Here is a 60,948-nt window from a genome sequence, read left to right on the forward strand (position 1 = left end):
CACTGTTGTGCTAGATGTGCACCACCTCACAGTGGAATAGTGGGAGCTGTTTTGCCACCTGAAATGTTTCAACTTTGCAAAAATGTGAGTGAAGAATAAAATGTGAGACAAACTGAGTTGCATTAAATGTAGGATAATAACTAGACTGTTGTCTTAGATGGAAAGGTTTTTTATTAAAGAAAAAGATTTTATATTTTTGTTACAGTTGAATATATAGTGGTGGCTCTTTTTGGCTGGAAATGATGTGTAGGTTAAGTTAAATTAATAATGTAACCATGGTAATAAAGTAATAAGCACTAATGTGGGCTTAATGAAAATGATTTTGTTAGCTAATTTTACTGAACACATTAACTAAGGGCTCAAGTAAAACTAAGGGTGCAGATTTTTGTGTCTTTTCCTAATATAGTGTTTCTAGACAACAAAATCCTCTGCTTCCACTAGGGGATGATGAGCAAAGTGGGATACTACTTTATATTAGCAATAACTATGGTGTTGCAGTGTTTTAGTTTAGGTCAGGAAAGTGTTAAAATTCAGGGAATGTTTGCTCCAGTATAACTTGAACACAGATACCTCATAGCCAAGAATAAAAAAAAAAACAACCAACCAACCAAAAAACAAACAAACAAAAAAAAACCCATGGTTCATGGAAATGGGATCATAAAGCTGTCCCCAACTTTGACATAGTAATGTTGCATCAAAATAATTCTGCTATATTTTAATTTTATACATGTTGGAGAAGGTAAAAAAAAAAAAAAAGAGGGGGGTGGAAGGAAGGGGGGGGGCAGACCACAGAGGGACAGCATAACAACAGAAACAGTACTTTGATTAGAGGCACTGCTGTAGGAGTTTGTAGAACATCAAGCTGCTTGCTCACCATCTGATTTGCAATTACAGACTTTGGACAATACCTACAGCTGCTGTGATGCTTTGTAACCTGATGAATCATTGCTGTACATAAGCACTAAGTACTTGTTGATTAAGACTGATTGTAGACTGCTGAATCCACAATTACATTATAACTTAAAATCTTTACATTAGACGATGCAAAGGAAAGCTTTTCCTCTTTTAATCTTCAGCTATTAAAATTTTACATGGCTATTCACATGGAATGTAGTGATATGACTTAAGAACTGGATCAGAAACATAATTTGTTCCTGATCTTAGGAAGACAATTAAGCCATAGCATTTCATTTCTTATTAATGTAAATAGTTTTATTAATCCTATTATCATAAAACATTTATTTTTTTGTGCTCAAGTGTATGATTTACATAGAATAGCCTGAGTTGGAAGGGACCCATAAAGATAATCGTCTAACTCCTGGCTCCACACAGGACAATCCGAAAATAATATGTCTAAGAGCATTGTGCTTCTTGAACTCTGTCAAGCTCGGTGCTGTGACCACTGCCCTGGGGGACCTGTCCCAGTGCCCGACCACCCTCTGGGTGCAGAACCTTTCCCTATCCCCCAGCCTGACCCTCCCCTGTCCCAGCTCCATGCCATCCCCTTGGGTCCTGTCGCTGTCCCCTGAGATCAGAGCTCAGCTCCTGCCCCTCTGCTCCCCTCGTGAGGGAGCTGCAGGCAGCCATGAGGCCTCCCCTCAGCCTGCTCTGCTTGGGGCTGGACAAACCAGGGGGCCTCAGCTGCTCCTCGTATGTCTTACCCTCCAAACACTTTACCATCTTTTTAGCTTTGCTTTAGACACTCTAATAGTTTTATGTCCTTCTTATATTGTGGTGCCCAAAAATGCATGCAGTACTGAAAAGGAGATCAGAGGAAAATACTGGGAAACAACTTCCACACAACAACCCTTATGTGAGAAAGACTACTGCTAAAGAAACTTCATAGAAAAAGTCAATAGCAAAAATGTGATTCAATGCTGCTTTAAAATCTTGCAGGGCCACAAGACAGAAAGCTGACAATAACATATCTTATATTAACCAGAAGCTAACATACTGGTCTGGATTGGAGAGATGAGTCATGGTCTATGCCTGGCCCCTAAAGAAGAAGAGATTGGGCTGTACGTTCCTGTCTCAGAATCCTTCTCTATGAAAATCTAACAGGCTTTGTGCTCTTTCCTGCCCTGTTCTACCTTCACACACAATTGGCTTTAAAGACCATATACGGAAGTTGTGAATGATCAGGCTAAATTAAATTGTATGTAATTTACCCTGTAAAGTTTTTCTGGCCTCCTTCCTCCACTCAGGCAGAAACTATGAAAACAGACTTCTTAGAGTTCTATATGACTGTATGATGCTGAAATAACAAAGCTTCATCAAGGGTCTCAGGGTATTTATCTACAAAAATAAATATTTATATTGAGCTACCTGACTGAAAGCTAATCACATTTAGCACAAAGACTCAGTTTTCAGAGGAAAAAGGCACCAAGGCTACGGCCCAGCTTAGACTATGACAGGAGACCTGCACTCTGATAGCAGGAGGATGGCAGCACAGTTACAGCATGAGTTGTACCTTTCCTCATCCTGGTATTCCAAGGAGGACAGACTGCAGCCATAGGACACCCAAACTGAGGAAATAAAAGAAAATGAGCAGCCACCATATCTAATATTTACAGAGCATGAAGCAGGCAAAATTCAGAGATGAAAGATAATGCCTACGAGTCAAATAAATTTTTGATTCCTAAAAGACAGGAAAGATCTATCTTAAAATACCTTCATTGTCAGTGAGGACTTGATAACTCACATGTCATGTCCCTTGTTGCATACAAGTGATCATGGCCAGACCCTTTAGACAAGTGTCTTTGTGCTTGGATTTTGGTGCAAGAATGTAATGGAACAAGTCAATACTTAGAAACCTTAATAAAACCAAAATTATATTGCTCTTCCATATGATCACAAAAGATAAGACAACTAGGAGAGGAGAGCCCACTGTAACTCCATGTGAAAAAAAAAATAAAAAAAAAATCTACTTCCAGAAATCCATAAGTTTATGATGATGTTTTAAGTTCTGGAAAGAATTTCAGCTGGTCTGAGTATGTCTGCTTTGCAAAGGCTGTTGACAACAGCTTCTAATTGGTGGTGGCGGAGGGTGCTGCTTAACACATACTTGGTGTTCAAAATGATGGTGTTTTTGCTCAGTGGAAGAAATCTTGAGCTGTTCATGTGTCATCAATATTTCTGTCTTCCCTAGATTTCACGCTTAGTCATGGCTTTTCATCTTCTTCAAATTCACTAAAACAGTTTATCAAATCATCTAAAAATAACCGTATGTTGCTGATGTCAAGAAAATAGCAAAAGGATACCCATCCACAGTAAAAATGAACAAGCTGCCAGACAATCCATTGCATGGAGGTTCTGAGCTACTACTCTACTCCATAGCATGGCAGCATAGCCGACAACATTCACACCACATTATTCATATATATATATATATACAAACAATATATATATATATGAATAAGTTCACTGTACTTAACAGAGGATTTTCTTTACTCTTAAGTTATGAAGATTTCTCCAGCTTCAGGCTCTTCCCCAAATTGTAATTGGTTACATGTCTTCATTTTCCAAGTGTACATTACAAATTATTACAAAAAGTTATTTCCTTGAGTCTTCCTGCTCTTTAATTTGGAGGCTGACACACAAATGATTATTCATGCCATGGAGCAGAAAATAACACTCATTACATTGCTTTCTTTTGCCTTTGTGATTCCTGCCCATGTAACAGTGGCGCTAGCACACTGAGTTTTAAATTGGCAGTCAGCACAGTTCTTGCTGATCTGCAGCTGTGTGTGTGTTTAAGTGCTTTTTGAACAAATATACTACAATTAGTGCAATTCGAAGACCTCTCACCCAAAGTTGTCTGCATGTGTTGCACTCAAATAAACAAAACAGAAAACATCAAGGCGGCTGGGACTGCATGATATCTAGCCAGAAATTTCTCTCTCTGGCAATTTATTTACATCCAGAGCACCACAGTGACCGTCACCCTGTGGCACATCTGAATACATTGGAGTGTTGTGCATTTTGAAAACATCCCAAACCTTTGCTCACTGCTTGAAATCCCCTGAGTAATAAACTGCATATGTTTTCTAAAAGTCCCCCTATCTCTTAGCATCTCCCTTTGACCAGACCACCTTACAGCTTGATTTTTGCCCCTGCTAATAATTTGACATCTGTTCAGTCCCCAGTGGACATGAAAGCAACTATTGCCTGTACTATTCACACCTAAAATTATAGCTCTGTGTGCCACAGGCTGTGTTCTTTACATGCATGAATGCTGCATACACATGTGTTTGCTACAGGAACTGTGAAGGGAAAACATGTTATTTTGGACATAGGGACTCAGAGAAATCCTCCTTCCTTGCCTGGCATGCCAGAGGCCCCAGGAACAGTTCCAGTTCTGGCCAGCAGTGCCAGGCTGAGGTGATTCCCTGCTTACGGGAGACTGGAGCTCTCAACATTCACACAGACACCCGTACCACTCTCCAAATCTTTCCCTTAGGTCCCCCTTGTCTGCCTGTGAAATCCAGTCACTCCTCACAGCACTGCCTATAACTTCTGTGAGCTTCTCACTCTGACGTTTGTTATGTCCTGAAATTCCTCATGTCACGTTCAGCAGTTTATTGTGTTCAGTTACCTCTACCTCAGGCTGGGGCCTAGTGCTTTCATGTAGACTTCAAGAGCAATAGTACGGATTACTGAACCAATTCAAAAAGTAGTATCAGCAGACAGATAATCCCAACTGATTTATTTATTTTTTTTTTTTTGGGGGTGGGGGGGAGGATCAGTGGCATAACATTCCTTCAAACCTTCCTGTATATCTTTCTACAACACCCCAAAAGCACTAGCAATGGTTCTAGAAAAAGCTGCCATCTCCTAATGCATAAGGGCCTCAGACACTTAGTCTTCAAAGATGTGAATTAACAAAGCAAAATGCCCTTGAGTGTATACTCCCTTCTTAAAACCCAGCATGCCTTGAATCCATCATATTTATGTCATGTACATGCTGGGCAGAGCCCGTTTCAACCTTAGGTTTACTGCTGGAACAGAAACTCACATTTCCTCTGTTCTACCTCAACCCTCATGCTATGGAGTCAGTCCAGGGTACAAATAACAACGAAGGACAATGGCAAGCATAACACTGGTATCAAAACCATGTGGATACAGACTAAAAATCCAAAGTTACTATCTGACTAAGACTCTGCAATCTAATAGAAATAATCACAGGTAAAATGCTGTGAACTAGAGAAGACTGATTCCTGGTCTACTTGGGAGAAATCTTCCAATAAGAATGGCCAGTTCCACTCCTTCTAAATGGGGCTGCTGATCTCAGGTGAAAAAAGATCTCAGGTGAAAAAAGAATGCACATTAGGGAAAAAAAAAAAAAAAAAAAAAAAAAAAAAAAAAAAACTTAATATTTATAATATTTTGAATATAAACTACATATTCATAATTCTGCCAGGAGACACATGGATATGTGATTTTGAGCTCGACTTGCTGACCGTAAGCTTTTTAGACCAGTGCTTCAGCGAAGGAATTTCCCATTCAAGTATTACAGATTAAGAAGTTATAACTGTGCCATGGATAATATAGATATCAGGCATTTTAAAATCAGCTGGAGTTACAAGGAAGTCTTCACTGCAGAAGAATCAGAAGTCAGTGTTTGAATGTACATACTACAGTCAATATATTCTGTTGAAATGCTCCACTGAAGTATATTAACAGGAACAAAGTGGGGAAACGTAGAAATCAAAATGCTAACCAATCAAAACTACTCATATTCATGTTCTAGCCACTGGCAGTTGTTAAAGGGGAGCAAATATTTTGTGGCTGACTGAAAGTAATTAACATCTGGAATGCATGAATTTTCTAATGATTCTACATGTTGAAGAAAGGACTTTCAAAATCACAGATTTTCTGGAACGGTATTAAATTAGTGCTGCAGATGAGAAGAAAGAAGTGTTAGCTTTATGCACAATTGCTGAGTTTGGCAAGGATTTTCTGAGGTTAGACAAAGCAAAACAATCAGTTCTTAAAATCTCTTAAGAAGCATGATCATGTAAGTCCTCATAATATTCTCCGGTACAATTATCATTGAAAAGAAAGGAGACCAAACTGTGAACACCTTATGCTGGTCTTGCAAAATTATTATAATGAAAGTTAATCAGAAATTGTTGAAATTCTGCACAGCACAACCTAATTTTATTGCAAAGCACTGATGTAGGCATATGTTCACATACTGGCTATGAAGTGATGACAATCCATGTTAATAATAGCAAAGAGATCACTGAGAAATGGCATGATATTAATACAAATGAGAAAAGAGCATTTTAATTGCCTATAGCATGTCTTCTAATGGAAAAAAAGCACTGACTCATCGTCATATAAGGTACTTCTTGCTTGATAATGTTAGCACTAGCAATCTCATTCTAGAAACACACTCATTTGCTGGCTTCATATTCCATATTTCCTCTATGACTAAAAGTAGGATTCTCTCACACTGTATGCTACACCTACTCCTCTCCTTCTGGTTAACTAAGGCATTTCTCAATACATGACTGCAGAAGATGTACCCATGAGGTAGTCTCTGTAAACTACATAGCGACTAAATTTAGTTGGGGCTTATGTTGCAGACTTGGCCCAAAATGACTCATGGCCTTTTCAGACTCATTTATTTTATTGGCAGCATTTTTTTTTCTTTTCTTTTTCTCTTTTTCTCTGTTCCTCTTGATTAGACTACTCTTCTGATGTCTTTAGGAAGAGACTCTGTACCTGATTACCTATCTAATCCAGCCAAACCCTGATCCTCTGATCAATTTACTATGTTATTACCTACTTTGCAGGACGTGATATGTGGTAATATCCCTTTATTACTTGAAGTGGGTTAACTTTTGCTGATTCTTAAGTGCCCACCAAGCCACTCTCTCACTCTCCTGCCTCAGTAGGACAGGAGGAGAAAATACAATGGAGAAGCTCATGGGCAGAGATAAGAACAGGGAGGTCACTTTTAGTGAAGTAATACTTCTGTTGGAAGGGACTTGTAAGGATCATCAAGTCCAGCTCCTGGCATCACACAGGTCTACCCAAAAGTTTAGACCATGTGACTAAGTGCACAGTCCAATCACTTCTTAAATTCAGACAGACTTGGTGCAGTGACTACTTCACTGGGGAGTCTGTTCCAGTGTGGAACCACCCTCTCAGTGAAGAACCTTTGCCTAATGTCCAGCCTAAACTTCCCCTGCCTCAGCTTAACACCATTCCCGTGGTCCTATCACATGTGTTTACAGAGAATAGGTCACCTGCCTCTCCACTCCCCCTCACGAGGACGTTGTAGACCGTGATGAGGTCCCTCCTCAGCTTCCTCTTCTCCAGGCTGAACAGGCCCAGTACCCTCAGCCACTCTTCATACGTCTTCCCTTTTAGGCCCTTTACCATCTTCATCACCCTCCTATGGACACTCTCAGTTTAATGTCCTTTTCGTACCGTGTTGCCCAGAACTGCACACAGTATTCGAGGTGAGGCCACACCAGCACAGAGTAGAGTGGGACAATCACTTCCCTCAACCGACTAACAATACTGTGCTTGATGCACCCCAGGATACGGTTGGCCCTCTTGGCTGCCAGGGCACACTGCTGGCTCATATTCAACTTGCTGTCAACCACAACCCCCAGATCCCTCTCTGTGGGACTGCTGTCCAGCGTCTCGTCACCCTGTCTATATGTAAAGCCAGAGTTGCCCTGTCCCGGCATTTGCTCTTGTTAAACTCATGCGGTTGGTGATCGCCCAGCTCTCCAATCTGTCCAGATCTCTCTGCAAGGCCTTTCCACTCTCATCCAAGTCCACACCTCCTCCAAGTTTGGTGTCATTGGCAAATTTGCTCGGAACACCTTCTAGTCCTACATACAAATCATTTATAAAAACATTGAAGAGGACTGGCCCTAAAATGGAGCCTTGAGGGACTCCACTAGTGGCCATCCACCAGCTTGATGTGGCCCCATTAACCACTACCCTTTGAGCCCTGCCCATCAGCCAATTGATCACCCATTGTATAATGTTTTTGTTAAGTTGTATGCTGGACATTTTGTCCAGTAGGATCCTATGGGAAACCATGTCAAAAGCTTTGCTGAAGTCCAAAAAAATCACATCAGCATGTAATGAGTTTATTCTGCAAATCCTTATTTAACATATAGTTTAAGTTAGTTTTTACATTTGAGCATATTCCTCCATGTTAAGGAGGAAGAATCCTTAAAAGAAGAATCAACTTATCAGAATGGACAGTGGCAATTACTTTCTCTGTATGCAATGGATAGAAGCCAATCCTCAACAATTAATTTTAATTTCTATTCTAAATCATTCATAATCACATCAGCACAAGATGACTTGATTCTAATGTCACTTTTCGACAAAGTAGGGAGAGAAGGGCTACAGAAAGGTCTTCTGCTTGTCATCTCAAACTTGCAGATAACATTGTAGAGGTTAGACATAAGTCAGAGTATTGAACACCTTTTGGTTCTTACTAAACAATGAATCAAATCATCAGTGAATCCTAACTAATGGGATGAATAAACCGTCCAGTAAACCTGTAATTTATAAAGTTATTTTCAGTAGTGTGTTACACCCATTTTAAAGTGAAATAAAAGCACCAGGTGAGATTTAGGGAGAATCTGCTTAGCAGCTGGTGATTTGGGGATGAAATGCACTTGCACTTGCTTGCCTTTTATTTCTAGGTGCACACACATCAATTTTTCCTAGTAATACCAGTCTGAAGTAATGCTGGTCTGAAGTGTTAGACCAGCTTTGTTAGCTTGTCTTGTTCCACAGAAAAAGAAAAGCACAAAAACCACAAACAACTTATTTTACAGTGTACAGTACAAAAAAAAGTCTACTTATAAAAACATCAGGCAGTGTCTCAGATATATTCCCTGCAATACTTAATTTGCTCAGAGCAGGCTTGAATGCAGCAGAATGTAGCAAAATGTAGCAGGCAGAAGAGTTTTGTTTAGAAATTAAAGGTTGGAAAAAATGTAGTAGTCAAATTCCTGTTTATAATCTGAAAGAGGCAGCAGGGATTGTCTTTTGGGAACGAAAGGCTGGAGCAGGAAAGAACAGAGGATAAATAGTCTCATTCCAAATTTCTCAAATGGGGAATGCAGAGTATTTTGTTCCTTATGGAAACCTGATTTCATTGCAAAAAGATAGTGTTAAAGTTTTAAGTCTTTCAGAGAGTTTTTAGAATAGAATGGCTCCCAGTTTGTACTCATTCTTTATAAAAACCCACAAAAACCTGAGGTCTAGAGTACATATTGACAATAATTACAGCATCTAAAAGGCATTCCTACAGCTAAAACACAAACAGCACAAGTTACTTATAATTGCAGCTGCAGGAGGGTGAACGGAGGAAGAACAGTAACATCCAATTCAAATTATTTGGAGGAAAGGAAAACAACTTGAAGCAAAAATGAAGCTCTCCATGTTAGCTATGCTCCAGTTAGTACTCTTGCACAAGATAATCCAGGTGGGTTGTTTCCCAAACAATGAAATTGCATTGAAGTGCTTGGTCAGAAAGAATGCTTTCCCCTCCTGTGCTTCTCTTGCATGTTTGTATTCACTGCAAACCACGGGCACCACCCCAGTGTCACCCTCAATTTTCTGGTAGGGCAAGATGCAGTCAGATCCCAGATCTACCATAATATCTCCACACTGAAGTTTCCAGCCTGGAATTTGTTGTCTTAGGTCTTGTGCTCTAGAATCAGTCGGAAGCATTTAGCATAGTTCAATTTTCAATCATCCAGAATTTTTCAGTACTTCATGATGAACAAGCATCCAGTGACATCAAGTAAAAAGGGTAGGAGAACCCTGCCCAGATAGGAGACATCTCTTTGATAGATGAATCTTTATTGGAGATTCAGTAAGAACAAATGAAATCTGTTGTGAAAATGATGTGAACAAATAGGGACTAAACATTCAACAAAACAGTTGTTTCACACATTAATCAGCAAACATTTATGAAGGTAGTTTACTGGTTATGTTTCCAGACTATACCCAACTGCATTTTTAAGCAATGTATAAAAACAATATATAGGAACAATTTCTCTAACTAGAAAGATAAACCATGAGGTATTAACACACACGATTCAGTAGCCTTCCAGAAGAGAAAAAAAGGATGAGATCTTGAGCCTTTAAGGAAAGGCAAAGCATTTGACATCTTCTTTTCTTACCAAATTGTCTTTAATGTTTTCTGTTTTAATGCCAAGACCTACCAAATATAAGTGTATATAATAATATAAGAGGTAATGGACTGACAGAGATACTCTTCTTTCTCTCTTTTTTATTTGTTTCTTTTATTAAATACTATTTAAAAAGCAGAGCTCTAAGCATAAGCTTACAGTACCTGGTTAGGGATTTTTTTTTTTTTCCTCCATAAACTGATGCTCTAAAGATTGTACATGTAATTGTTACTATGTATTTTTCTTAGCCTATGTATTTATTCTTAGATCACAGCTCAAAACTCTTTGCAGCATGAAAATGAACTGCAAGGGACAAAGCTGCCACAATCATCATTTCTGACATTACCAGTATGGCAGTTCAGGATGCCGATGCAGGAAGGGAGAAGAGAAATAGGAAAAGCCTATCATGTAAAGGGGGCATTTTTTAAAAAAGGAGATAGATATGTTAGGATAAAGATGACTGCAGAACACTACAAGAGTCTGAGGAATAGGAGATATATTTCCCTGTATCATTCCTAACTTTTTTGTTTTGTCTTTCAAAAATGGCCATGTAATGTTGCATCAGCAGCATTTACATCCATCTGTCATATTTTCCAAGAGCAGAAATACAGACAGATTAGGATTTTCTGACTAGTAAAACTGTTTGGAAGTACTTTTGCCACACAGATTCAATGAAAAGCTCTACATAGAAAGTGAACAATAAAGTTTTCTATTTTTTACATACACTTGTATTCAGTGAAATTTTTCTCAAGTTTCAAATTAGAGAGAGGTGTCAAGCATATTTCTTACATAGTTTGACTGATACCATGCTTATGCTGAATTGTTTATTTTCAGCTATACTTAATATTGAAAACAGTCTTCTTTAGGCATATGAGAAGGTGAATAAGAAGTGGCTCAGTTTTCAGAAGTATCAGATACTTGCTGCTTAAATTCAAATCAATGCATTTTAAGTTAAAAACTGTGGAAGCACAGAATGTGACAGGTGGAGCTTGCCTGGACCAAACTTATGTTTAAAACAAAAATCAAATGAGTGCTTGCATGCAAAGACCATAAACCATCTGATTGCTATCATTTAGATTCTTGTGGCAAAAAATGGTGAGGTCTTCAAGTAAAATGGATATATCCAACTAAACAAATTAAACCAAATACTAAAAGTAGCCACCTGTTAGTCCTCTCTTTGATTGCATGTCATATTTTACCACTCAATTAAAAATATACTTGGCCAGAGAACAAAATGAAAAAGGTATTATGTATGTATGTATTATGAAAAATATATTATGCATGACTAGTCCAGTGATCAGTTCAAAGGATGAATGGACAACTGTCCTCTATTCCTTGCTCCACTGAACAACTTTATCTGTGATTATGAAGTATCAAAGTAGCTATGATGTGCTGTTGAAGACTTAAAGAACTCAATCCCTAATCAAGAAACAAAACAAAACAAAACAAAAAACACCCCGCAAAACATCTAAAACCGAGTCTGCTGTAACCAAGCTGAGTTCTCCCAGCAGCTGAGTATAGCAGACTGATAGATACTACCCTCAGACTGTTTTTAGGAAGGTGGAGGCAGAGGCACCATCTCTGGACCTATCCTCTTGTGCTGAGTTGGATGCATGAATTCATGGGATGAATCCCAATGGTGTATCAGCATTTCTTCAGTTCACCACAGCCCATACAGACGTGATCCTGCTCTTGCCTGCCAACACACAGAGAGTGAGGAAGCCTGGTGTTCTGAAGATCTCTTTCTCTAATGTGAATACTTACTAAGGCAGTCAGAAATACAAATCTTCCTGGTGAATCTAGACCTGTTTTTCCTTCCAGAAACTTGCATTTACAGCGTCTACAGTCTAATGCTTGTTTCATGAACTCAAGAGGATGAGATTTCTCTGGCATTAAATGTACATGCGTATTGAGTATTAAATATCTCCAATGAATTTGCTGCAAGATTTAAGAATTATTTAAGAATAATTCACTAGAATAGGGCACTCACTGAGTGTCTTATATCTTTCAGACATACTTTATTCAAGCAGAAGCTTGGCGGTGTAAGCTATTTTAATTAACACTTTAAACTAAGCCTTCACCACCTGCTCTCCTTTATAATTACAAATGTAAAGGGAATCTCATTCTCAGTAGTATCATTAAAATTCAAGATATTAAAGAAAAGACATAAATGCATGCCATTTTATTCATTCCAAGGACACTCATTTGCTGTTTTCCTTTTTACTGTTTTGGTCTCATCTAGGACTCAAAGGACTGAGCAGTGCTAAATGGTGCCAAAATATTTCCTTGACTGAGCTCCTGGGACTGCCTTTGAAATCATGGATGACTCACGTGAGCTTCTGAATCACAGAAAAGAAATATATACAGTAGCAATATTATTCTGGGCCAATAAAAATATGGTTTCAGGAGAATTTCATGGAATTTTTCTGTATCAAATTCCTTAGCTTTATCTGTTGTAGGGGAAAATGGTATTATGGTTTTCATCAGACACAACAGCAACAACAACAACAAAAAGGACTTGTACCACCAAATAATGCAAAATGAATGACAGAAGTTAAAAAAATAAATCCTCACAGTACCGTGCTACTTAAATTTATTATTTCCTTCCTCCAGGTGCTCAGAAAACTACCCATTTAAGGTTTATTCTGTCCTGCACTGGCCCAGCAATTTGCAGAGCAATCCAATCATCCTTTCGAGCAGCATGATCAGCGGGGAGAATATTCTCAGCCAGCTTCCTCAGAAATGTCCCAGTGCCTCCTACAGTATTAAACGGCCATAAGCACGTTACCAGATGTACACCAAAGACAGAGCTGAGTAAACAGCCAACAAACTACTGGGACTGTGGGGGAAGAGTCCTTTCAGCAGCATTGAACAAAGATTTTATATAATTAACATAAAAACTCTTGCTAGTTAGTTCCTGGTATATCAGAATACATGAAATAAATGATTCTATCATTAATTTCTCTTGCTAATGGAAACTCAGCACAGGAATGTGGATACTAGTCAATCTTTTGGATTCATAATGTCCATCTGAAAGACCCTATCCTTGGCATCTACAACCCAAAGAAATCCTCTAGAGATTTCTTCTGACTTGCTCAAGAACACAGACAGATAAGGTTCCTTTGCAGGAGATAATGGTTATTTTGAATGAAATGAGTTATACTGGGTATTAAATTACTACTATTTTTAGATGTAAACAAAAAAGACTGCATGCTATAAATTATTCAACAGCTGTTAAATAGAAACATTAGGACTTACAGAGGTTTTAGCTTGCCCAGAATTGGAGTCTGATTTGTTCCCAAATGAAAAACAGAAACCATATTTCTGAAATTAATTCAGATACAAAATTATTCAAATAATGCATTAATATTTACAGCTCATAATCCCAGCAGCTTCTTTATTCTTTTAGCATTTCATATTTATGTTGATTTTTTTTTTCTGTATTTCTTGGTAGTTAATATTAAATAGTTTTAATTCATTAATGTCCTGATAGACTCATGGAATTATTTCAACTTCTTCGTTGGCCCAAATTTCCATTAGAATCGATCATTTCTGATATAATTACATTTCATTAATCAAACTAAAAATGAGACATATCTAATGCCAGTAATAATTTAGATATGATCTATTATCATTTTAGTCACAGCAAGTGATTTCTAGCCTGCCACACTTCTTTTTTTTTTTTTTTTTTTCCCATTCAGTGTGCTATGGTATGTATCAAAATATGTAATGTCAGTTTAAATTACCATGCAAGATTCAAAGATAAGAACTGAGGACACTATTACTTCCACTCTTCTGCCTAGTAACTTGAGGATCTCCCTCATATTAAAAATGCTGAAGTTACATGATATTTAGCATTGACAAGGCTTTGGATAAGAATTTCAGAGAGCCCTAGAAATGTCCGGCTTCACTGCTTATATCAGTGGAAAAAGACACTCTAATGTGATGCTCAAAGTGATTTTAATAAAATGCATCAACACTGGGAGGAGCAGGCAGACTCCAAATTGTGCTCCTGCCCACACAGCTGTCTTGATAGAAAACTGTTTCCACCCAGAAGTGTTATATTATTCTAGTGCTTAAAAGGATCTGGAAAGAACTCAGGACTATCATTGTTTACACTGTTACAGTCTCTTGCCCATTGCTCTCCTGTCCCACCAGGTGGTGGCATGGATGAAGAGGCTCATAAAATAATATAGGTCGGAAGGGACCTCATCTGCTCCAGCCTATTTCTCCACCACTGTATCTAGGCTACGTCAACTAGCCTAGATATATGCTACATGCTCAAGACTTTGCCCAGAAATGTTTTCAATATTTACAAAACCGGAAACTCCACAAAATCTTTGGGTAACCTGTCCCAGTGTATGTTTGGATGAGGCTGACTAAGCTATGTAGTCCGACCAGTACTTTGCACAGGAGGAGGTCCTTTTCACAGAATCACAGAATTGTAGGGGTTGGAAGGGACCTCCAGAGATCATTGGGTCCACCCCCCCTGCCAAAGCAGGTTCCCTAGAGCAGGCTGCCCAGGTAGGCGTCCAGACGGGCCTTGAGTATCTCCATAGAAGGAGACTCCACAACCTCCCTGGGCAGCCTGTCCCAGTGCTCCGTCACCCTCACCGTGAAGTTCTTTCACATGTTGGTGTGCAACTTCCTGTGCTCTATCTTGTGGCCATTGCTCCTTGTCCTGTCCCCACAGATGACTGAAAAGATGTTGACCAAACCTGTCTGTCTTCCACACCTCAGGTATTTATACACATGGGTGAGACCCCCTCTCAGTCTTCTTTTCTCCAGGCTGAACAGACCCAGGTCTCTCAGCCTTTCTTCATAGGGAAGATGCTCCAGGCCCCGTATCATCTTTGTGGCCCTCTGCTGGACTCTTTCCAGGAGATCCCTGTCTTTTTTTGTACCGGGGAGCACAGAGCTGGACACAGTACTCCAGGTGAGGCCTGACCAGGGCAGAGTAGAGGGGGAGGATCACCTCCCTTGACCTGCCAGCCACACTCCTTTTAATGCATGCCAGGATCCCATTGGCCCTCTTGGCCACCAGGGCATGCTGCTGGCTCATGGTCATCCTGTCTCCCACCAGGACCCCCAGGTCCTTCTCCGCAGAGCTCCTTTCCACTTATAGCATTTGTACAAGTTTTTTACAACAAACTAGAGTTCTGCAAAAACTTCTTATTTTCCTGAGAGTCTATGAATATGCTTCATGCTATACATGCTGTTTACTTAGTTCTTTAATGCTACTAAATGATGGATTCCATTCTCTGAAGAACACTCAACCTATGGATTGAAAAGATTGAAATAAGACTATTGCTCTAGGAATTCGGATTTAAATGCAACAAAAATCTCAGACATGTAAGCTATCAGTTACATACTTATGATTACATGAGGACAATTAACTACTATATAAAGTATGCCCAAATCTGGCACATTGACCAGGGAACTGTTTAAAGGTAATACCAGAATGAACACAGTGTTTCTCCATGAATAACACAGGACACCTGAGAAGTTGCAGAAGAGCAAAGTATTTGTCCTTTCTAAAGCTAAATTCTCTCCTGAGAACATGCAGCTAACAACTGTGAACAGGATTCATAATCCTTTTCAAGAGGGATTGCTGGAAGCGTCAGCACTGCTCCTAAGCACCTCTTTCACAGCAGTAGTTACAGCACTCATTCAGAGTTGCTCGGAAACAAAGAAGGTAACACGTGGCTGAACGCATGGGTTTTACTGGCCTGCATCATTTGCCTAGTAGTAGGACTCCTGGCTTCTATTTTCTCCTAAAGCTTTCTGTTTCTGAGATTGTTGACCCTACAGCTATCTAACATAAAATTGTCTTTTCTGATCCACTGAGTTAGGGCTATTCTTCCATATATATATGCATATATATAATTGACATATACCTCCTTCCTGCAGCCATGAAACTTGGGTACTTTTATGAGCAAAGTGAATCCTTAGGATTCCTAACAGAAGTGCAAGCCACTGGGTTCATGACGGAAAGATGGACATGGACACCACTGTCTAAGGGAAAACTAGACATAGCATGAGACTTCGCTGCTGTTCTTGATCATTTCAGCATCCTGACTCAACTTAGCCAGGAGATATTTTAGCAGATGTAGAACTGCAGTTGAAGCATATGTAGAACCTGCAAGTTTATCAGGGAGATGACTGGTGAATTTCATATGCTTTCAAGTTCAGCTAGCTACTGAGCAGATGTTTTCTCCTTTGCAATTCTGGAGTCTGACACCTGAGATTTATCTATATATTGTAACTGGCTCCGAGCACCTTTCCTGTGTATTTTAATTACTGAATTTACCACTGAAGTTGAAGATAGCTGCCCTTTTCTTATGGCCAAATTAAATTCCAGCTAGAAGCCTTTTAATTAGTTCTGATGTTCAGTAGACCAAACATAAGAGAAAATCACAAGGGATTTTTATGGTTTCATTTTGCCCATGCTTACTCCTACTGAAATTCTGACTCAGTTGGCGAAGAGGAGGCCAATATGTAGCACTGCATGATTCACTACAAATATTTCAGAACTCTCTGGCAGCAGTTACATTAAAAAATTTATAAATGTATTTTTTTCTGGAGAGAATCCCATGGTTCAGCTCTTCCAACGTGGGCAGACTCAGTTGCACCCAAAACAAAGGCGGGCAACAGTAACTTCAAGCAAGGTTTAGTCTTTCAAATTTCTACATTCCTGTGAGATAATCTCAAGAATTTTTGAATTTATGTCCATTTTCCCCAAGCTTTTAGAACTGGAATATAAAGAGTATATTGTGCATTATTCAAAGACCTGAAAAGTTCTTGAGAACTAAGAGAATGTAATTTTATTATTATTATTTTTTTTAATATGACTAACTTGCATAGATGACTTTCTGTCTGCAAGTACATATCCCACTTTACATTCAGAGCTTTGTGACCCTTCACATTATCTGCCCTGACAGTACTTTTCCTTCTTTTCCTCATGCTCATGCTACTGTGCCTTCTAGTTGAAAACCCCAATGCTGTTGCTATGGTGGGGTCTCATGCAAAATAATGGCCACCAGTGTAAGAATGACCTGTTCTTTTGTCCTTTTCCTGCACCTTTATTGTAGCTTTTGGTTTGCATTATGGGGGGAAAGACTATGGGAGTTAGAGAACGGAACGGGCCATCTTTCTCTGGGTTTACAATTTCTTGTCTTGTTCTTTTTCTTCTTGATCTGATCAGTCTGGTGTCCAGTGCCACCCTTTAAATAATTTCAGGGGTCTGGAGTGGGCTTTGCCTCTGGGGAGGTGACATGTTTCTTTCTTTTAAAGCCTGTCCTTTGGATAAAGACCAACCCCAGACCTCCTGCCCTGTTAATATTTCCAGTTTGTCTGGAATGACCTGAAAAATGTGTCTGGCCACATTTTTTTGTAAAGTGAAAGGTGCTCATGATGTGGGCCTTAGTTATTTCCAAACCTTTTTTTCAAGGTTTGGAGTTTATAAGCAGGCTACAGAATACGATCTCCTACAACTCCCCCATCCATAACAAGAACACCTTGAAAACCAGAGAGGCTATTGCCATGGCTCTATATAAATCCATGTACACTAAGGGGTCCCCATAATTCTCTACCATCACCATTTTCACCTGCTTTCTTAAAATAACAGATTCTTCTGGGGCCACAAATGCAACTTCATAATCACCTTCGCAAATTGAAAGGAGGTATGTTTGCTCTGATCAGTCTTTGAGTCTTTGTTTCAGTGCTGATCACATTTGTGTGATGTTGTTGATTTACTCCTTATATCTCACAACCTCCAAGTCTATGGCCAGGCAAAGATTAATTTTGCGAGAGCCTCAGTCAGGAGGAAGTGCATGGACCAGACATTTTTTTAAGAGGACTGCTCAGGGAAGGACCTATTCTCAAAGCACCAGTCATTGGCTCTTTCTCTATTGCAACTCCTGAGCCCTCATATTTTTTTCTTTTCTGGGACAAAGATTGCTTTTGTGAGTGTTGTTATCATTAGCTGTGTTAGGAAAGATGTATGGCAAACTGTGTCATCTCTGTAACCTGGTATTGCAGATACTATTGTAGAGTATGAACCCAGAGTTTGCTGGCAAAGTCACGGTTAAATTTATCTGAAAGGTCCATACATGTTCATCATGACAAGATAGCCATGTCTATAGCAGGACAGATACACTTAGCCATGACTTGCCTGGCTGAATGCAAAGTTTATGTGCCTTTTGACATCTCCTTTATGCAGTGGTCGAAGGATATTACATTATATCCTAAATTCAGCAGATCTGTCTTTATTGCTCTTTTTCTGCAAGTACAAGGTTCTTGTACTGTTCCTCCTGATCTTTTCTTCATTCTTGTGGAGATGGTTTATCTGCTAGTTACAGCTTTTATGGATGATATTCTGATTACTTTTTCAGCAAAGTCTTTATATAAGAACACATACTAATAAGTACTCCAGAAAGGCCTATAGGTATAGGTATCATACTTCTGCTCCTATGAGCCTGTGAGGAAGGACATTTGCCACCCTGTAGCTGCAACCTGTGCCACAGCATGCCATCCTGATAACAGAGAACAGATACCACAACAGATAACTCTTTAACCAGCAGCCAGCCCAACACTATCTGAAGAACTTCTGCACAGCAAGTTGGTAAAACCTTCCCCACCCGAGAGAGGAGCAAGCACAGGCCACACTGGTGTGCAAGTGAATCCCAAGAGCGTACCCCAAAGATACACAGCCTCTATCACCCTTTCCCTGCTGTTCAAATGACAACAGTACTGTCAGTTTGAAGCTTGCTATTTTAATTACGGAAAATCTGCCATTGCATTCATCCCCAGAAACAGAACTAGTTATCACATTTACATAGTATCTCCTGGCAAAACAGCATTCATAGCATCCCTTCCTATTCCCCCAAACCTCTCTTAGGCTGGGAAACTGTTTTTATTAACTCTTACCAGCTTCTTAATTGTGTCATGAGCTTACTAAGCTGCAATTCTCCTGCTTCTTCTACCCCTCCCAACATCTCACCCCAGAAGACAGACACTTGTCTATCTGCCTCCCCAGCTCACACAGGATGCACATAGTGAGAAGTCTGAGGAAGGTCTCATGCCAGGAAGGCTTCGCATACTACTGCCTTGTGGCTCTGCTGGAACACTGCATTTGCATCCTTATCAGACTCACTCCTGAGGATAGGCATGGAGCCAAAACCCAGTTCCAGACAAGCAGAGATAACTTGAGGTTTACGGTCACAACATGGCTCCCAAGTGCTGCATGACAAACAGTGATGATGTGTAATCGTAGCTGTCAAAGTCATCGCTCGCTTTCCAGAGGAGTGCCACTCAAGGCAGGATGCACAGACACAGACAGGTGCTGTCAACACAATTCCTTCACAGAGCAAACACAAACCTTTGCCTAAGCTCGTTTCATGCCCTTCCTCTTGCAGTGGTGATATGAAGATGCTCAAGAGGGCTTATGATTGCCAGAGATGACAATGAAATATGATCACATTAAGACAGCTAATGTTAGGTCTCGTGAGCATAGGGTGTGGACCAGAGTCATACCAGTTAATAGGTTCCAGGGAGACTCCCTTGTATACTTTACTTTTATAAAAAGAGCCAAAAGGGCTGCTGCAGAGGTACCAAACCATGGTTCCCCCCAAGTAATATTCAGTAAGTCTGTACTGTTCACTTTGGAAGTGAACAATACAAAGGCAAACTGGTGCACAGCAACTCAGGAGCAAGCAATCACTTAAAGGCTTAAACGTCAGTGACAATTTAGATTGATTTCTGAGAAAGAAATTCTTGTTCCAAATAATTTGATAAATTATATAATTTCTATAGGGAGAATTAAGCTGCACTGAATATTGACATGCTCTCCTTCTCCTGACAGTATAAAAAAGAAACATATGAATGCTATATGTTGAATGAAACATATGGCTTAGGCTAGCACAAACAAACATGAAAAGTTTGCCTATACTTTTCTGTAGTGTTTCTACTGAGATGAAGTATGTTGATTAGCATATGACTAATTCTCTAATTCTTCTGGTAGAAAAAAAAAACATGAAGAAATTATATACCTTATTACCATACAGGATGTCTGTGCTCATGAGTTCTAAAGCTGGAACAGAATAGAAAAGAGGCCTTTTTTAATCATCTCTTGGTGTTAATACAAAGGCACCAGAAGGAGCAGATGAAACAAACCACTTAAGTTAATACACACTTGTCAAGCAAAAAGCAGCATGATGACATGACTCTAGTCTCTCAGAGGAAAGATTTTTTTTTTGCTCAATGAAAATTGATGTACCAGTAAAATGTCCAACACAAAAATAGAAATGAAGTTAAGAAATACAAAGCTCTTTGACTTGTCTCATCTATTCTCCCTGCGCTAATAAATTATTATTATAGGAGTATAAAGAGGAGAAAGCAATATACCACCATAGCTTGACAAAACTAGCAAGATGCTTCCTTTTAATGTCAACATACAATGACTATTTTCGTAGTACTGATACAGGTGTCAGCTCTCTCCCATTATAGGTAAGCAACACGCAGGACACAGAAACCACTTGAATGAAAACCTATCCCTTGCTAAACAAACAACCAATAGTGTGCCAAAAAATGTCTTGTAGCAGATTCCGTATGACATGCATGTCACAGTTCATTTGGATCTGCCAGATTTACATGACAATATGCTCTGTGTATCAATCCAATGTACTCTGTGTATCTATCTTTATTTCATAAGCACGTTAGGTAAAAATAAAACAAGGTCTCAATCTCCTTTCAACAGACCAATCAAACTTGGTAATTTCCCAATTGACAAATTTGTTAATTCACAAATTCCTTAAATCACAAATACACTAACTCATAAACTCACCTTCTTGTTCACTTCTAAGTAAAATAGTTGACGTTTGCAGGCATGGGAGTGGGCAGCTCAAGGTATAACCCAGTGTTAGTCCAAGTCAGAGAAATTTCAAACTGCATACTGCCCACTGTGGCATACAAGCCATCATCTCAATGGTTAATTGGCTTGCAGACTCCCATAATGATTCCTAATGGTTCCATTCCCAGCAGGCATCACCATCCCTTGATGAGTTATCTAATATTTTAATGAGTACTATTATCCAAGAGGACAAACTTAAGAGACCCTTCAGTAGTGTTGTGATCATTTGGGCAATGGTGGTGGTGGTGGTGTTTATGTCTCCTTTGTAATGCTTCTCCACCCAAGTCTAGGTTGCAGATACAGACTACCAATATTTAAACAAAAGGTAAGGGTGGTGTGGGCAAGTAGGGTAAGTGGAAAGTTCACTGAACTCCATGCCTGAGACACCATTCCTGTAATACTTTATTTTTAAACTGTGACCCATTAGCTGATTATATCTCTTGTGGCATTGTGTGTGTAGCAAACTGGTTTAATCCTGCTTCAGTTGGCAACCTGGATGCAGTGCATGCACAGTAAACATTACCCAAACCACTCACTACTTTAGCTACAGTTGTAATGAATTTCCACCAGTTGGAGGTGCATGTCATGCATCTGATACAGTCTACTTGCCACACATCCCAAAGGACATTTCCTTTTCTAAGATCTGGACAAGATAATCTTTAGTTTCCTTATCAAATCCACAGGTTGCCACTATATAGAATCATGTAAAGGAACCAAAAAAATGATTAAGTTGCAAAAGACCTTCAAGATCATGAAATCTGCTACTGTATGATCTGCTTGTTACTTAGTAAGTGGCCAACCTCATCTTGTGATGTGCAAATCCTATGCTCCAGTGTGTCCAAACCATTCATGCAGCCATTTACTGAGCCATTCAGTATTCAAGGCAGAAGAAAATCCTGCCTGATTTATACTAGCTAAGCGGTTAGCTGGCCAAGTGGAACAATATTTGTGACCACTTTGTCAGCATAAATGGGACAGGATTTTCTTCTGCCTTGGGTACTGAACATCTAGGTAAATTCCATCATTTTGTGGTGTGCTGCTACATGCCCTGTAGTAATAGGATGACTGTTGATGGTATCTTGTATTTGCTCCCAATATTTGCTTCCCCGTATATCTCAGTTCTATGCCTGTCAATTGTTTTACCCAGTTTCCTCACCATTGTATAGCACCAGCCCATACAGCACAGGAATCAACGTGTACAGTCTGTGTGCCATTTCTGTGAGCTAGTACTATGGCACAGAGATCCACTAATTGAGCAGAACCTTCTAGTTGCTCTGTTAGTACAAGTTCATTGGTTACAGATACGGCAGCAGCTGTTTCTCACTATTTATCCTGTATTTTGCAAGCGCTCCTGTCAGTAAAACACAGACCATCTGGCTGAATTCTCATCTACAACAGATATGAGAGCAAGGAGACTCCATGTATTCAATGGGTATTCCTATGTGCTTCACAACTGCAACAACTTTACTCTCTTTTGTTAAGTCATCTCCAGTTTTGTGATGACAGGTATACCGCGCTTGCCTTTGTACAGTGGCCTTATGTGTTACACCTAAAGGTACTGGTTTACCAGCAAGAATAGGCTTAAGAATAGGTCTTGGCAATGTGATTTTACTCTCCTTCCCTGGGTCAAGGGTTCAATTGCTACTAGCTTTTTGTAAGCTGCTAACAGCACCTTTTCAAAAGTGGAATCCTTGTCCTCAGCACTCTGCATTATATACATGACATATATGTCACAACAGTGACCTCCTGTGGTAATTTTACTGCTTCTAGTTCTTTAGACAGAGAATGAGCAGTGGTAGGACTATGTTTCAAACCTGTGGTGAGTAAATGTATACTGCTGTGCCTGCCAGGCAGAAGCAAATCTCTCCCTATCCACATGAGACACTAGGGTCATTAAAAAAAACAACACATCTACAGTTGCTGTCCATAGAAAGGCATGCAAATTATGGGAATTGAATACTGGTTACACTTGAGGCAGTTTGGTGTCAGCATTCAGGGCATTATAATCCACTCTTAGTTGCTACTTGCCATTTGGTTTATATAATGGCCATTCAGGAGAATTTTAGGGGAAATGGGACTTAGCCGTGATTCCTTGTTTCTTCAGCTGCTTTTCAAATGCAGTAACAGGACAGATGGCATCAGAAGGTAACTTATACCATGCAATATGAACTACCTTGCTGGGTGATATGGGGGCAGCAGTTTGTAACAAGCTAATAGGGGTGTGTTGATGCAAGGCACACTGTGGGTCAAATGGGATGGTGTCCCTATTTCCCATTTTCCCCACAAGTGCATCCATGACTGGTCCTTCGATATATCCATACATAAGATATTAATAAGGTTGAGTGGACTCTACATCTGTTAGACAGAGTTAATTTAGCCCTGGCCAGTGGGTGAGTTGTGACTTGCCCATTGATGCCTACAACTGAAACTAGTTGCTTGCTAAGTGGAAGCTGTCCTTTTTAAGTGTCCTTTATTACCATTAACATCTGGGCTTCTGTGTTGACAAGGAATGTTGCAAAGTAGCGATCATTAACTGCAACCATCATCTCAGGACTTGGATCCCTGACAGTTGGAGTAGCCACCATGAATACTTCCATTGGATCAAGCCCCTACCCTAGTTTCCCATGCATTCATGGTCTGAGGTTCAGTGCTGATAACTTTGGATATCTCTCCGAGCTCATATCCGTAACGTTCTCCAGCTTTCTAGGAATTACTTTATCGAGTCATACACCATCACTCCCATCCCCTGGTATGGACCCCAGAGGGCTATCATGAGGAGTTAATGAGGGAAACCTGGCCAGTTGCCATAAATGGGAATCAGCAGCCCATTTAACTGACTTGGAGAGATCCCTTGATCTGGACACAATTTCCATAACCTCTTAAGCTCAGTAGAGACTGACCATGCTACCCAGTTTCACCATCTTGCTATTCCATTTTGCAGTGACAAGCTAGCTCTTTTGCACTGCATTTACTTTAGCTGAAGTTCTCCTAGTTTTTGTGATGTATAGTGTATATCTGCTAACATACAATAGAGGACTCCAGTTTAAGCCTGCCTTAACAGTTAAAGCTGAGTCCAATGTTTATTCTGCTCCGTTTTACTGTATGGCAGACATATCCCTGGCCAGAAACTACATCCCAGAGAACTGGCTCTGTGGAAGATGGTTGTTTGGTACTTGGGGCAATGTGTGCTGGTCCTTCTAGATCAGTTAAAATGTGGGTTTTCAGAAAGATAGTTTGCAGGCTTGTTGCCAAGGTCCACTGCCATATGCTTTACAGTCAGAAGGATGTTAACTAGTAGGCTGTATAGTCAGAAGGATGTAAAGTATATCCTCATCAAAAAATGCAAGTCTGTAAAGTACTTAAAATATTTGGAAAACCTCTGTATCTCTTCTAGTACCACAAGCTTGGAGCAGAGTGGCTCGAAAGCTGTGCAGAGAAAAATGATCTGTGGGTGCTGGTTGATGCTTGCCTAAACATGAGCCAGCAGTGTGCCCAGGTGGCCGAGAAGGCCAACAGCATCCTGGCTTGTATCAGGAATAGTGTAGCCAGCAGGACCAGGTAGGCGATTGTTCCCCTGTACTCAGCTCTGGTGAGGCCCCACCTCAAGTACTGTGTTCAGCTTTAGGTCCCCCAGTACAAGAAGGATATCGAGGCCCTGGAGTGTGTCCAGAGAAGGGCTACGAAGCTGGCGAAGGGCCTGGAACACAAGTCCTGTGAGGAGCAGCTGAGGGAGCTGTAGTTTTTTAGTCTGGAGAAGGTGCCCACTAGTGGGGGGCACAGGGCTGCTGCGCTGCCTTCCATGGGAGCAGATGTCACCCCAGCGCCCTGCTGGCAGTGCCCACTCCTGCTCTTCTCAGGCTGCCTCGCGCTGCCTGTGCATTGAGGAGGCAGCCGGTGTGGGGCCTGGTGCAGAGCGAGGACTCCACTCGGCCCTGGCTCAGAGGGAGGCAGCGTCCTCACCGCTGGGGAGGGGAGAGGATGGAGAGGAGCTGCTCCCCTGCCACTGCGCAGCTACCTCAACAGTTCTTGGGAGCTTTCTGCCCTTGTCTCTCCATCGATGCTCTGCACTCTGAAGGAGTTCAGTGAGTACAGGCAGGATCTGACCACACTCAAGGTGGAGGCGGAGAAAACCAGGAGGCAAGAAGAGGTAGGCAAAGCTCAACAGACAGATGTCAGTGTCACGGTACAGAAGGCTGGGGCTTTCCTTGTTGGATCTGAGGGAGACGGGGAATGCAGAAGATGTGATGGCTGTGCTGGAGGGCCAGGTGTTGTGGTAGCGAAAGGACACCCAGCCCCAAGCTCAGCTAGTGCAGGCTGCTGGAGGTGGGGTGAGATGTGTCTGTGTGTGTGTTTGTGTGGGGGGGTGGATCAGGAAAGCCACTTGCAAGCACACAGAGCCCTGAGGGAAGCCCTTCTCTTTAGCCCTCGTTACATGGCAGAAGAAGGGCACTGGAATGGGCGACATGAAACCTCAGCAAGCAGGGACGCGAGGCATTTCTGAGGCCAGAGTGAGCTAAAACCTGCTGTTCCCTTTCAGGAAAAGCTTCAGCAAGAACTGGCCAAGTTAAAGAAACATGACAGAAGACTGACGGCAGGGATTAACCGTTCTCGCCAGAGCTCCTCCAGTAATGCGTACTTGGTCACGAGAGAGAAAGTCAGCCTACTGCAGCCTCAAAAACCAGATGGCCCAGCTTCCTACAAAAGCAGAAGAAACTCTCTCAACTCTGGCCAGTACAGAAGGCTGAAAGTGACTCCAGCCTTGAGTCTGACGAGGCTATGAGAAAGGTGCCCCCATGGCAAGCTCTTCTGCCCCGACAGGGGAATCCCAGAGTCAGCTGAGGTCCGAGAGCACCACAGGCACCATCCCTCCCACGGGCCCACAGTTTGTCAGGCAGCCCACTCCTCCATCTGTTGTGAAGCACCCTGTCCAGAGAGGAGCACGGAGCCTACGTGTGCGTGTCAAACCAATCCCATTCAAGCCTCAGTAGCCTGAGGCGGAAGCAGAAAAGAAAAGAGTTTAGAGCTCTTGGAAGGAGCCATGGAGCAGCATGTCACTGCTGGTTTCCAAAAGTCAGACGCACTGCTGTGCATAGTTGGGAAGAACAGAGAGGTGAGCACTGTGCCCGACGGGAGGGCTCAGAGCAGGAGCCCGGGGCGTGTGGGAGTGCTCTGGGGCCAGAGGATGCTCCCAGGAAGCTGGGAGGGATATAAACGTGGTCAGGCCCCAGGAGGCTTGCAGGGAGCCGTGCCTCTGTCTGCCCATCCCAGGCAGCATACTGCTAGCAAGTGGGAAGAGAGCTGCAGGAGGGTGTGGGGGTGGGCTGCAGAAGGGATTGGAGTTCCTGAGCGTCTGAGTGTCCCTGTCTTTCTAGCTCTGGCACAGATGGGGACTTGGAGAAGGAGGTAGCGGGCTGCTGGACCTCCCACTCGGAGTCAAAATCCCTCTGCTGCCAGGCACCAAGCCTGTCTTCTGCAGGACAAAGCTGGGGGAAAAGGTAACAGAAGAAGGAAGGGGTGGAAGGGGTGGCAATGGTCTCTTCTGTCACGGGCTCCCTCCCCATCGTTCCAAGAAGGCCTTGTGGCCACCTGCGCTACGGTGGGAGCCCCAGCACTTCAGTCCAAGTGGAGTCAGGGATGGATGCTCCCGGCTCCACAGCACAGAGACAAAGGAGGACTCGCCTACAGCAGTGGCCTGCGCTGGCCAGAAGTCAGGAGAGGGTGTTCCACGGCTGGGCTCTCCACAGGGACATGCTTGCCAGCACCAGGCTGGGGGGCTCTTAGGGGAGGGTGCAGCCTTCTCCTGCTTTTCCTCGCAGATGTAGAAATGTAGAAAATCCCAGGCTTCTCTGCTTGGGATCCACATGCAGTGTCCTCCTCCTCTTCCTCCAGCCTGGGGGAGGGAGCACTGCTCCCGAGGCAGAGACTTCCTGGAGGTAGAGGAAGGAGGGAGGCAGGCTGCCCGCCCCTTGGGCCTGGCTAACCCTGAGGAGGCCATTTTCTGTGGATTTTCCTGCTGTTCCCTTTCAGGAAAAGCTTCAGCAAGAACTGGCCAAGTTAAAGAAACTTGACACAAGACTGATGGTGGGGATTGACCGTTCTCACCAGAGCTCCTCCAGTAATGCATACTTGGTCACAAGAGAGAAAGTCAGCCTACTGCAGCCTCAAAAACCAGCTGGCCCAGCTTCCCACAAAAGCAGAAGAAACTTTCTCCACTCTGGCCAGTACAGAAGGCTGAAAGTAACTCCCTCCAGCTATGAGTTGGGCAGGGAAAATGCCAAGCTCCTGGGCAGCATCCATCCTGTGACAGAGTCCGAGAGAAAGTCACCTGTCCCTGCAGACGGTGTATTCAAAGCTGCCTCGGAAGAACAGGCGGCTAGAGAAAGCCAGAAGATTGAAGAGATGGCTCGGGCTGTGGTGCGGCAAGTGTTTGAGGGGGTGCAGGCACTGGACCAGTCTGTCTGGGGCTTCAAGAGGGCTTGCCATGGGATCAGAGAAAGACTGTGTGCAAGTGCCGAAAGCCTTCAGAGATACATCCACTTGACAAACTGCACTGGTGGCTAAGAAGGTTGTGGTGAGTGTGATGAAGGTCTTTGAGAAGTTGTGGGAATCCAGCATGCCCAGTGCATCTGAGCCAAGGCCAGAAGCCAGGCAGAAGGAGCAGCCCTTGGCCAGGAAAGCCTCCCAAGTGGGGAAGCTGGAAGAAAAGAAACCAAGGGAAGCCCTTGAGGGAGCATCCTCGCAGGTTTCCCTTGACAAAGCCACCAAAGAAGCCGTTGGAAGTGTCTGCGACGCTTTGGAATCCTTTGCAGCTTCCCGGTTTGAGCAAGGCTACAACTGCACATACTCTGAAATCGTGGCGCTTCTGACTGTTGATCCCTCTGAGAGGCAGCCACAGCCATCCCAGGTGCCTCTCTCAAGGGAGGCCATGAGGGAAGGGTGGGGACTAAGAAGAGCAGAGCCCAGAAGCAAGTCAGAGAGAAAAGTTGCCCCGATCTCATGACTGAGTCGCAGGATTGTGAGGGAGAGCATCCAAAAGGCTGTCTCCGAAGTTCAGCGGCTGCACACAGAACTGCAGGCCTATGTGAGAACCATTGTCCTTCATGTGGTTGAAGAAGTGAAGGACAAGTTGGAGAGGGAAATGAAAGCAAAGGCCACTTCAAACAGCAAAACCGTGGCAAGCGGGATGACGAGCTCCGTATCGGAGCAGAGCTCTCAGTCTGCAACTGCACGGAAGCTGGAGAAGAACTTGGGAAGGCGTGTCAGCCAGCAGCCTGTCCCAAGCAATGGGAAGGAGAGCTGTCCCTCGGAGCACCTCCAAAGATCACCCGACCTCCTCCAAGCTGTCTGGCGAGGCTCTGAGCAAGGTGCCCCCATGGCAAGCTCTTCTGCCCCGACAGGGGAATCCCAGAGTCAGCTGAGGTCCGAGAGCACCACAGGCACCATCCCTCCCACGGGCCCACAGTTTGTCAGGCAGCCCGCTCTTCCATCTGTTGCGAAGGACCCTGTCCAGAGAGGAGCACGGAGCCTACGTGTGCGTGTCAAACCGATGTGGAAACGATGTGGAAAGCGTTGCCCAGGAAAGTGGTGGTGTCACCGTCCCTGGGAGTGTTTAAGGAAAGGTTGGGCATGGTTCTTGAGGAAATGGTTTAGTGGGTGACATTGGTAGCAGCGTGATGGTTGTATCAGATGATCTTGAAGGTCTTTTCCAACCTTAGTAATTCTATGATTCTATAAAGCTGCAAGTGCTGAGGAACTGGGGCCACCCAGAATACACCTGTGTGTATCAAATCAAGCTCCATGGTGATCCTGAGGGAGAGCTGTCTGGTTTACCTGGGAATAAATTACATTAATGTTCTCCCAGTTCAATCTCTTTTTTCTGTGATATTAAGTTTTGGGAGATCTCCGTGTCTTCATCTCGACGCACAAGCTTTTTCATCCTATTTTTCCCTCTGTTCCGTTGGCCACACTGCGGCCTGAAGTCACACACAAGCCCTGGCTAACTTCTTTTTTGCTCCTCTACCACAGGCGGACAGCGAACGCCCGCACCCGGGCGGCCACGAGATGGCGGCGGCGGCCGTTGGAGGCGCGGCGCGGCCCCGGAGCCGCCCCGTTGCCACAGGGACGGGCGTGGCGCTGCGGCCGGGGGGGGGCAGCGGGGCCGGGGCCGGGCACAGCCCGGTGCCGTCGCTGCCCAGTACCGGGCTGTGTGCCCGCCTCCTGCCTCTGGTTGTGGAAGGAGTGGTGGTGGCACGGCGAGGGGCCCTGGGCACGTTTCCAGCCCCGTGCCCTTCTGGTGCCTGCAGCCTGCCGCCCTGGTAGCTGGAAGCAGACGTGGCTGAGGCTTGAGTGCCCTACGTCTAGGCAGCAGGCGGTGCGGTTTGTTTTATAGTGATGCAGGTCTGAAGCAAGGAGCTTGTCCCTAGGCGTCAGGCGAGGCTTCTGGTGCTTTGGTGGGAAGATCTCGGGGGGCATACATGGAGCTGAGCATTTGCCTTTTTCCAGGTCATCTGTGAGAGCCCCATGGCCAGGCTGTCTTCACAGGCTAGATCCCACCTAGCTTACCTTCTTCTAGTGCTTGCGAGGCTGTAAGCCTGGCTGCTGGTCCCACCTCCTAATACTCTGAATTAGAACATCCCTTTGGTTTGCAGAGATCCTCTAGATGTTGTCAGGTGGGAAAAAATATCAACCACAAACACCATACATCATGGGTGAATCCCAGTAGAGTTCAGTCTGTTCAAAGAGAGGAGATTTTCAATCAGCTGCGGGCATTTTCCCTTGTAAATAAGCTGTGTAAGGGGCTTATTTCTTTGAAAAATGCTCTTTCATTTTAAACTATCAAAGTAGAGATCCAAATGTCTGGCAATCCAGCAAACTAAAATGAGTGAGAGTATTTGGGATAATGAGGTAGAGCGGTTTCAGATGGACCAATTAGTGTAGTGAAATAAAACAGTCTAATGGCTCTTTGCCCTTGATACCAGTGAAAGTGAGTTCTTTAGGGCATTTTGTTTAGAAGTGAGTTTCAGCATATTTGTGTTTGCCTAGTAGCTCTCAGAGAGGATGTCTGCCTTAAGATAGTTTACTTACACCTAGGTAACTGCATTTGCTGCATTTGGAGTCATCGCAGTAAGTCTGTATGCCTTTCATAGCATAATTCCTTAGATTGTCTTTTTCTTCCGTTTGCCACCTCATTTTCCCTTTACGGAAATTTCCCTTCCTTGTAGAGTGTTTTGATGTTTCTGTTTGATTGCTTGTTTGTTTTTGCATGCAGAAAGTTGAGAAACCGGTATTTCTGGTGAGGGCTTGACTCACCTTATTTTATTAAGGAGGGGATGACTTGGGGATCAGGTTGGATTATTTTACAAATGAAGACCTAGAAATGGACAAAAAAGAATGCTGCCCTTGCATTTGGTGGTAGATGTGGAGGAAAGGAAACAAAAGGTTTAACTGCTACTAGCTGTCTGTTGTGACTCTGCTCTTGGTGTCCTTGACATGGTCTGCTGCCTGAATATATGTGGTGCCCTGTACTAGAACATTTTCTATGAAAACCTGAATGCTATTTCAAAGCTTAAACAAAGGCCTTCTTTGTTGAATATGATCTTCCAGAATTTGTCTTTGCTATGTGCCCTTGAATAAAGAATCCTTGTCTTCTACCTTCATGCTGAAATGCAGCATGTTGCTCAAATTTCAGGTTGACTAGATTTGATAGTTGCCTGAAAAAGGGATGCTAACAGTTTATTTTATTTATTTTATGATATTTTCTTTTCCATTACTACAGAATGCTATTACCAGATGCCCACGAAGCGACCAGAGAAACCAATGAACTCAGATATCCCACTTCCTCCAACATCCCAGATTCCAGGTCTTGCAAAAGCTCCCAATGAAGGGACATTTGGGTGCCACAGGAAATGGATCAAAGACACTGATTCAGCTTATGTAAGGCTGGCAAAGCAAGGAGGCCGACCTGGTGTGTGACTTTTCTGGCTGTTTGTTCTGGCATTATTTTCTTTGGTTTTCCATGAGTTTTGTGGCAGAAAAATTTTGCAGATGTTTCAGAAGAATCTTCTGAAATTAAACTAGGGGAAAAAGTATTTGAAATTGTGACATAAGAGGTCTGCTTGTAATGTACACCTAATGTACACCTGTGTATTGAATTAACTACCTGTTGTCAAAATAGGTAGTTTTGCATTTTGTCTGAACTACTTGGAAAATGCTGGCAGTTTACCTGCATTTGAGATAGGTCTTTACAGTTTATGCTAGGGCTCTTTAAGTAACAGTCTGGTAAAAACAGTCTTGTCACAAAGAATTGTTATCAGAAAGCTTGGTAGATGTCTGTGAGGTGTTTTTTTTCTAATGACATCCAGTTTGTTACGGTTCTGTGTATATTCTATTCTTGTACCAGGACACTCCATGTTTTTGTTGTTTCCATTATTGAGAAAGAGAAGTTAAGAGACTTGAACAGATGGCAGGCGTGCACACTTAGAGCAGGATGACAAATACAGGAATATGAATTAACAGACACCAGCAGAAACGTGTCAAAACTTTTAGAAGATAAATAAGGGTACAAATGAAACATGGTGCTGCAAGGTTTTGATTGCCTGTTTAACCAAGGAAGACAGATGTTACTTAGTGAATACTAAAAGGTGTCTCTTCTTGGTAAAACAGCAGCCTGAAAAGATGATGCTTTTATAACCAGAATAAGAGTCAGAAAAGTAGCAGCTTTTGTCTTTTCATCCTAAGACTTGTTGAAGCACTACGCTCCTGTTACAAGCAAGTCATCTCCAGTAGCATACGCTGTGCCTGACTGGTACTCACACCGCTCCAATCCTCCAGCAGCCAATGAGCCACGGTAGGTCTGCCAAGAGCCTGAATAACTTCCTGGGTTCTCTCTTCATCTGTCAGTGTTTCAGAATTATTTTGTAATGAAGCGAAAAATACATATCCCTGGTAAAAACAAGTGTTAAACATCTGTCTGCAGGAACTATGTTTCCACTCTACCAGATTTTATGGTTCACAAAGAGTTCAATGCTGATGACCATCACAGTAATAATTGCGAGACAAGAAGAGGGCCTTTCGATTTCGATATGAAAAGTGTTTGGCAGCGGGATGCTGAGGACAAAGAAAATGCAGAGAAAAAAAAGGTATGACGGAGATGGCTTTGTTTGCAGAGCTTGTCCAGATGCTTCTGACTGAATTTGTTGGTTCTTACGAAGGGAAGTTGCAGTGTAGTAAAATTATGTTTAAGTGTTGCAGGTGTAGCGTATGAACCAGATATGCAATTTCCAATTGCACGTGCACATATTTAAGTGTAAATGAAAGCTGGGAATTAGTTTCTATCTTCTTATGCTGTGTTTCTACTGAAATTCACTTCTGTTGAATCGAATTCTTGTTCAGTCCTGGGGGAGGAAGGAATGAGAAGGAGGAGGAGGAGGGAACAGAAGGCTGTTCAGAAAAAAGGGTTTGTTTTAAAGTTCAAGAGGGAGTCCTGAAAGAGTCTACACTAGCTGCCTATGAACAGAAGATTTATCCACCACAAAATGAATGTAGGGCAAACTATGCTTAGAGCAAACTTTTCTGTGATGATTTTAGGTTTAGAGGACAAAACCCCATCTCCCATCCTCCATCTTTCATCCTCCCCTCCTGCCCATTTAAGGCTTACATTTTTATAAAAAATAGTAGTCCTATAGTAGTCCTAAAAAATCTGTAGTCCTGGGTGCCTCAGTTGCCATATTGCTTTGGAATATACATGGAAAGACTTTTGATGTACTTGAACACTAGTACATCGCTTCCACTTAACTACAAGCGCAGGTGTTGGACATTTTAAGTAAAAAGTCCTTAACCTTTGCTGAGGAGAGTAACAAGTGCAAATTCAGAATGATGTCTTGTGTCAATGGGGATATGTTGTCCTTCTGAACAGGCTTGGGAATGTCATCTTAGCCTGCAGAAGTAGTCATGCACATAATGTGTGCTTCAGGTATAACTTGCTGATGCCTTTAGGTGAAACTTTTTTTCAGTCAGTCTCAGGGCATTGACACTTGAAACTCAAACTGCCATGGAAGCCTTCTAGAGGATCAAAATGTGAGGCAGATTAAGTGGTCCCTTACTTAAGAACTCATTGTCTTTACTGCTCTGAGACAAATTTGATTTTGGTAATGGTATGTGTAGTTCAAGTCCATGTGGGGACTGGTGGAAGGTCTTTTTCTGCTAGGTGTGGAATTTGATCAAAGCCCTGTTTCATTCAGTCTTGTACATGAAAGTTCTCATAAATTTTTTATTTATCACTGAGTACAATGTGAATAAATGGTACTTATTCAGCTCAAATTCCAAATCTGTAGAGGCCCTAATATGTAATCTATATTACTGTTTTGGAAGCTGAATTTTGTCTAAGGTACTAACTCCCAAACTTTACTCTTCTATAGTTAGGTGCCTCAGATAACAGATTCTGTGGCTCATGCCTTAGCTTTCTCACCCCCCTTCACACCACCATCTCTGAAATGGTTGTCCTATTGCAGAGTACCTTTTTTGTACCCTCACAAGAAGTGTCTCATATACCTTGAGACATCACATGATGCTTCTTTTGCATCTACTTCTACTTCCTTCCTTTTATTAGAGGTTTCTATTCTGTGGTTTGTTCAGAGCACTTTCCTGAAGATTCTCCCAGTGAGACAATACAACTAGCCCTACCACACAGTCTTTGTTTTTAGTTTTCTCACTGTACATTTTGTATAATGAAGGGTAGAGAGAGATTTCAAAACCACCACAGAAAAAATTCTGAGCAATACTCAATTTACTGCTTGACTAAATAATGACAGTGCAGTAGCAAACTACCTCAAGTATTTAGGTGATGTTGAATGTCTGGACAACATTATTCAGTCCAGCCTGATAAGGCAGCCCTTAAGAAGAGAGATGTATGATGCAATCATGGAGGGAAATCCCAAAGGGAGTCTTTATGGACAACTGCAAAAACATTTTAACCTCTAAGGGTTCCTGCTGTACTCAGTTTGAAAACATTGTTCCCGAGTGGGCCCTTGCTCTGGAGCTTTAAACATTTATGCCATGTTCCTCTGAAGTGTTAGAATCTCCATTGCTCTTCAAGTTATGGCTGTCACTGCATCTTATTAATCTTCATGGTTTTGCAATACATTGATTAGTACGAGATTAATTAACTCAATGTCTTGAGTTCTGCTAGGTATACATCCCTTATCTGTCAGTAAGAGTAAGCAATGCCAGTAGGGTTTTCTGTTGAGCTTTTTTCTTATGGCAGTTTTACTAGTGGTGTGCTGAGTAAGCCTTTGGTTTCTGTAGTAAACGCTTCTTGGCCAAACACTTAAGCCTATGTATTCCTGCAAAGAGTAGTTCGTATCTTGCTCACGGTTGATATGCAGTTATGAGTGTTTGTGGAGGAATGAGAGGCTTTTCTCCGTGCCCAGGTGCAATTTGTTCATCTCTGAATGTTGCCATTTTTTCCTTCCAAAGATTGAAGAATGCAATCAAGAGATCTGGCTATGCGTTTTGTATCTGTAATGGTAAAGCGCTACCATTGTGCTAAATTGTACACCTTGAAGACAAAATTTCCTTTTTGTGCTTCTGGTCCATATTCTCTTGGTCTTGTTTTTCTGCTATGTTGATTGCAGTTTTCTGCTGCTCCTAATGAAGGACAGGTCTGGAGAGCTGCGGTATGGTGTTCCTTTAATGTTAGCCTTGGTGAAAAATACAGATTTTTTTTATCAAATAATTGTGGTTATTTTGGAGCTCTATGTCTTGAATGAAAATATTTTTTATTTTTCCAGGATTCTGCGTTACGCATGTACAGGACTCTGTGTGTATGCATGCATATGTATATATGTACATGCTCTAGTAAAAGGATTACTCACCTGAGGTCAGGATTTAACCTCAAATATGTCCTTGGAGTGTAATGTGGAATCTTGCCCTTGATCTCAGGGGAACCAGGATTTCGCTCAGGTGCTTTCAGTTTTCCATATTAATAGGAAGTATCTATTGTACCTACCACCCATGCGTGTGGAAGAGTGTTGAGGTCAGGGTTTTCACTGAGGAAAACCACAACCAAATACATTTACATTTTCATGGTATGACTATATTACATCATGAGTTGTTGGGTATAAATGAAGTAGTTGCTTTACAAATTACAGTTAGTGTTTCCTGAATCTGAAATTAATAAATGTGTGTTCATAGAGAGTAAGATGAATACATTGTGTCTGAGGTCATAGCTGTCAGGCATTTGCACAAACAAGATAAAGGACTTTAAGTGTTTCTGAAATGATACCTTCCTCATGGATTAAAAGGAGTGACCCCTTTTGTTAGCAGTCCTAGGCATGCAGTAACAGTCAAATGCTGTAAATGTAAGTAGTCACTCTTAGATTATGTTGTTAACTGTATCATCACAAATGGAGAGAGCACTTCAGCCAAGTGGAAAATGTCCTACATAGTTTGCTTTTTCTGGGAAACTCGGTTTGCTTTTTATTTGGGAAGCTCAGTGGCTGTTGAATAGAGGCTTGTCAGAGTCCTCCATCTGGAACTTCCATGGTGTGTCAGTTCTGAAATGGTGCAGTTTAATGCTGAAGAGAAAAAAAGCAGTGACTCTTCTTGCACAGCAGAAGTGTTTTTGAAATGTGAAGCAAAAAAGGGCTGCCACAGCAGATGAGCATTCACAGATTTTGAAAGCAGTTGTAGGCAGCTGATTTTTTTTCTTAGAAAAAAAAAAACCTTGTCATTTTGGACAACAGACCCCAGTCTTAATCCAGCATCACTGCATGCTCTTTTCAGTGTCATCTCTTCTTCGATGGGTATTCAAGTTTTTCACCTCTTTAAGCTTCAATAAAACATCATTCTGTTTAGCTGAAATTCTGGGATTTTTATTCTGGTGCAACTCTGGTTCTGAAGTGTGTAGGAACTTCATCATTGACTTTCTGTTTCAGAATAAGTAGAACTGCACTAGGCTTCATTTGTTCCCAGAAAAAAAGAAAACTATGCTCTTCAAACATTCATGTCTACATTTTTTACTGGCTTCTTCGTGGGTCAGATGTATTCAAACAACAGTATACTTTGCCCTTTCTAAACAAAATCTGCACAGGGTCCTGGGAAAGTCTGTGGTGTGTTTACATCTGTTTTGGAAGCTTTTCATCATGAATGTTTTCATTAGAGTTGTTTTTAGTGTCCACAATCCAATTGCAATTGATGATGATGCATCTAATTTTTGCACTCTGTTCATAATTTTTGCTCTTTTAGGTTAACTATATGGCAGTAGGAATGTCTACGTAGGTGAAAAGTATCTTTATCTTTAATGTACTTTTAAATTTACAGAGCAATATATTTCACTTCCAGTTACCTTAATTTATTTTGCAAGCAGGCTCTTATTCTATGGGGTACTTTTCTGTATTGCAAGTTTTTTTTTAAAAAAAAAGCGTGGTCAAATAATATGTAGGTTCCTATTAAGGGAATATATTAGAACAACACAAACACTTTCTTGATAGGCTTTGAAAATTGTACACACCATCTTGAGGATTCCTGCCCACTCTTTCTTTTTATGCAATGAAGGAAGTTGTACATAGTCTTTGAAGAATTTTTGTTGTTGCTCTTTTTTGCTTTTTTTCTCTAAGTAGCTCTCAGTGAAACATATTGGAATTACTGGGGATATTTAATTGAGTGCTTTGATTTGAGAGGGAAGTATATTGACCCTTCATCAGCTGTTAGTTTTGAAAGCTGTTAAAATAAACAGTGTTGATGTGTGTTGCTAATGTTTTTCCACTACTTTTTGGGTTCTCTGACTTTGAGGCCTAGAGTTTGTGGTGTCCCTTCACCATCTTTCTGGGTGTCCTCTTATGAGGACATAATGAATAAAGAATAAAAATAAAATATACATTCCTCTTATAGGCTTTTCTCAGTACATCTGTATTTGTTGGAATTTCAAGCCTCAAATTCATATACCACCATTGCTTTCTCATCCCATTGTATGAGATGTCCTATGTTTTTGTTTTGTTTTGTTTTTTAAATTAGGCTGGAAGTTAGTTTCTGGTCCCCCTGGCTTCATTAAGACTGGGATGTTATCTTGCACTGGACATAGGGAAATATGCCAAGATGAGAAGTTGCAATTGTTTGAATTAGTTTGAATTTGAAGCCTAACTTTTGGTAGAAGTGTACTGTGAGGGAAAAGCTCATAGATGAGCATGTTTGTCATTACTGACATAATGAACAAACAGCTGATCTTACCTGGTATAACTAAGGTGCTTTTAAATCTTTTTCTATTCCTCTATACTCCTCTGCTCGCTCTTTTTGAAATAATATTCCTACGATAGTACAACTTGATGATTTTTTGGGGCCTTTAATATAACTATCACTTCTGACACCACTTAGTTATTTTTATAATTGTTTTTATTAAGTTAAGATCTCTCTCATTCAGGTAAAGCTCCCAGCTATAAACACTACGTGTCCAACCAGAACGCCAAGTATTGCTATGAACAAGGAATTCAGTGGGAAAAATAGGCTTTCCTTTCCACCTATGTAAGTAACATGTTTATGAAATTCATTAAACTCCTAAACCTGCAAGCCTATGTGCATGCAAGTAATATTACTGCTTGGGAACTTGCAGAGATTAGAGAATTTGTGCACGGCCTTTCCGGATCCTTACTGCTACTAAACTTACTTACTGCCACCATCTATAGTGGTGAAATATGTTAAATAGGAATTTAATTTATACAGTAAAGCTATTATTTTAGTTATTTACAAAACTTTTATTTAGGGAAAGTATGCATACAGTTGTGTGGTAAAATATTGTCGTGTAGTTAAGTACTCTTTTACTGCATTCTAAATTATCTGTTGTTAATACCAGTGAACAGATGCAAACTATTAGAGTGCATTGTTAATTCTGTGAGCGTAGATTACAGAGGCACAGGTAGGACTACCATGTTCAGAAATCACATCGGCTGTAGCCTAATGGAAGGTCAGGCCCAGCAGACATACTGTTATCAACACCTGGAAGATAATTAGTCTTCTAAGCGAGCGATGACAACACTAATCTGTGTGCACAGCTGAATTGCTCCAAAGTACTTTGTGTTAAAAACAGATTAGAGATAAACATCAGAAAATAGTCTGTTTTGGAAGTATGTTAATGATGCAAAATGTGTGATTGAAATGTCTAATGAAATGTATACTTATGAGCAAATTTTTGAGATAAAACCTAAACAATGCAGAATGTGTGTCATCAGCCTTTTCAGCTTACACGTTCTTGCTTAGATTTTTCTTTCTCACTAACTTTTTCTGGTCAGCAGGCCAGAATTATGCCAGTATTATACATGTGAAGTTCCAATAACATGAATGGTTCTTGTCATTTAAAACTACATGTATATTTACTGAATCAGTCCCAGCTGCGTGCTTTGTTTTTTTTCCTATGATGATGACATATAGCATGTATATGTACTGTTACTTACAAATAAGTTATATTATTTAAGGCTATTACTTTTTCTGTTCAAAATACATTCTTTCCACTTAATCCCAATTTTGTTTTACTTATGCTATTATTTAACATGTTTTGATTTACAGGCCTGCTCAGAGAAAAAGCGAAGCAGTAAACTTTAGCAAATTAATTAGCAATGGTTACGGGACTGACTGGTATCAACAACATACTGCATGGAAAAAAAAGATTCAAGAAATTTCAGAAAACAGTGAGCAGTCCACAGGTAAAATTACTGCAAGCTGTTTCTTTTAAATCTTTTAATGTTAGTTGGATTTGAATTATGGGTGGCCTGAATAATTTGATTCTTTCTCTTTAAGTATGCTGAGACTTACTGAGTTACCGTGCTTGGCTTACAGCACCCTGCAGACAGCTTAGGGAAAGTGCCCTCCTGCTTGTAGTCAGCAAAGGCAGGGGCTTTCATGGCTTTCTTTTCCATCTTTGCAGTTGTAGAAGTATGTTCTGTTCTGATCCAATGGCTCTTTTTGTAAAGTACTGAGGAGACACAGTTATCCTCCTCCTTGAAGTTAAGCAGACTGTAAAATAGTTGCTATTTGTTTTCGAATAGTCCTTGTTTCCTACTATTTTTTCTGAGAACTTAGAGTTGTCATCCATACTCATGTATATGAAACAGATCACCTTTTCTTAAAAAATAAATAAATAAATATGTCCACATGATTAAAAATTTTGGTTTTGCAACAGTTTTATTGGATTAAAAGTGAATGCTTGTCTATATGCTGTGGATTGACATGACTTTCTTGAACTTGATAGATCAGTGTGTGGAAAGTTTAGTGGCTAGTAAAATTAATTTCTATGACAAATCAACACCTCCTGAATTGATTTTTTTTGGTCTTCCATTAACGTTAAAAACAATATATCTACCATATTTTTTTCTTCATATGTAAATATATGAAGAATATATGAATTTATATATTTTATACAAAAAATTGCACTTAAAAGATTGTATTCAGTTTTGAGCTCCTTACTAGAAGAAATATTGAGTTACTGGAATGCATTCAGAGAAGAGCAACAAAGCTGGTGAAGGGAATAGACAACAGTGTTAATGAGGAGTGGCTGAGGGAACTGAGGTTGATCAGTGTGGAGAAGAGGCTGCAGGGAGACCTCATCAATCTACCTGAAAGGTTGTAGCAGGGTGGGTGTCGGTTTCTTTTCTCAGATGCAAAGTGATAGGACTTGAGAAAATGGTCTCAAGTTGTGCCAGGGGAATGTTTAGATATCTGAAAGGATTTATTTATGGGAAGGGTGGTTAGGCATGGGAAGAGGCTGCTCAGGGAGGTGGTTGAGTAAACATCCCTGGAGGTGTTTGAGACATGGATATGGCACATAGAGACATGGTTTAGCAGTGGACTTGCTGGTGTTAGACTGATGGTTGGACCTGATGATCTTGGAGGTCTTCTCCAATGTTTTCCAACCCTAACCCCAATTTATAAAAATGAAAAATAAAAAACCCAAACAATGTATTTTAATTTCAAAAATAATGGAAGTGGGCCTCAAATGGGACATTTGGGGTATAAAGAAAACTGAAGATTTTCAGAATAACCATGATACTGGTTCGGTTATATCACAAACATAGAATAAAATAATGGGTATATTGTATAAAGACTGATGAAAAATCAATATGCTGCATACTTTAATATAGAGATGCTTCTCAAGAGGCTTTTCTTTTACAAACTGCTAAATAACGTGAAACCAGCTTTGCCCTTATTTGTCATTCTGTTTCTTGTCTCAGTATAAAAGGAGGGTTCTTAATGCTTTCAGAAGCATGGTTTCATAAAGACATGTTGTACTTTGATTCAGTTTGACTTCACCCTCTTTGTGCTTTGAGGTGTGTGCTGAAGATAGCACTTGGGTACTTTTGTCTGCTTATTGGAAGCAATTGACAGCATGAGCACCTTGCAGCTTCCTTTTGAGGTGGAGCTTTGTCTGTTGTCTGCTTCATAATATAAGTCCAAGACATATCAGACAGGAGATACAGCCCGTTGTGCATATGAATGTATAACTCACTTGTGGTGGTTTACAGTTTTGTGTCATACTGCAGACTTTCCATGTAGCTTGTCATTCTTAGTTAAAAATTAAAGTACTGGAATTTATATGCATTTTGACGTGACTGAGAGAAACTAAATGTTAGTTGACCTTTTTAGTCTTATGGTTATCACAACTACTTTTATCTTTTTTTATTGCAGATTCAGAGCCATCACAGTCTGAATCAGTACCTGCAAGCAGTGAATTGAAGCCAGAGTTTCAGGGATGTAATAAGTAACTTAAAAGATGATTGGGGAAAGTAAGGCATTATATGGCTTATGATAAAGTCCACTATTTACATCTTTGTTGGTTTACTTTTGTCTGATTAGATTATTTTAACGATTGAACTCATCCCTGATTGAGTAGCTCAGTTCATTTATAACAGGAGTGAACTTTATTGTGCTTGATGACAGCAAATTCTAAAGAATAGCTGTCAGTGCATATGCCTAGGATTTTCTTTATATATACAGAGCAAAACTAAAGTTCTCTCCTACACCAGACTTCTGCTCCCTTGCTGTTGTCAAATAGTATTGTCCTGTTGCTGCTCATTTGACTATATACATGTACAATATCAATGTGTCCAAACCAACAGGTTTCTTTAACTATAGTTATGCTTGTCACCTCTGACAAAAAACAGTGAGGGAGAACTGCATGGTATGGGAGGAAATGTAAAGAGAAAGACTTGAACTGGTCTGGCTACTTGCAGGAGAAAAGAAGTCAAACCTTCATTGGAAAGATGGCTTCTTAGTGCCCGAAGAACGTGTAGACCAAATATTCAGATTTCTTAGAAAATTCTATTGCTATGCATGCTAGAACTAGTTGATTGGTGATAGTGTTCAGCCACGTAATTAAGCTAAGAGTTGTTGGCATTTCCTGTTACACATTTCCTTATTTTACAGAAGGTGGGTCATTAAGGAAACAGTGACACAGACTAAGCTGTGCATATCTACACATTCAGCCTTTTTAGATGAAAAAAAAATATCCTGAATTTGACTACAAAAATAAATGGTATGCTAGATGTGTTTATTCACACCAGCAAAACACTTTGTACTTTGAAAAAAATAAATTGTTTTAGGACTCTAAAATATATACACTGACATTTTAACACTTGTTCTTTTATCTGCTTGAATTAGAACATACCCTTAAACACTGTGAATAATTAAATACTTCATTATAAAGCCCATTAGAAAGTGGATCTAATTTCAATAGGATATTTTTGCTTACGTTATAAAAAGTTAAGTTTTTAATAAATTGTATTTATTTTCCTTTTCTGTGTGCACTTATTACATGGTACGCCTCCGAGTCCAGGAGCTGAAGATTTTAAAATGTAATACTGATTATGCATTTCTATGAACAGAATATAGAATACTTCAGTAGGAAAAGATGTTCCAAGATCATCTAGTCTGAGTGCCTTCAGGACTAACCAAAAGTTAAATCATCTTACTGGGGGTGTTGTCCAAATGTATCTTGAACAATGACAGTCATGGGGCATCAACCACCTCTCTAGGTGGTCCAGTGTTTGACCACCCTCACGGTAAAGACATTTTTTCCTCATGTCCAATCTGACCCTCCCCTGATAAAACTTTGTGCTATTCCTGTGCATCCTGTTACTGGTGACTAAGGAGAAGAGACCAGCACCTTTCCAAACATAAGAAAATTTAAGTTGCATCATCAAGCTGTATCTGAAAGGGGGAAAAAAACAGACACTATCTTAAGACAGTTTTCACTTAAAAATTGTCTTGTGGATTATGTTCAGGCAACTTAAAATCTTTACATTTAGCATGAAAGCAGAGTTTTTGATGAAATATAGTTTTGTAGGCTAGAGTACCAGGAGATGTCAGAGCTGGAACTTACAGTATTAAAACCTGACCAGTAGAAAGACCTACCAGTCATAAGAGGGAAACACTACGGAAAAGCCAGTGTGAAGAACTTGTCTATGTATAGCGAGCAAATTGTTAATACCAGTGGAACTTCAGCTATAAAATTTTACACAAATGCAGTAATCATCAGTAGCTGCTTCATGTTCTGAGAAAAATAACCACTTCATGTCTTTTTCAGAATTAGGCTGTCATATGATGCCTTCTCTGGGAATTCAGCTATCTATTCAATGCAGTCTTTGGAAAAGGTTATAATTTTTACTTGAATATCCTTAAAAAAAACATAATAGAGCTGAGCTTGATCCTGTGAATGGTAAACTGCAACATTAAACCAAGTCTTTGTAGCATACTTAAATTTTACAAACTATCAGTGGTAGTACAACTTCTCAGTCCCACTTTGATATTCTGACTCCTGTTATTGTAGGAGAGCCTTCTTTTACAAGTATGGCTTGTGGTTAACCGATTAAAAATAAAAAATAAAAAAAAAAATAAAAGAAAGGGGAAAAGTGAGGTGATGATGAAACTCTGGTGTGAAGTTGCATAGCAGCAAGGTAGCCAAACCTTTTCTAAGACTAATTAGTTGAGTAAGAGGTTTTATTTGTTCTTAAGCATACATTGAAGTAATTTCAATTTTATTTTTGTAGATTTTTTTTTTGTAAGGTACTTAGTACATATTTACTTAAAAAGTTGGGGATAGTAATGTTACAGAAAAATAACAGCATGGGCATTTAAAAGTATTCACAAATTTGTATATTGCCTGTTCACATAGACTTAAATGTGCTTGCTGCACCAAAATCCTCAAAATTTGTTCCATCAAATAAGAATGCCTGTGTGGGTGTTCAATGCTGACCTGAAGAGGAGAATTCCAATTGTTATTTTCTGAAGTCTTTTCTTGTTAGGATCTTGTGGTTTAACCCAGTAGGCAGCTAAGGACCACACGGCTGCTTGCTCATCCCCGCTCACCCCACACCAGTGGGATAGGGGAGAGAATTGGAAAAAAAGGGAAAAACTCATTACTTGAGATAAAGACAGTTTAACAGGACAGAAAACGAAGGGCTAATAATAATGATAAAAGAATATAGAAAGCAAGTGATGCACAATGCAACTGCTCACCCCCTGCTGAACAATGCCCAGCCTGTTCCTGAGCAGCAGCCACCCCCACGCCCAGCCATCCCCCCTCAGTTTTATTGTTCCTCATGATGCCACATGTTTTGGGATATCCCTTGGACCAGCTGTCCTGGCTGTGTCCCCTCCCAGCTCCTGCTCACGCCCAGCCCCCTCGCTGGCAGGACAGCACAAGGAGCTGGAAAGGCTATGTGAGCACTGCTCTGTGAGAACTAAACCATCCATGTGTTATCACCATTATTCTCATCCTAAATCCAAAACACAGCACCATGCCAGCTACTAGGAAGAAAATTAGCTCTGTCACAGACAGATCTATACAAGATTTCCTGGAGTAATTTTATTAGTTTGAGTAGTTTGATATGTAAAGCTTCCTTGCTTTAGAATATTTTCCTCCATGTTGCAGCTTTAGTCCAGAACTGTCCATTTTTTAGGCAATTGATTGAGGCAGAGACAACTGAGATCCTGTTTTGGTCACTCAGCACTGTTCAATTGCTTTACTAGAGTTGTGTTTTTAGAAATATTTGTAGTAGTGGTTTTAAGTTCAAAAGTGTATGCCATATCCTACTTTAAAAATTGTCTTTTTTTTTTTTTTTTTTTTTTTTACTTCAGTCACTGTTAGCTATTGCCCACATGACATTCCTCAAGTTGTCAAAAGTTTGTTTTATGTGCCATTAATGTATGGTCAGCTTTCCTTAGTCAAGCCAAGGAAACACGTGCTCTGCACTGTTGGCCAACCGAGTCTTCATAGATCACAGTTTGAGTACCATGAGTTAAAATATTAACAACCTGAAGTGCTTTTTCAGACTAAGATTTCTCCTTATAAGAGCAAGTGGTGAACCCTGGAACTTGTGTTTGTACCTTCAGCATAATGCAGCAGCAACAAAAGTTACAAGCTCTTCAAGAGACATCAAATCAAAGTAGTGTAACAAAATCAGAAAGTTTCCAATGAATTCAAGTATGGACACGTTTTGTTTAAGTCCACCTTATCACCCAGTAACTATGTAATTTTATTTGTTTCTGAGTCAATGCAGTCATGAAGTTGGCTAAGTTTTCAAATTCATCATCAGTTCCATTGAAAAGCAGCGGAAGTTTCTGAGCCTAGAAGGGTTTTCAGAGAGCTGCAGAAGTAAAAAGCTGGGCACTCACTCACAACAATCTAGCCTTACTTGTTTTAAATGCTAGAATGTTATTTAGCTGTATTGTGCTCCATCTCTGAGCTGAATGTCTTTAATAGTAAGTGACATAATTTCATTTGTTTTGGAATACTGATCACTTTGCAAGCCCAAAGATAAAAATGCAGTTATACTTTATGATTTACTTCCAAGTATACTGAATATGTGAATACTTTTAAAAGAGAATTCCAGATGCAGATTTAAAAATAATTTGGCAGTTTAGATACATAAAGAATAGATTTCCTTTTACATGCAACTGCTTAACTGGAGGAACATCTAATGGCTGTTTCCATTTTAATATGACTGAATACATCCTTTATTCTTATTACTGCCATCTTTTTAGATTAGACTTAAATATAAACATATTTCCAGAGATCAGGGTTATATATGCATTAATTTTCTTTGTGTAGCAATGGAAACAAAAATTGAATCGGTCTCTGCATCTTAAGCATGTAAAATGTCATTGACTTCTGCATATCTATTTCTTAAATCCTCATGTCTGCAATGAAGGTGCAGATTTCAGCAAAAGATGTAGAATGAATCCTATTTTTTTTTTCCATAAAGAGTAGCCACTACAGAATTATGATTTTGCAGTTCTTTGCATATTATTTTCAGAGTGTATCTACATATCATGCAATAGCCTGTAGCAAATAAACACTTAGAAACAGAAAACCAGAAGTTCAATATTGGTGCTTTTTTTTTTTTTTTTTTTTTTTTTTTCCCTCCTATTAATAGTTTTAATGACACTAAATGTCCAGAATGACAGAACAACCAAAGTGCAGTAGGTGAATGTCTGAGAAATCTGTGCTGAATTACTGGTTATAAAAATGCTCTGTGGTGAGCAGGAAACAGTAGTCTTTTGGTTGTGAAAGGACAGCCTTCCTTTCCATACATGCAAGTTTTTATCCATGCAGTATAAAAATCTGAAAAGTGAGGCCAGTTACAGTTTTTGTAATCTGTTTCGCCATAATCCTATTATGTAGGGATGTATTTTTCACGCTTCTAAAATAACACCTATGGACATATTTTGTACTTTCATCTTTCCTAAAAAAAAAAAAAAAAAAAAAAGAATGGGAAGCCAAAGATTACAAAAACAGGAAGCTTAAAACCAATTTAAATTTTAAATAACTTTTTCAGGAGGTGACTGAGAGCAAAGGTTACTACAGTAAGCAGTTACTAAATTCAGAGAGATACACTATTTATTGAACTTTTCAGACAAGGCATCTATGGTAACCTGATTGTTCTTTATTTACAAAAGGAGTAATTTACATTGGTAAATGGCATAGTTGAATGACAAGCCTCTTGAAAGCCAAAGCAGAGTTTTCAATGGATCCTGAGACAAAGGAAGTAATACGCCTATTTAAAGGAAAACTTCCCTCTGCAGAATTAAGATAGATTTCTAAGGTGCTTATTTTGGGTCATATACTACCGTAACTTTCAGGCTTTAACAAATAATCAAGGAACAGAAAACAGGAAGATACATGGGGAGACTGAGCTTCTATTTTACCTATTAGAGATTTGAACGGGTGCCAATCTGAACGGGTGCCAGATTTTTCTTAGTTTGTTGAGCAATTATTTTAGTACACCTCCACCTCATGGCTAGAAACACGTCTGTATGGAGGGGATTTCTCTCTTTTATATTCCCATACAAAGTATTTTGGTATGAGATATGAAATTAAGAGGTTTGACTCTAAATGTCCCAACACGTGATGTTGTGATAAATACACTGTGGCAATGTCTTGTGCCCAACGTGTTTGCCCCCAGATGTACAGAAGAATCTCCCAAGAATTACCTGTTATGACAAACTACAGTGTGAACAGGAAAACTGTTTTTAAAAATTGTTTCAGGATTCTGGGCTTAATGTATTTGGTTATGGTGAGAACAATGCTAGTTTTGTGCTTGTGGACTGCTTTATAGTTTTTTGCTTGTTTGTTTTTGGTTTAGATTTCTTGCTAATTGACAGAAAAGGATAATACTTTAATCCTTTTACACTTAGTATAACACAACTGATTCAAGACAGAAACTGAAACAAGTTTATCTTCTACTGAAGAACTCCCGCGTCTCTCTTCATAGATTATACATAACAGTCAAGTCTCCGATTTTTAAGACGGAGCAGTGAAAGTGTTAGGCAAGAGTATTTTCAGTCTCTTTTTCCAGGTTCCTCGGAACTTGTTTCAAACGTGCGGGGCTGCAGCTCTGCCGACAGCTTTTACTCCAAGTATTACATCATTATCACTAGGTGGTGCAGTGGCCGGCTGACTCAGGTTTCTGCTTCCACGGAAATGTTTCAAAACCACACAGCGGGCTCCGCTTTGACACCGGCCTCCCCCCCAGCGTGCTGCCCTGGCTTTCACACGCCTGGGATCGCTGCCGGGAGGCGAAGTCCCAGCGGCGAGCAGCGGCACCCGGCTGCCTCCCTTCCTCCTCGGCACTCCTCGCCAAGGCGCTGAGGTACTGGGCAGGCGAGCCTACTCGCCGGGCAGGAAGGGTACAAGCGGCGAAGGAAGGCTAGAAAGCGCCGCTCACCGGCTCTCGCACCTGTGAGGGCGCCTCCTGCCGTGAGGGGACCCTTGGGGTCCCTCGGGGCGGCGCCTGGGGCCGGGGCCGGCGGGAGGCGGCTCGGCAGCGGCCGGGGAGGGGGGGGGGCCGCGGGGCTCGGCGCGGTTCCCGGCAGGTGAGGGGGGGAGGGAGGCGGGCGGCCATTTCGAGGACGTTGCCGACAGTGCTCAAAGCCAGGCGGCAGGTGAAGAGCATCCTCCTCATCCTCGGCCGTCTGCCGTGGGCACGCAGGGATCGCTTCGCTGCTTCACCGCCGTGTCCTGGCCCCTTGCTGGTGCGCCTCGGGGAGGCACAGCCCTGGAGAAGCGCTGTGCTGCTCCCAGCAGCGGCACCCCGAAGCTCCTGACACCTGTCGCGCAGCCCCAAGGATGCCCGCTTTTTTCTAAACGTGATTTTTATGCTTTACCTCCTTTCACACAGATTGTGATACACGCTCGGTGCATCTAGTAAATGTGAAGTTTAACTTCATTCAATAAAATTCATTGCAAATTCAAATGCATTTCCTTAATTCAGTGGCTTTTAACATGCCATCCTCACCTCATCTTTTTTTTTTTTTTTTTTTTTTTTTTTTTTTTTTTTTGTATTTCGGTTCTTTCAAAATTCACCTGTTTGCAATCCTGTTGCAAAACTGGCTGCTTTCTGTTTCCTTATGGTGTCATCCCCGGGGCTTTAAGAGTTGAGAACCTGCCTCTGGTAGCTACGTGCTGTCAGGCTCTTGGTAAAGGAGGGTAGAGCAAAACTTTGTGATTCAAGACTTCCTGTTAGGGCATTTCCAGAAAGAACCAACTTCTGCACGTAGCCTTAGTCGCTTCTGAAAATAATAACAAATGAATCATCCTCTAATTATGTCTGTCATCGTATTGGTACCAAAGCCCCAGTGATACTTTTGTCTATTCAAATGTAAAGGAGAATGCAGAAGGGAAATTTATTTTATTTATTTTTAATAGGTTAGGGTAATGGATTAGGAAAAAAGAGATATTTAAGATGGATGATGGACTAGAGTGCTGGACCTTCTGGGACTCATATTTGGTTTAATCTTCTTCACCCTGAGGCTGGGCCAGATAGAAATGCTCTTATGATCAGTAGGAGGAGTTTGACAAAGAGAATACAATGAGTAAGATGTTTCCTGGAACTCGGCTTTCAGGCATATGACAGTTAGAGATGAGCTGTGGAGACCTTCTGGAGGCAGAGGTAAAAGGGGACTAGACCAGGTTCAGCCATTGCTGACCATGAGGGAGGTATAGAAGGAGGAGGACTGCCTACCTAGCTTTGAGACTTGCCTCTCTCTGGCCCATAAGCCAGGTCTTGCTTACACTGGAGAGCAGAAGTCGTGGTGAGGTGGGGATTATGTTAGGAGGTGGTTAGTTTTGGTGTCAGTGCTTTGGAAGTGGTGGTGCTCAGCTGTAGGAACGGCACATGCTCGTTTTGCTAGAGTTAGAGAATCTGTAGCATGGCTGAATAGTTTTTTGGTTTTAATATTTATGCCAGTGTCACCTCTGTAGAAGGTTTCTGTCACTGTTATTGATGCATTTTTTTTTTTTAATGTAATTCTAGGTTAAAGCATACATGGCTCCTGGGATCTCAAATGAGAAGAAAAAGGAAGATGAACAGTCTTCAAAGTAAGATTCAAATATTAATTGTCTTGTCCAAGTTCACGCTTACCTTCTTCCTCAAACTGTAAAAATCATTACACAGGCATTTAAGATAAAGTATATGACACAAATATTGATTATAAGATCAAGTATCTACACAGAGTGCTTTTCTGGATAGCCTTTTTCATTTATCATGGCAGTGATTTTTTCTTAGCATAGGTGATGCTTATATGATTTTTAACATGTTGAAATGTTGACTTTGGTTGCTGCCTATAGCTGGACCTATCTGCCTGAAGAATATGAACAAAAATTTCAATCTCTTTGTCTCATCTTTACTTTCAACTTCTTTTAGTAAAATCATATGCGCATGTTTAGTCCACAGATATCCATGTTCTGTTTAAACCCCCAGTAGTTACATTTGCTTTACAGCAGTGTGAGGGAATAAATTGTCTGTTCCATTGAGTTACAGCCCAAGATTTTTATCAGGCAAACTTTGCCTCTACTGTAAATCCTGGGCATTGGTCCCATGTACAGATAGTAATATGCTTACTTTTATTGCTCGTTTTACCCCAGGGTCCAAGTCTGCAATTAGATTTGGATGGACAGATAACAAGTGCAAGCTAGTAACAATGTGTAACTGCAGTGAGACCCTGGGTTGAAGAGCATTGCTGGTTGGATATGAGATGAAAAAGGTAAAATATAGACACAGCTGAGGAAGGAAGCTCTGTGTAGGCCAGGCGTGAAGACAGTGGTGTTGGCACATACCGCTTGACTTTCTCAGTGCTTTTAACAGAGGCCTCGCCTTTTTCCAGTTTATTTCCTGGAGAGAAGCTTTTATTGCTGGTATTCTCATAATGAAGGAAATATTTTTTTGCTTGTCTGAGAACAAATTGTAAAGCAATTTCAAGTCATATCCTATTTGTACCTAAAAGCCATTTCAGTAAACACCATCACAGGCAGCTATTTCATCTGCATTAGTGATCTATTAGGTATGGGAGGAGAGTCTCACAATGCCTAACTAACAGGAATTATTCAGAGAGGGCAGCCTGGGAATTCTGCTCATGTGAGCTGGCAATCTCCTGTCTGCTCCTTGCTGAAGTGCAGTAACTTACTCTTTATTTCTCTGAGTTTACAACTTCCTTGAAGAAGAGGATGAGCTGGGTGGAAGGAGAGGAGAGGAACCACCCACATTATTAGGCTGCTCTTTTGGTTGCTGAGGGCAGTAGTTGGTGGTGGGCAGAGACAAACAGGGTAGATCAGGGTGTATTATGTTGGCTGTAATGGCTGCTGCTGAGTAGTTAGTGGCACTAGAGAGTTTCAAGAACAGAAATGATTTAACTTTGGGATTGTAACTATTTTCTTTGCTTTTTGAGGAACAACTCAGTGAACTCAGTATGGGCAGCTAGCAGATTTTAGACCTCTAAAGGTATCTAGTACATCCTGTACAGGATTGGTACATAAAGACATGGAACCTACAGGAAATCACAGCCCTTCTGAGAAGAATTAGAAGACAGACATGATAACCTAAAACATCTAAAATAACACTAACGCCTATGTGTAGTCTCCAGAGTTGTTCCTGCAAAGTATTTTTTTTTTTTTTTTTATTTTTTTTTTTTGCATAAACTCCAGGCAAACTCTTTTCGTTTGTCTCCTCTGACAAAGCAGTCTGAATTTGCTGAGCTGTGCTGTGTCTGCAGCGAGCGTTCATTAAGCTATTAAGTCATCTTCTTGTGTCTGGAAGATATTTAGTTCTTGATTTCATCTCTCAAAAACTGCTTTGAAGTATTGGTTGGTATTTTATTCTAGCTTGTTATTATTGACTAGTCTTTCCTACTTGTTTCCACTGAACTTGAAACATCAAGCACAGAAGGAAGATGTTTTATGAATCATTTAGCTTGCTTAGTCCACTACCAAATTTTCCATGAAGGCAATTCCCACATGCTAAATAGTTCAGTTTTCCCTCATTGCTTTGGCATTTCCTGATTCTTCAAAAATATTTTTTTTTTTTTAAGGTGTATCACTTCCTTAGAAGAAGCAACTTAAAAGGAAGTGAATTCTTCTTACATTTTCCTCTCTTTCCCTTTTTCTTAAACTATTTTTCTCTTACATGGTTTTTCTTTGCTTCAGATTACCATTTACTTCTTTCCTGTCCTATTTCTGCTCCTCTGTACTCTTGCTACTGATTTCAGGATGTTGATTCTTTCCTTCTGGCTGGATGACAGAGTTACAGTGAGCCAAATTGCCAGATATTCTCTTTGGGCCTGTCTGCAATGCCCAAAACTTCCCACCCTTCTCAAGTGGCTAGGAGGATCACTCAAAACACAAAGGGGTCAGAGTTTGCTTTTCAACTTTGTTGTAGACTGCCAATGTGGTAAGGTGGCCTATGGAATATTCCCTGGTCCTATTCCCATTGCTCTGCTCATCATAATGCCCTGCACTGGTTCACACCTTTAATATTGTTCAAGGTAAAGTTTGTACTCTTGTAAATGCTTCCTGCTGCCTAGACTATTCTTCAGCAATTGCATCTGTGCAGTGTTCAATATCAGATGTGATTCGTTATGCAATTGAAGGTGTTATGAAATTTAGGATTTCCCTAATGTGATGTGTGATAGGATAGTGCAGACATGCTTAGATGTGGTATTTCCCAACTTTTACTGCTTGAATTTGGAAAATTAGGATCTATTTTATACACGTTTTTGTGTATATTTGCTATGTTTCACAATGCTGCTGTCCTGACAGAGGGAATGCGATCCATCTTTGTAACCCTCACCTGGAGAAAATGAAAGAAGACATCCTGTACCATTTTGCTCTTGGGACTGGTACCCATGATTTTCCTGCGTTGTTTGGAGATGTAAAGGTAAGAAGCTGCATTTCATTCGGCAAGCCTAAGGCTTTTCTGCAGAAGGGAGAATACAGCTGTCTTCAAAATAAGATTAAACAAGGCAGCATATCACCAATTGAGGAAGGAGTGAAAAGGAAATAAGACTTGCAAGTTTTTGCTACTATCAGTATCAATTGAGGATAATAGTTTCTGGCTGTCTCTTCATATAGTGAAAAGACAAATGCTGTAGTCTCTATACAGGTAGAATTCCTTTTGGAGGCTTTGAAGTCAATATCTCTATTATACTAATTTAAACAGGACGAAGCCTTTGGATGCTGTATAAAATATATATATATTTTCATAATTTTTCTTAATGGCCTTTTAGAATAATTATGAGAAGAACCACATCTGTGAATAGTTTTGTGTTAACTTCAGGTGTTTGCATACTTATGTTTATCTTTGCATGTTCTTTGATAACCTGAATCATACAAGTGATTTTGTTTTGTTGAATTCCATCCACAACAGTTTGTGTGTGTTGGAGGAAGTCCTTCACGGATGAAAGCTTTTATTGCCTACATAGCTGAAGAACTGGGACTTGGGGACCAAGATGGTGACTATCCTAACATCTGTGCGGGAACTGACCGTTATGCAATGTACAAAGTGGGACCTGTTTTGTCAGTCAGTGTAAGTGACCATTCAAACACAGAACTGGAATATAAAAGTGTCCAGATACCTCACATACGTCATACTGGCCACAGTTCTTTGATGCAGTTCAAAGCAGAAAATATGAATGCATATTCCTTTTAAACACTTAATAGAATCAGGTTTTAGAGGGTTTTCAGCCATGTTCGAAATAGTCCCATGGGCTAATTAAGAATTCCTTTCTAGCCCTTTCTTGTATAAGGGCAGGTCTCCAAAACCCTAATTCCCTTCTTGTCTTATTTTCCCTCTGCATACCCCTGAGGTGTTGCAGGAACAGCCTTATAAATGTTTTGAGCAGACTGACTGTTGTCTTATCCCTACTCACTACCCTGAATAATGGAAAAAAAGATCACCTGATGTATGTGGGGCATTTGAAAAAATGTCTATATCATATCCAGAGCTAAATACCTACAGTGGCATTTTCAAATGTGTTCCCTTAGCTTAAGAGTAGTATTCCATGGTACTTGTGCTGCCAACTCATTTTAAAACTTGTAGCTTTATTTGTAGACAAACTACACACTTGAATTGCAACAACATAAAACTGTAGTATCACTCTGACATTATTAAGCATGTTGAGGTGGACTTACACCTTGCTGAACTTTGTGACTAAATAGGAACAATTGTGTTTTGAAAACCTTTAGCTTAACTAGCCACATTTCAGGTTGGTAAAAAATCAGAGTAGGGTTTTTCTTGTGTTTAAGACAAGTTCTGTGATGAAGGACATTTGAAACCTTAGGAAAGGACACTGATTGTAATTTTGAGAATGTAAATAGGTTGTGATTCAAGATTCTTAGAAATATTGAACTTTATCCATAGTCTGCAAATTCAGTGTGAGTCCTTCTGTTTGTTTTTCAAAGTTTCTTCAGTGGGCCCATAAGGTTAGGGTTTTTGCCAGAGGTAATTAAGAGACATTTGGAAGAAAGTATCAAGAGGGAGATATCGTCTAACTCCTTCTTCCATATGTATTTTGCATTGTCTATGTGAATGTCGAACATGAATTTCTGCTTTCATTTCAGCACGGTATGGGCATTCCTTCTATATCAATCATGTTGCACGAGCTGATCAAACTGTTGTATCATGCCAAGTGTTCCAACATAACGCTTATTCGCATTGGCACCTCGGGTGGAATAGGTATTTCCCCTCTTGATTTCATTTTTTCTGCAAACCAAAGAATGTAGGGATATAGGAATGTAGGGGAATAGAGTGTCTCTTTGAAAGTCAGTGATTTATGGTAAAAACAGTTGTCTGCAGGAGACTGAATACATTTAATCATGTATCTTTTCTTTTATTCCCTGTTCCTAATTGTCCTTCCATATGAAACAATGAATTGTTTTGCTTCTATAATTTTGCAAGGAAAGGTAGTATCAGCTTCTCTGGATAGACAAAATGCATGGAAGAGATATGACAAAGTGAGAAGGACATTCCTGCCCTATATGAAATAACAGAGATAAAAAATCTAAGAGGAAAATGTCAAAGTTTCATTCTTTCAAAAATATTTGCAATAATAAACTGAAGCAGTTAGGCATGCACAAAGAAAAACTCTTTGTGAGTTAAGGGGCACCTTTAAAAGAAGCAGGATAGGGTCGAGATGTGTGTTTTCACGTCTGTGGAAACTAAGCATTAACTACATTATGCAGTTGTGTCTGTTTCTTTTTACTGCAGGTCTGGAGCCAGGCTCAGTGGTTATCACTAGGCAGTCTGTAGATGCCACCTTCAAACCTCAGTTTGAACAGGTTGTTCTGGGAAAAACCATAATTCGCAGCACGAATCTAGATGAAGAGCTAGCTAAAGAGCTGATGCAGTGCAGTAAAGAAATCAATGAATTCAATACAGTCATTGGAAACACTATGTGCACTTTGGATTTCTATGAAGGTAAGGCTGGCAACAGGCCAACAGCAGCATATTGGTAAGCAGCAACAAATCCCTACTGAACTGTATTTTAACATTAAAGTTCTAGTCCAATGAAAATACCACATCCCACGCTTTGAGCTGTCCTGTTGACTATAATTAACAAATGTTTTAATATACTTAAAATCAAACACTGTGCTTAGCAATTTGCTGTATCAAACTTTTAATTTTGTGGGGAATTATTCTACTCACCTCAAACAGGTCCTCTGAAATGCTTATAGTCCACTATACAATTTTCATGAACTTGTCAGTTAGGTATGTCTGTCATAAAATTTCTGAAATTTACTGAGGCGTCCAAGAGTACAAGAGGAGTCACTTGTATCTGTTTTGTTTTGTTTCCCAACTAGTTCAATATCTAAATTTTGTTTGTTTTGTTTGTTTGTTTGTTTGTTTTTTCCCTAAAGGAAATGTTGAAACTTGTTTCCCATGCACAACTGAAGACAATATTTAGCTGAGTTGTGTCAGTCTTGCTACACAGGAGAGGCAAACCTCCAAGGCTTACTATGAATTAGCATGTAGACATTCAATTGCTTTTCTGGTCTCCCAGATCTGTTAATAAAAATCTTCCAAATCTTGCGAGAACGGATTGTAGACTGCACCTGATACTGCTTTCTCTAGCAGTTACTGGCAGTGTGAGGTGACTAAGGGTGCAATGTGCAGGGGAACACACATTGTTACTAGTCTACAAGGTGGGTCAGAAGCAGACAATGTCAGTTTGTGTATCTTTTCAGACACAAAAAGCAAGGCCAAGCAACACCTAAAAAAAAAAAAAAATAGCATCAGGAATGTTCTCAGTACATAAACAAGAACTGAAAAAAAGCTCAGGGATATTAATTTAGAAATACACCTCCTGAAAACAAAAGGATACTGTGTAAATCACTGTGTCATTTAACTATACTGTAGGTAAGGTGCTACCATTTTATCTGTAGGCATTAGTCTTAATTTGAACAAACACATTTTCTCAAAGAATGGTGCTAGTATTCACTATTTACCTTAAGAGACTCCTCACCTCCTTCCTTTGTAAGGTACTATCAGAAAGACATTTTGAGGCCTGGCAGTACTTCTAGGCAATGATTAAACATGCAGGAAAAAGTGCAGCACTTCTGTACAACTTAAAGGAGATGTAGTTTGTTGCAGAGTTCTGACACGTCTCACGTGGGAGAAACTACTTGTTACATTTTCCTGTTTATGAATTTGACAGTTTAAGATGGAGAAGACCAATTAAGTTACTGTGAGTCATATTATAAAAAATGCAAGTAATACACAGAAACTCTAAAAATAGCTAAGAATCACTTCGTCTTATTTCTCTTGCATGTGAAAAAGATAGTAGTAGTAAATAGCAGTAAAGCCTGGACACTGTATAGGGGAAACTGCAATAATTGGGTATTTTAGAAATTGAATTTGTTCTGTGACGTCCTCAATCTGAAAATTTCTCCAAAATGGCTTTGCAGGACAGGGCAGGTTGGATGGTGCAATCTGCTTATACAATGAAGAAGAGAAACTGCAATATTTGAAAGCGGCTTATGATTCTGGCGTCAGAAACATTGAGATGGAATCTTCTGTCTTTGCAGCAATGTGCAATCTGAGTGGTGTCAGAGGTAAGCTAACATGAATTTGCTTTATTCAAGCTAGAGGATTTTTTTTTTTTTTCTGCAGTGCTGGCAATTTCTGGCACAAACTGTGAATGTGGCTTTAATAGACCTTCTGCATGAAACATCTCTGGTTATAGTTCTGTTACTGTAACTGCTTGATTTGTGTCATATGTATTCAAATCTTATGCAAACTGCTTCTCATATTTCTTGTATAGTTTAGGCCTGGTCATTTGTTATTCCAGCCCTTGGCAAGCACACAAATCATAAAAATACCTAATTACCCTATAGAACTAATTTGTTTTATTCATTTAGTTCTTGAAGTTTGCTGGAAGCACCTGTTTAATTTAATCAAGCAGCTGATTCTCATATATGTAAAATTTTAATCACTTCCTATACATTCATACATGTTTCGCTACTGGAAGGAGGGCCAGGCGTCATGGAAAGAATACAGGGATGCTGTTCGTGTTTGTAGGGACAAAGTTCGAGTGGCCAAAGCACAGCTAGAGTTGAAGCTGGCTGTGTCTGTGAGAGAAAATAAAAAGGGTTTTTTTAGATATATAAATAGAAAAAGGAGAACTAAAGAATACATAGGGCCGCTCCTTGATAGGGAAGGTCTCCTCACAGACGATGACGTAGGCAAAGCAGAGACGCTTAACGCCTTCTTTACCTCTGTCTTCAATGCCGATGATGGGCTTCGGGACCCAGGGTGCCCTGAGCTGGAGGACCGGGACGGTGGGGATGACAAACTCCCAACTGACCCTGAACGTGTGCGGGATTTGCTACTCCACCTGGATCCCTACAAGTCCATGGGTCCGGATGGGATTCATCCCCGGGTGCTGAAAGAGCTGGCAGATGTCATCGCGGAACCTCTCTCAATTATTTTTCAACGATCCTGGGAATTTGGAGAGGTCCCGGTAGACTGGAAGCTGGCAAATGTTGTGCCGATTTTCAAGAAGGGTCAGAAAGAAGACCCTAGCAATTACAGGCCTGTCAGTCTCACGTCAGTGCCTGGTAAAATCATGGAGAAGTTGGTTCTTGGACTTATTGAGGCGCACCTGGGGGACAAAGCAGTCATTGGTCCCAGCCAGCATGGGTTTGTGAAGGGTAGGTCCTGCCTAACTAACCTGATTTCCTTTTATGATAAGATCACCCGTATGGTGGACCAAGGGAAACCAGCTGATGTGATTTTTTTGGACTTCAGCAAGGCTTTTGACACGGTTTCCCATAGGATCCTACTGGACAAAATGTCCACCATACAGCTAAATAAAAACATCATACGATGGGTGAGCAATTGGCTAACGGGCAGGGCCCAAAGGGTTATGGTAAATGGAGCTGCGTCAGGCTGGCGGGCGGTCACCAGTGGGGTCCCTCAAGGCTCCATTTTAGGGCCGGTACTTTTCAATATTTTTATAAACGATCTGGATGTAGGAATAGAGGGTATTTTGAGCAAGTTTGCTGATGACACCAAACTTGGAGGAGTTGTGGACTCAAATGAGGGCGTAAAGGCCTTACAGAGGGATCTGGACAGGTTGGAGAGCTGGGCGATCACCAACCGCATGAAGTTCAATAAGAGCAAGTGCCGGGTCCTGCACCTGGGACGGGGAAACCCTGGCTGCTCGTACAGACTGGGCGATGAGACGCTGGAGAGCAGCCTAGAAGAGAGGGATCTGGGGGTCGTGGTAGACAGCAAGTTGAATATGAGCCAGCAGTGTGCCCTGGCAGCCAGGAGGGCCAACCGTGTCCTGGGGTGCATCAAGCACGGCATCGCTAGTAGGTCAAGGGAGGTGATTGTCCCGCTCTACTCTGCGCTGGTGCGGCCTCACCTCGAGTACTGTGTGCAGTTCTGGGCACCACAGTATAAAAAGGACATGAAACTGTTGGAAAGTGTCCAGAGGAGGGCTACGAAGATGGTGAAAGGCCTGGAGGGGAAGACGTACGAGGAACGGCTGAGGTCACTGGGCCTGTTCAGCCTGGAGAAGAGGAGGCTGAGGGGAGACCTCATCACAGTCTACAACTTCCTCGTAAGGGGGTGTCGAGAGGCAGGAGACCTTTTCTCCATTAACACTAGTGACAGGACCCGCGGGAACGGGGTTAAGCTGAGGCAGGGGAAATTTAGGCTGGACGTCAGGAGGGGGTTCTTCACAGAGAGGGTGGTTGCACACTGGAACAGGCTCCCCAGGGAAGTGGTCACTGCACCGAGCCTGTCTGAATTTAAGAAGAGATTGGACTGTGAACTTAGGCACATGGTCTGAACTTTTGGGTAGACCTGTGCGGTGTCAAGAGTTGGACTCTTGACACCCTGATCCTTAAGGGTCCCTTCCAACTCAGGATATTCTATGATTCTATGATTCTATGATATCAAATTGAAAACTGATGTATTTTGTGTAGACTTAGAGCTGTAATTCCTAAATAGTTAAAGATCTTTGGAAGCATCATGAATAAACCATTCCTAATTATAAAATGAGATTTTAATATTTTTTCATAAGCTAATTTTCAGTGAATTTTGGTGAAGAGAAAAAAAAAAACAAAAAAAACAATTAAATATGATGCAATACAACATCTATTCACTTACCATGTTAACTGTAGTCTCTCACTTTCCTTGGCAGAGAATCTGCTAATTCAAAACATCTTTGTTTCTCAAACTTCCTTAGGTACAAGGAGAAGGAAATTAACAAAAATAAGGAAAAAGGCCGATGCTTATATTGAACACCTTCTCTTCTAACTGACATGAGAGTTGTTAAAAATCTAGCCCATGGTATCAGTAATCCATTAGGTAGCGCGCTCCTTTTTGCTGTCTGTACTTTGGAAGTTTGCAACGTGTGTTAATGTTCATGCTCTGCAAACTGTCACCAGCAGAAGCCCAGGTACAGAAGAACAACAGTAGAGATCAGCTTGAGTGAAGGGAGGGATTTGGTGCTCTGGTTATCAAAAAGTAGCAGGTTAGCCTGAGATAATCCACAAGATCCTCATCTATTTTCCAGGCTCCCACAAATGCTGAAACAGTTTATCTGCTGGCTCCTGGATTTACAGTGTAGGAATTCAAGTTAGGGGTAAGGCAGATGACAGTGGGCAGCAAATATCTGCTAGAACAGACAGTTCTCTGATCAGTTCCTACCAGTCAAGCCCTGGATAGTTACGAAATATAATTCCTATCTAGAAAAACATGAGTTGTGAGTATAATGAGTATCTGGAGATGCCTAAGAGCTCTTGCTCTGCTAATGTATTGATCAGTTGTCTTAAAATTTTTGTAACTTTTTTTAATGTCATCCATAGCATGCTAGTCCTGTAGTGTTTTATGGTACTGTACACTGTTTTCTAGGGTTTGTTTTCTATCACATGTTCTCATCTCATAGCTGTTTGTTCAAATGTTTATCAGTTTGGACTGTTGAAGTGCCAGAATGTCATTCCTATCTGTTCATTTCATTCCTGTCTTTTCATTTCTAGCTGCTGTAGTGTGTGTCACTCTTCTGAATCGTCTTGAAGGGGATCAGATTAGCAGCTCACATGACATACTTGTGGAGTACCAGCAGAGACCGCAGAAATTAGTGGGATATTTCATTAAGAAAAGTCTTGGGAAAGTATGAAATGTCCACCTTTGGTTTTTTTAGAAGCAGAAGGCTTTTATACAGCTGAAGTTATGGTCATAACTTCAGTGCATTAAAGATCTTTTGCTTCAGAATAGCTTACAGCATTCTCTGTGTCTGTGGAAGTTAATCACGTATGTCAATGTGCTTTGGAAACTGAATGTGCTGAATGGACTTCAGTTAAGATTAATTTAGTTTTGTGTTGCTGGGATTTAAGACTCACATTTCTGTGAACTGGAAAGTGGATCTGTTGTGAAGGACAAGCTTGCTATAATGTATGAAAAAGCTTTATTTATCCCTGCTGCTAAGAAGAAAATCAAATGTGTCTTGCAAAGTACTTGCAAACCACCAAATTAAAATTAACTTAAGAATGCTAATCCTTTCACATTGTATTTTAAATATATATATATATAATTGCCTTTGTTGCTTTACTTTATAAAGAAAACTTAGAGTGAATGTAGATTATTTTTTCCAGACTTCGACAGATAAACAGTATTATTTTCATATATTAAAATTTCATGAAATTGCAAAGTGTGAGACTAAATTTCCTCAGGATTAAGGACTTGACACTTATGTGTTGAACATCTGTACTTCTGAGATCCTGAGTTAACCCAATAAGGTCATTCATGTCCTATTTTAACTATGCCATTGAATCAGCATCCAGGAAACACATTGGAATTTTGCATTGAAGAACTTGAAATCTTTTGCTGAATCCTGGCTCCTGCTGAGTGAAGAGGAACCACAGGCATTCAGGAGATGCACAGCATCTTCACAGGACTGCATGATGGTAGTTCATTTTCTTCCTCACATTTTGTTCCTTTTTGAATTGGTTTTCATCTCTACTCTTGCAACTTCTTCAGGAAAAAGGGAGAATACCTATTGACTCTACATGCCACCAAAACTATTTCTACAAAGTTTTCTGCACTCATTGGCCTAGCACTTGTTTTTTATTCTTATTTTTAAATCATGGTCATTGCTGCTTTGTGGTTAAGAGTATAAATATGTGGTCAACTAAAGAAAAATGTGTTTATCTCTCTCTCTACTGCAAGGGATAGTCCAGCTGCTTTTTTTTTTTTTTTTCTTAATATCCAAACATGGTTTAAATTCCTGTGATTTACTAATTTAGTTCCCTTTCAGTTTTAAAAACAGATTTTCTCATTTTATGTTCAGGATATACAACAAAGGTAAGCTTTTCAAAAGAGCTTATTTTCATTTCCCCTGGTTGACGGAAGAAGGTGGGAGGGAAGGATTCCACATTTTGTTTGAACTGTTCCTCCCTTACTTAAAAAAAGAAAAGGAAAATCTGTGGTTAGCTGTGCCCAGTAGTTGCCTGGGCATTGTGTGAAACCCTGTGAGGTCCCCAGGAACTGTGTGGCAAAGAGCATTCTTGCCTGCAACCTCCTGTTCCCAGACCAG

At 40.7% G+C, this 60,948-nt stretch overlaps 2 protein-coding genes across 4 annotated transcripts; both read left to right on the top strand.

Moving 5' to 3' along the window:
• The first annotated feature begins 30,882 nt into the window (after positions 1–30,882).
• Positions 30,883–40,838, top strand: C2H7orf57 (chromosome 2 C7orf57 homolog). Its single transcript, XM_032180624.1, has 6 exons — positions 30,883–31,057; positions 31,831–31,939; positions 32,069–32,231; positions 37,508–37,608; positions 38,647–38,783; positions 40,762–40,838. Exons 1-6 carry the CDS (start codon positions 30,883–30,885, stop codon positions 40,836–40,838), a joined length of 762 nt encoding a protein of 253 aa, XP_032036515.1.
• Positions 40,839–47,057: 6,219 nt separating this feature from the next.
• On the top strand, positions 47,058–59,950 carry UPP1 (uridine phosphorylase 1). 3 transcript variants are annotated; one of them, XM_032182699.1, is made up of 8 exons: positions 47,058–47,225; positions 48,888–48,952; positions 51,665–51,782; positions 52,272–52,430; positions 53,465–53,579; positions 54,111–54,320; positions 55,808–55,954; positions 59,393–59,950. In XM_032182699.1, the coding sequence occupies exons 2-8, from the start codon at positions 48,900–48,902 to the stop codon at positions 59,530–59,532; spliced, it is 942 nt and encodes a 313-aa protein (XP_032038590.1). In that variant the 5' UTR covers positions 47,058–47,225; positions 48,888–48,899; the 3' UTR covers positions 59,533–59,950. The 3 variants fall into 3 exon arrangements, with proteins under 3 accessions (XP_032038590.1, XP_032038589.1, XP_032038591.1); XM_032182698.1 differs by lacking the exon at positions 47,058–47,225 and adding an exon at positions 48,444–48,524; XM_032182700.1 differs by lacking the exon at positions 47,058–47,225 and adding an exon at positions 48,570–48,671.
• Positions 59,951–60,948: the final 998 nt, after the last annotated feature.

The sequence above is a fragment of the Aythya fuligula genome, chromosome 2 (assembly GCF_009819795.1).
Source record: "Aythya fuligula isolate bAytFul2 chromosome 2, bAytFul2.pri, whole genome shotgun sequence".
Taxonomy (NCBI): domain Eukaryota; kingdom Metazoa; phylum Chordata; class Aves; order Anseriformes; family Anatidae; genus Aythya; species Aythya fuligula.

Coding starts and splice junctions, on each gene's coding strand:
- UPP1 (XM_032182698.1), top strand. CDS start 48,495: ATGAGCTGTGGAGACCTTCTGGAGGCAGAG. Junction 51,783..52,271: donor CGTTGTTTGGAGATGTAAAG/GTAAGAAGCTGC, acceptor CATCCACAACAG/TTTGTGTGTGTTGGAGGAAG. Junction 53,580..54,110: donor TGGCACCTCGGGTGGAATAG/GTATTTCCCCTC, acceptor TTTTTACTGCAG/GTCTGGAGCCAGGCTCAGTG.
- C2H7orf57 (XM_032180624.1), top strand. CDS start 30,883: ATGCCCACGAAGCGACCAGAGAAACCAATGAACTCAGATATCCCACTT. Junction 31,058..31,830: donor AAAGCAAGGAGGCCGACCTG/GTGTGTGACTTT, acceptor TTTCATCCTAAG/ACTTGTTGAAGCACTACGCT. Junction 37,609..38,646: donor AGGCTTTCCTTTCCACCTAT/GTAAGTAACATG, acceptor TTTGATTTACAG/GCCTGCTCAGAGAAAAAGCG.